Source organism: Notothenia rossii (genome assembly GCF_949606895.1).
Source record: "Notothenia rossii genome assembly, chromosome: 6".
NCBI classification, from domain to species: Eukaryota; Metazoa; Chordata; class Actinopteri; order Perciformes; family Nototheniidae; genus Notothenia; species Notothenia rossii.
This window is the reverse complement of record NC_136909.1, coordinates 80,144,136-80,216,224: the sequence shown is the minus strand read 5'-3', so window position 1 is coordinate 80,216,224 and position 72,089 is coordinate 80,144,136. Positions and strand designations below refer to the sequence as shown.

Below are 72,089 nucleotides of genomic sequence, written 5' to 3'. Positions count from 1 at the left end.
TGCTTACCTTCAGTAGTGTAAATACCTAATGATCTTGGGGCATCACGATTAGTTTAGAAGCAAATCATGGGTTAATATGAATTTTAAAGCAGTTGGAACTTAAAGGTAGGTAATCCACTTCAGAAACACTTTTTGTTATATTCCATGGACTGCTCTTAACATCCAGATAGCAATGAACATATTATGCTTTGACAATAAACACATACAAAAATGTCATCTGTGGAAGCCGTGGTGCTGTAAAAAGCACGACCAATCATTTTAGCCGGCCCGGCTAAAATAACTGGATGGCCTACCTGCCTGTCAGCCTTCCATGTGTGCACAAATTTATCTCGTGCCCTCATTGGTCATGTGCGCGTTCGTGTGTGTTGGAGGACAAAATGCTGCAGCTCGTGTACTAACCAGAGTTAGGAAAAAGGACCACATTACTCCTGTTCTGGCTGCCTTACACTGGCTCCCTATAGAACACAGGATAGAATTTAAAATTCTTCTTCTCGCCTACAAAGCCCTTAATGGGCAGGCGCCATCTTACCTTAAAGAACTCATTATACCCTATTGTCCTACTAGGCCATTGCGTTCCAAGAATGCAGGGTTGTTGGTTGTTCCTAGGGTCTCTAAAAGTACAATGGGAGCCAGAGCCTTTTCTTATCAAGCTCCACTTTTGTGGAATCAGCTTCCAGTTTGTGTTCGGACGGCAGACACCCTATCCGTTTTTAAGAGTGCGCTTAAGACCTTCCTTTTTGATAAAGCTTATAGTTAGGGCTGATTAGATTCAGCCCCTAGTTTTGCTGATATAGGCTTAGTTTGTCGGGGGACATCTTACTTCTTCCTTCTCTCTATCTATACCTGTGTACTCTCATGTTCCGATTAACCCAGCTTCCCCAAATTTCTTTCTTTTTGGTGTCTATATACGCCGGGATCCGGAGTCATGGATGATCCTGCGGTCCTGTGTCATGTATCGCGAGTCCTGGATCTTGAGTCGTGGCTGTGGTCCTGGATCATAAGTCCTGGATGGATATCCTCCTGGATTCATCTTCTTATTATACACACATGCATTTCCAAACATTTGGACTACCTATGTTGCAAATGTATTATCTTTTCAATTTATACACGGCATCTATTGCACGTCTGTCCGTCCTGGGAGAGGGATCCCTCCTCTGTTGCTCTCCCTGAGGTTTCTCCCATTTTTTTCCCTTTAAACTGTGGGGTTTTCTCTGGAAGTTTTTCCTTGTACGATGTGAGGGTCTAAGGACAGAGGGTGTCGTATTGTCATACTGATATTCTGTACAAACTGTGAAGTCAACTGAGACAAATGTAACATTTGTGATATTGGGCTATATAAATAAACATTGATTGATTGATTGATTGATTGAGGAGGGGCTCTGTAAGGAAGTCTGAAGGAAGAGGCAGAATTTTTTGGTTGTGTACTTTCAAATTCTAGCGTACTCGAGCTGGTTTCTCCATTCTTACCTACCCTACCTTTAAAGCCTCCAGCGCACTAGAAACACTAAAAATTGACATTTTAGTGTAAAGTAAAAGGCATCTCTAATGTCTGGGAGTCACACTTTTGAAATGAAAAACATTTTCATAATCAAATGTAGGCTACTAGATTATTGATTTTAATAATATCTCACTCGCAGGGAGAAGCCATGTTACAGAAAACTCTCACAAGTTCAATTTCATAATATTATATCTGCACTTCAAGTTGGATTTTAAACACAAGCGCATTACTGGTAATGAAATATTTTAGGATTTGTTCCTCTTATGAAATAAATGTCTTCCACCTCTGCAACTAACTAACTGAAAATGTAATATCAGGATCCATGTTTGTAGTCCTCGAGGTAACTATTTGGTTACATATGAAAACTTTTGGTAGAATTGTTTTTGGCCGTTGTATACTGTAGTGTCTCTACTTTAAAGAGTCCTCTCCTGCTTTTGTTCAGGTGTATATCAGTATGTAGTGTCTCTACTTTAAAGAGTCCTCTCCTGCTTTTGTTCAGGTGTATATCAGTATGTAGTGTCTCTACTTTAAAGAGTCCTCTACTGCTGATGTTCAGGTGTATGTCAGTATGTAGTGTCTCTACTTTAAAGAGTCCTCTCCTGCTGATGTTCAGGTGTATGTCAGTATGTAGTGTCTCTACTTTAAAGAGTCCTCTCCTGCTGATGTTCAGGTGTATATCAGTATGTAGTGTCTCTACTTTAAAGAGTCTTCTCCTGCTGATGTTCAGGTGTATATCAGTATGTAGTGTCTCTACTTTAAAGAGTCCTCTCCTGCTGATGTTCAGGTGTATATCAGTATGTAGTGTCTCTACTTTAAAGAGTCCTCTCCTGCTGATGTTCAGGTGTATATCAGTATTTAGTGTCTCTACTTTAAAGAGTCCTCTCCTGCTGATGTTCAGGTGTATATCAGTATTTAGTGTCTCTACTTTAAAGAGTCCTCTCCTGCTGATGTTCAGGTGGATATCAGTATGTAGTGTCTCTACTTTAAAGAGTCCTCTCCTGCTGATGTTCAGGTGTATATCAGTATGTAGTGTCTCTACTTTAAAGAGTCCTCTCCTGCTGATGTTTAGGTGTATATCAGTATGTAGTGTCTCTACTTTAAAGAGTCCTCTCCTGCTGATGTTCAGGTGTATATCAGTATGTAGTGTCTCTACTTTAAAGAGTCCTCTCCTGCTGATGTTCAGGTGTATATCAGTATGTAGTGTCTCTACTTTAAAGAGTCCTCTCCTGCTGATGTTCAGGTGTATATCAGTATGTAGTGTCTCTACTTTAAAGAGTCCTCTCCTGCTGATGTTCAGGTGTATACCAGTATGTAGTATTAGAGATGTCCCCCTAATATATCATATCTTTAATATTGCTTTTTAAAAATCTAATTGTTATCCACAATCACATCTTAAATGTACCCAATGATTAGGGTCATAATAACCGTGCATATAATCTGGTGTCAGTGTGCAGAGCCTCTGTGGTTGAAATGGGGACTCTGGTTCCGCTCCTGGATCTGATCCGGTCCCTCGACTCCAGCGCTCAGAGCCACTCCTGCGCCTGCGTCTGCCTCCTCGCCTCCTCAGGTGGGTGCAGAAGGATTTAAGGTCTTTAAATTGTTTAATAATAATTATTCTCTCGGTGTCTGGCTGTTACATATTTTTATATATTTTTGTTTTTGTATTCGGGATTGTGGGAAACGGTATTTCGATCTCTCTGTCTGTACACACAAACTGAAAGATTGACAATAAAGTTAACTTTGACTTTTGAAAGTTTAACATGTATTTTCGTGCAGAGTCGAACAGAGAGGCTCTCATGTTGGAGGGAGTGAAGCCTTTGCTGGCTTAAGGGAAATCCTACGACCCTCGAGAGCAGCAGGTGGTCTCCTTGGCTCTGCTGCACCTCACACACTCAGGTGGGGTCACTTCCTCTAAACACTCATATTTAACAAAAGCAGAGGCTGCTGCTGCTTGCACTGTTTGTGTTTTTGTATTTTATTATACATGTAGCATTGTTGGAGGAGCTCAGGTCAGAAGAATTTCATTGCCATTTCTCCACTGTAGCTTATGTTCATATGAAACTAAAACCTTTGAATCTTTGAAATCTTGAATCTTCATGTTTTTCTGGTGTTATGTTCCTCTCTCCAGATTGGTCCAGGAGGCTGCTGGGTGATTCGGGGGGTTTCCCGGTTCTGGTTCTGCTGCTGCAGGGCTCAGACTCAGAGGTCCAGTTCTACAGCTGCTCCGCCCTCTGCAACATCTCCTCTGCTCAGGAACTCCACCTGAAGCTGCATGGGGAGTCACTTCCTGTTGAAGTCCCTGCTGGCGCTCGTTTCCTCCTCCGTGCAAAAGGTAACGTTGAGTTTCTCCTTCCTCAAGATTCAAGGCTTTATTGTCATTTGTAAATAGCTACAGTGTAGATGTATCAATGAAAATCTGAGGTCACACGCTCTTCCAACAGTGCAACACAATAAAACAGATAAAATAGAATTTCATTTTTCATTTCTACACTGTAGCTTTGTACATATGATAATAAAACCTTTGAATCTGTTGAATCTATCTTATGTTTAAGCAATAGCTCACGACAGGCCGTGGTATATGCTCATTATATCACAGCTAAGGGGCGTGGTTCGGCCCGACCCGAAACTGCAGGCAGTTTGCTTTTCAGCCCAACTGTATACTGTTTTTCTCAGGCGCGGAGGGATACTGACTTGTTGTGAAACGTAACTGGTATACGCTCAGTATATCACGGCTAAGAACCAATCAGATTGCTTGATTTGACTCGTCCGTTTTATAAATATACAGTATATTATAAGCCTATATTCATGCTACTGCAGTATTTGTTTACCTTTTTTAAAGAACATTTTAATTTTGTATATTGCTTATAGTGATTGATATACTATTTTTCATTTTCATTTTCCTTGTTAACTCTTTTCCACTTTTAACTATTTGCATTTTAATGTTGAGCACACTGGTCCTGTAACAAAATAATTTCCCAATTTGGGATTTATAAAGTACCTACCTACCTATCTATCTATCTATCTATCTATCTATCTATCTATCTATCTATCTATCTATCTATCTATCTATCTATCTATCTATCTATCTATCTATCTACAGTATCTATCTATCTATCTATCTATCTATCTATCTATCTATCTATCTATCTATCTATCTATCTATCTATCTATCTATCTATCGACTGTAGAGGTGAGTTGAAAGTAAGTTCACAAAAATGTATGATTAAAAATTCAGTTTTTTTTTAACTCGATGCAGGCGTGCAGATGTCTACTCTCTCACAGAATGGTAAATATTCTCCCATTTTATTTTGCAGATGCTTTTACCCATTTAAATAACAATAAGTGCATATAACCATGAAGATGCAAACTCAAAAAGTGTCTATACTAGATGTGAGAAAATGTATTTTGAATACATTTTTACCATTGAAGATAGTACTTGTATATTTTTAACTAAAGTCATTTTTTGAATTTCCCATAATATTTGTATTTTTCGTGGACTGTGACATGTTGTGCGGAGTGTTTTTCGAGCAAGGCTAGTTTATTTATATAGCACCTTCCAACACAAGGCAATTCAAAGTGCTCTCCAAAAACATTAACGAGCTAATATAGAATAACACAGATATAAAATACATAAATAAAAGTTACAGTGCAGTGTAAGAGATGAATAGTTCAATTATAAGCAGCGGCAAAAAGAAAAGTCTTCAGGCTGGATTTAAAAGTAATCAGAGATGCAGCGGACCTGCAGGTTTCTGGGAGTTTATTCCAGATATTTGGAGCATAATAACTGAACTTCTCCATGTTTAGTTCTGACTCTGGGGACAGAATAGTGCACGTACTTTAACAACAAACTCCTCCTAGGGATTTTACGAAGTCTTTACGTTTAGTGTCAATCAGGATGAAGTCCAAGTTATGTAACGTGTATGGCATGTCCCCCAAAGAGTTTATGGAAATCAGAAATAGTCCTAATTGTCTATGATAAACTGTGTAGCCGTAATGTAGAAACTCACGAGATTTAATGTCCCCATTAAACCCACAATATGTAATCTCACAGCCGTTACGGCATACAATAATGTATTGTATTATAAACACTTTTTAATCTAGAGCCTTGGCTATAAATTATAATATCATATGTTCCAGTGTTCCCTAAGTGATATACTTAAGTATAAAATAAAAGTACTTAAGTATTTCCATTTTAGGCATCTTCATACTTTTCTAAATCACTTAATCTCACAGGAAAATATTTTACTTTTTACTCAGTTACATTTTCTGACAGCTTTAGTGACTTCTTTTTAGATATGCTGTACAATTTGTACCAACCCTAACCTTAACCCCTATCCATACCATAATTAGGTGATTTTAAATGGGAGTTTTGATTAACTTGTGTCCATAAATGAGTTGAGAAATGTTCCTACCATTTTTTTTGCAGGACTTTACCAAAGTTTTGCAGATAATAATTACTTTACATTTTTCTTAAGTGAGGTTTCAAATGTTTGTGTTGTTGAATTAAAATCACATCACATAAGGCATATATACATTTTCTGTTTTTATTTTAAAAGTGACACCATGTTTCAGTCAATACAATTACATTTTCCGCTTCACCTCAAAATATGGAGTATTAAAGTCCCAGAATATTTGACCAGCTTGTATGAACACAGTTAAAAAATATATACATACATACAGAATTGAATGTGTACAGTGAGACAAATATAAAAACACAATTTTATATTTCATACCATAGGTTGTTTTATTTATGAAAGTGTCGATTAAACATACAATGAATAAATAGAAGTACTTTAGTAACCAAAAGGTGATACAGTAAATAATGTATACTGTATGTTTACACAGTGAGGCACACACGTAAAAAGATAGATTTGAATTTGTATTTTATTTTTAAATCAAATCTTTCTAATCCTAATCCTAATTTTCATCCTTATTGTATAAGGAACATTTGTTGCGGGCGAACCTGAGCTCCAGGAGAAAACCCAAAAGTGGAGGGGGGGGGCGGCGTTCTGGATGATGGAGTTTGGGGTGGAGTGAGGGTACGGTGGCCCTGAAGTGCAACTCAAAACAACATTTCACAAAACACTACAGCATTTCACAAAACACTTCAACATTTCATAAAACACAACGACATTTAAAAAGACACTACAGCATTTTACAAAACACTTCAACATTTCACATTTTACGGAAAGGGTATTCCAGGGGGAACACTTCTTCTTTGTGATTGGACAGAGCCAGCCAGAGAAGCACTGCTGTGATTGGTTGTTTTAGCTGCCAGTCAAGAAATTACGCTTCGTGGTTGGTCAGCACCTGGCCGACAGCACCACGTATTTCCTGTTTGGTACTGTTCAGCTGTTTCTTCACACATTTTAAACTGAGTTGGAAAGAATGGAAGAAGAGATTTAAATCCTAAGGGAATATTTTAACGAAGGATAAATACGATGTTATCCTCGACATGCTGTCAACCTATCACAACATCAACATCAACATGTCCCTTTGAACCAGGGGCTCTCAGTCTGACAGCAGAGGACTCTCCTCCACCTTGTTGTAGAAACAACTCCTTATGTACGTTAGCATAGCTAGCTAACCAGATGCTAACAACCGGAGTGGCGCTCCGGCAGCTGTGACTACCCGATTTGCATCTCTGCCCAATTTGCATTGTGCAAGCGCGGGATGGTCCGCCATATTGGACAGCTACATACAGCAACCCAAATAGGACATTTGTTTCTCAAAGCAGAAAAAAAATTCGACAATATTAATCTGAACGAGAGAGATGAGTTATTGTTATTACAACGTGACTTCACTATTATTTAACAAGTCCTTTAATTGGGTCAAGTACATTCTCAGAATAAGTGATAAATAGATGTTACTTCTGTTAGACAGCTATCATACTGAATAAATATTTACTGTGAATTAGGGCTAGGTGCAATTAATCGTATTTTAATCTCGATTTTCACTTGCAACGATTATGAAAACAACGTATTCGATTATTTTGCTGCATTCCCTTTCGCAATCATGCTCTCAATTTGTCTTGCGATATACATCCTGCCCGCTCATGCGCTGCCCCCCCCCCCCCCCCCCCCCCCCTCCCTAAAAGCCCTATCGGCCAGGTTGTGTTGTGACTTGCAGTTGCAGTCTGTTTAATAAATCCATATAAACACGTTACAAGGGAAGCTTTAGTTGCCGTGTCTTTATTCCCCGGTCTCTAGCGTACAGTCAACGTTTACTAACTCGTCAAGCCGGACTGCGTGGAGCAGTATAATTAAACATTACAGGTTGTGAGTGACATTTATCATATTTATGTTTAGTAGGTTGTGGAGGTGCGCTACAAAATATTTGTTTATCTTCTTTATTGGTATTTATTATTTTGATATTATTTATTTAAATGTAGATATAAAAGTATCCTTTTATTTTTGTATTGGTTTTTCAGTTGAATTAAACTTAAAGTTCAGGGTATTCAACTGTTAAAAACATACTGTTTTCTGGCGTTTTGTGAAATGCTGTAGTGTTTTTTGAAATGTCATTGTGTTGTATGAAATGCTGTAGTGTTTTGTGAAATGTCATTGTGTTGTATGAAATGCTGTAGTGTTTTGTGAAATGTCATTGTGTTGTATGAAATGTTGAAGTGTTTTGTGAAATGCTGTAGTGTTTTGTGAAATGTTGTTTTGACTTGCACTTCAGGGCCACCCTATAAGGGGGAAGATACAACAATACATTATATTAATATAGCGCCTTTCTTGAACTCAAAGCCGCTTTGGAGGGTGGAGTGAAGTAAATGGAGGAGGGACTTAGTGTTGATGTTTTTTTGATTCCTTATAATATGGATTTCTGGAAAACCTGAGCTCCAGGAGAAAACCTTATCTGAGCAAAAACTGAAGGAGGGAGGGGGTGAGATAGAAGGAAGGAGGTGAGGGAAATGGAGGGAGGGAGGGAGTCACTGTCGTCCAGCTGGAGCTGAATCACCAGAAGCTTCCTCCATCTTCTCCATGTTCTCTGAGGAGGTGTTTCTCGCATCTTTGGCTTTCTTCCTCATCTCCTTCTCTTGCATCTTGCTTATCATTTTCTGCAAGGCAACGTCTCTATCCTCAGTCTCCCCCCTCCTGCGAGAGAAGAAACCTCTGCTCTTATTCTTCATGTAAAGACAGAGGTCTTCCAGAAGTTTATTTTCCTCCTCCATCTTTTTCTCAGTTGTTGCCCAGCTCAGTCTTCTCTGAGCCGTGTCGTCCCTCTGCTCCTCCACCTGTTTCAGTTGTGTCTCCGTCATGTGAAGCTTGGTCTCCATGCTCTGCTGTTTCTGGTCCAGGTCGTCCTTCTCCTGAGTTACCTCGTTTAATTTGGTCTCCACCAAATGAACCTTTGTCTCCCAGCTCTCTTGGTTCTGGGCCAGGTCTTTGGAGAACTTCTTTTTCTGCTCTTCAAAATCGTTCTCCAACTGCTTGACATCCGTCTCCTTGCGTTGGACAAACTGCTCCCAGTTCAGCTGTTTTTCAGCCAGGTCTTTGGAGAACTTCTTCTTCTGCTCTTCCAAATCGTTCTCCAACTGCTTGACATCCGTCTCCTTGCGTTGGACAAACTGCTCCCAGTTCAGCTGTTTTTCAGCCAGGTCTTTGGAGAACTTCTTCTTCTGCTCTTCCAAATCGTTCTCCAACTGCTTGACTAGCCTCTTCTTCAGTTTGAGATCCAACTCGATGCCTTGGTTCTTCTTGGCTGAGTCTTTTTTCTCATCCCTAACCATTTTTAACGATGCCTGTACCTCTTTCATTTCGCTCTGGTATTTCTTGACCAGGTCGTCCTTCTTCTGAGTTACCTCGTTTAACATGGCCTCCACCAAATTAACCCTGGACTCCCAGCTCTCCTGGTTCTGGGCCAGGTCTTTGGAGAACTTATTTTTCTGATTTTCCAAATCGTTTTCCAACTGCTTGATATCCGTCTCCTTGCGTTGGACAAACTGCTCCCAGTTCAGCTGTTTTTCAGCCAGGTCTTTGGAGAACTTCTCCTCCTGCTCTCTCATCTGTTCTTTCAGCTGTTTGACGTCCGTCTCACAGCTCAGGTTATTCTCGGCCAGGCGATCTTTCTCCTTTTCCACCTGCTTTAATTTAGCCTCCACCTGTTTGAACTCAGTCACCAAGTTCAGGGTTTCCTTGGTCATGTCGTTCTTTTCCTGAGTCACCTCATTTAGTGTTGTCTCCATCTGTTGCTTCTCAGTCTCCCAGGTGTGACTCTTATCGGCCAGGTCTTTGGAGAACATTTCCTCTTGCCTTTTCAACTGGTCCTCCATCTGTTGGAATTCTGTCTGCAAGGTCTTGTTTCTACTAGCCTGGTATTTTTTCTTCTTCTCCACCTCTTTCAATTTAATTTCCATCTTTTGCTTCTCACTCTCCCAGGTGAGAGTATTTTCGGGCAGGCTCTTGGTGAACTTTTCCTCGCATTGAAGGAGTTGTTCCTCTCTTCTCTGCAGCAGGTTCAAAGTCACCAGGTTGGCCTCATTGTGTTGGTCTGAGAGCTTCTGTTGCTGTGTCTCATAACATGCCACCGTGTCTTCTAGCTGCTTTTTGTGTTGAAGCTCTGCAGCTTCCATCTTCTCCTCCAGATCGCTGTTTCTACCCTCCAAGATTGTCACACACTCAAGGAGTTCTTCCCCTTTTCTTATCAGCTCCTTCATGGTCTCCCCTTTCCTCATCCTCAGTTTGATGATTTCAGGGTCACACTGCAGGGGAACATCATTGTTCTCACTGTCAGATGTCGCCTGGTCCTTCTCGTCTGAGACATTTCCTTTCTCTGCCTCATGCCTTGCCACAATTTGGTCCATCTGCCTCTTGTGTTGGCATTCTGCATCTTCAATATTCAAATGGAGACGGGAGATTTCTGCCTCATGCTCCATGATGGTGTCAACCAGCTTTTCGTTCTGTTTGTGGAGCCCTGAGTTCCTGTAGTTCAGGAGCTCCTCAAGACGTTTGATCTTGTCTTTTTGTTTGCGCATACTGTGGCAAAATCTCGTCCTCTCCTCCTGAAATGCCCCACGATACTCATCCAGGCCGTTTATCTGGCCATTTCTGCAGTGGATCTGCTTGTAAGCTCGATCTGCTTCTGCTCCATGGTCGAATGGCCTGGGGTTTCCCCTGTTGTTCTGGTGGCTTGTTCTATCCATGGCACCGTCTGTAGACTTGTGTTGTGCGTAGGTAGAATAATCTATTTCTCTTTGGAATAAGTGTTCTGTCTGAAAACTGTGAAGGTTGTGAAGGTCGTCTGAATGCGTCTCACAATTTACAGCTCTGGATTGAAAAGTGACAAGTGAACGCACATGAATGCCCCTTGCAATCTTCCTTCGGACTCCTGTGACATCATTATTATTATGACATCACAGATGTCTTTGATGTTCTATGACGGAACACAATGATCTCATCGCTTCAGTGTGTGAGGATGTCATAAGTGATGTCACTGAAATAGTTTGGTTTAGAATTCTGCTGTTGCCATGGAAACACAAACTCGCAATAATAATAACAAGTTTTAAAAAAAAAACATTTAATTTTTATGGCGCTTTTCCTAGTGCTGTTGCCATGGATACACAAACTCGCCATAAAACACGGTGTCAACGTAACTCAATGGTAAATGGTCGAAAAATCACCAAACTTCAGATGACCGTTAATGGTAGAGCCCTCAACTCGTCTCTGATAACGAGGTAGCCCTCAAGACTACTGAGCCTATTGTGAGTCTTCACCGCACGCCGTAGCCGTGATGTGGCGCCCATTTGGAGGCTCGCTTGATGGCTATGTAATGGAGCTGGACTGTGTGTTGTTGTGTGTAGATCTGATCCAGGTACAGCTGGTGGAGCTGGACTGTGTGTTGTTGTGTGTAGATCTGATCCAGGAGCAGCTGATGAAACTGGGCTGTGTGTTGTGTGTAGGCCTACAGTACATTATTTTCCTTTAGGTTGACAGATGTGTCGCATGCTTGAACATGTTTCTCATACCTTATAGCTAGTTGTTTTCTGCCTTAAAGGAAATGAGATGGACTCGATAACAGCGCAATGAGGAACAGTAGAGTATTCACTTTGGGGTCGATCTTGTTCTCTATTGTCCTCCTTCAACATGTTACCAGTAACCCCCCCCCCCACAGCCTTTCAATAACTTTTCCTTGCTGCCTCACACTGTATTTCTCACCCTCATGTCATTTTCTCTCTCTCACTTTCCCGTCCACTCTTATCTCTCCTCCCCCTTTCACAGAGAAGCCTGAGCTGTCAGGACATGCTGAGCAAAGTGTAATTCTCACACAGGCCCGTCCAAGGGTGTGGCTCTCTGGGTGTGTTTGCATGTCATAATTTACGACTCACATCTGTGGATCAACAATTTCCCTCCATTTGTGTGTGTGTGTCTTGTCTTGACAACCCTATGAGTCTGAGTATAAACAACGAGACAGGATCAGCATTCAGGTTGCAACTTGATTTCTGGCCAACCTTCCTCACATTGTTTTTAAGCAACTCAAAGGTGCATATATATTCCGATCAGATTTGAAACTAAGGTAATGGCTGCTACTAGTCTTAATTAGAGTGGTCTTTAAGAACACTGATAACCTGTATTGCCTACAGCAAATTTGAGACGGGATTGTGAAACATTTGACATATTTTACCTGATCTTTTCTCCTCCTCCTTTAAATGCCTTCTCTTCCTCCCTCTTAAACACTCGACATTTTCCCTGCAGTGTAAACACTTGTCTGAAAATGTATTCGTTTCAAAAGAAAAGTTTTTTATTGCATAAAAATACACAGACTACCAAAAAAGAAACAGTTCGTACTACAGCAGAGGAACAGCCAGGTGATTTTCTGAAGTTAATGAATGCTGAAGACAATCTTTATCGTACATTATATCCCCTATAGTGACTAATAATGTCTTGAAAAAAAGAGACACATGTCGTAAGTAAAAGCTTGTTTGTTTTTACCTTCTCCATGTGTAAACCTAGCACAGTTTGTACTGACTCTCAGTTAAAATGTCTACCAAATCAAAAGATAAAGCACTTTGTTATGCAGTTACATAAAAGTTGTTTTCATTCAACAGTTAAAACTCTTTACTGTGGTAAGAACAATAAAGCTTGGTCTTGTTTGTGCACGGATTTGGTCTTGGCATGAACAGAAATGTAACTGCTGACTGGGATGAAGCGCGAGTGAAACCGGACTGACTAGTTTTAGGGACATTCAGCAACACTGCAGTGAAGAAGCTAAGGCACATGTTAAACACACAGTATGTCAGGAGATTGTTGGTTCAGTGTCTCATCAAACCAGCCGATTGTTAGGAGAAGAATCATTTTTAAACCTTATGAAAACCTTTAGAAAAAACACGATTGGTTATCTTTCAGGGAAAGTCTTGTTTTTGAACTTTGAGGCAATGGGACATAAAAAAGCACTGGAAGTTTTTGAGTTTATATTGCTCCCTTTAAGCCAAATGTTGACACATGTTGTAAATGTGCATGGGAAATTAACTATCAAGATCAATCAAATTATACCTGAATAACATTTTAAAAATATATTAATTTGCTTTCCAGTGTAGAGTGACAGAACGAACGGCAGCCAATTCAATCAAACATCACACGCTGTGTCTCATCAAGTGTATTATTAGTGTTCAGAACACATACAAAGCCAACACAGCAAACCCCCACTCAAACCCTTTTGATAATAAGTAAGAATACAAAACTTTGAGGACAAATAGCAGACAAGAATTAGCAAAAGAAATCCAATAAAAAAAGGTGCAAAAACAAATGCTAAAACTACATTTCCATAGATTACATTCAGCTTCTTACTCCAAGCATTTGCATCCACCTTACACACAACCACATACAGAATAGAGATTAAAGAACTGAAAACTATAACATATTGGACAAAACCAAACCATTTTCCATCCTGTGCAAAATGTAGTCAGAATTTTTCTTCTAGCAAGGTTTTAGGAGTTCTACAATAAACCAGATTAAAGCTATTCTTTACATATAATGACATCCCTTAGGTTAAGTGCACTTGGGTGATCTTGCATTGAGAATTACTAGTAAAAAGTACAGATAAAATTAGGAATGTATCTCACATTAAAATGCAGAATGTTAAATGGTAAAAATATATTTTTATGATGCTGTCTTAATCTAATATAGAGGTCTGTACATTAAAAGGAGATGCAACATCCAATCAAAGTCCACTTCCTGGAAGAATGACCCATTGCCTCTGTTGTTCGAGGAGGGTTTTTCACGAACCAAATCTAACTGAACTGAGCCATCGTGGAGCTTTGGTGAAATGGTACAGGGTAAAAATGTTTCCCTAGCTCGGAGTGGAAATGTCTGTAATCGGGAGGGTGTGCAGGTTGAGTTTTTAAGCGGAGGTATAGAGGTATTTCACTTTCTTCAGGCCTGTGAGCTCGTCCTCGTAGCGCGGCAGGCAGCAGAAGAGGACGGCACATCCGATGCAGAGGATGGTGGCGCCCCAGCCGAATCCGTAGGCCCAGGTGTAGTAATAGTGACCCTCGAAGATCATCTCGTTGAATTTGCATGGGTAGACGATCAGAGCGATGACCTGGAGAATCACTGCAGGGAGAAAAAGAGAGAGGTGGATTTAAAAGAGGTCCTATTAGGCGCCTTCACACCAAGTACTTTTCCCACAAAGGTTCCTGAGAACTACGATTTAGTTGCGTTCACACCAGAAAAGTCCCAGGAACTATATTAGTTCTAGAGAACCTTTTGTACCTCCTTTTCAGTCCCTGCTAGAGAGCAGGGACTTTCGTGGGAGAAAAAGGTTCATTTGTCTGATTGGCTGGGCGGAATGCAAACCACGCCCTGTCAAACTCCCAAAAACGTTTGTGAAGTCGCCATTTTATTATCATTATTATCATTAGCATTAGCCCAGCGCAGAAACGCAGAGAGGCTAACTTATGACAACACAAAATAAAACATGGGAGCGGTGGAGCGGTGGAGATGAGGAGGTGTCGGCGTTCTGGCCGTTTACTCGGACTTAGGGACTGGCTTCAGTAGAAGCTGCTGGGAGTCCCAGCTGCTTCTACTGAAGCCAGTCCCTAAGTCCGGGGACTTCCGGCCGGGGATTTTGGGCGGTAGTATACGCCGTGAAGTTGTTTGCGGCCTGCCAGTAAACCCAAAGCAGAAGAAGAAGAAGTGATGTCAGCAGCTTCAGTTGCCTAATCCTCCCCCAGGAACAAATTTCCGGTGTGAACGCGATCTGTACTTAGTTCATGAGAACTAAAGAGTTCTCATGAACCTTTGTGGGAAAAGTAATTGGTGTGAACTCGCCTATTGTGCTTTTTGCAGTTTTCCCTTTGCCTGTAGTCTGTTATATAGGTTTTTGTGCATGTAAACGGTCTGTAAAGGCTAAAATCCCAAAGTTCAGGCCAGAGGGAGTTTCTCTCCCACCGAAAAAGGCTTTCAGATGAGTGTGTGAGAGTGACATCAACATATCACATTAGGTGAGTCAGAATTAGCAAACAGCGATCAGATCAGTCACTGCACTGCGACTGACTCTCATTATTTCCAAAGAGATATTCTCCAGAAAGGTGCGACACTGATTTGCCCTGTGATGCACTTTCGCTGACAGTAGCCCTAAAACAGCCCTGAAATAAATGCTGGGCAGGCAGTGAGTCAGGAGTGAAACCAAACACAAACTCTTCTATTAATCACAGACGATTCATGTAATCAGAAACCGGTTCAAGGGTAATTCATTCTGCAAGACTCTTACAGGTGCTGATTACATTTGTTTTTATTGAAAAGCTTTATTTGAAAAGTTGACAAATGTATGAGAGAGACCCCCAGACAACTTCAGATTGTATGTATGTTATCAGGGAACTGATAGGAATTAAAGGAACACTTTGTTTTTAGCCCATTTGCTACAAAAACTTGACATTACTGCTCACTATTTTCCAATGCATAACATAGAGGTTTAGACTAATAACGGTACTATCTAATGGACACTCAGTATAAAAGGCAGACACTTAAGGGGAAATAAAGGTTATAAATCGCTGTCTTTGTTGTGGCACTCTTTTGAAATAAAAGGATAGCATTGCACTTTCATCACATAAGCACACATTCATCAAAGTGAGTGTGAAATCATGATCCGGGGTAAGATGAAAGCCCCACAGAGGGATACTGTATTATCCAATTATTATTTTCTAATCTTTCTTTTCCTTTTTCTTCCAAGAGTCAGTTTGTGCCACCTGTTGGAACCAAGTGTCAAGTAGTTACAGCATTAGAAACTAATCCTAAGTACCTTTACCTCCCTCCCAGAGAAGCTGGGAATGAGACCTGCTGTTTCACCTGACAGTGAGAAGCTGTGAGTATCATTGTGTGTGTTTGTTTGTTTGGCTCTCTTCCATGTTGTCAGACTATCTGTGGGCTGAGTCAACAGAACAAACCAGCTGTTCGCATGGAGTCACCAAAACCTCACCCTTTCCTCCTCACTAAAAGACGCCAGATTATGTTTTCCGGGGTTTGGTACAATCAAAGTGTGTATTAAACGTTTAACTTTAAGTACGGAACGTTTTAGTAAAAAAAAGTCTTGTTAACTCATTCTTTAATCAGATATTCACCAATTAAAAACATAATAATGTTGATTTTACACCATGTAATGTAGGTGGACTTCCTAATGCTTGTGTTCAGACAACATGAGACATTTGTGAACGTCTGCCTGTTCTGTCCAATGAAAAAAGGCTTCTATATTCTTCAACTTAAGGTATACGGTATTAGTACCAGGTACCAGGATGTTGGTTGTGTATCTTACCAACAAGGATCAGCATTCCTCCGATGACTGGCAGGAGTGTGACGTTGAGCGTGCAGCACAGAGCCACGCAGGAGATGATGAAGGCGATGATGAGGATGAGGAGGCCGATGATCATCAGAGCAGCCACTGCCATGGCCCAGGCTGGATTATCAACAGAGACAAAGATAAAAGTTAGAGGCATGCTAGTAAACGGAAACCTGGAAAGTCAGTCTTTCAAATTGAAGATGAACACAGACGGACACACTTTTTTAGTTTTAGGTAATTGTCTGCAATAAAATGTTCTGAGTCTCCTTCAGAAATAATAATGTTAAACAATGAGCTTTACAGCATTTTAGAAGCCTTTACTGTTAATATTCTCCAGATATCAACATCTGGCCCCACTGTTTAAATAGTTATGTGTAATATGGATACAAATACAAAATGATTTCTCAGAAAGTATCTGAAATATCTAATATTTTAAATTTGAATAAATGTTGTTTCGGCCTCTCAGATACTGAGATTTTCTGTTTTATGATACTAATCTAAATATGTTTAGTCTATTAAATGTCCATCCCGGTTCCTCAAAGTGCGTATTTTTTTCTATCCGTTCAAAACCCAAACTATTCAACTAGAAAATAAAGAACAGAGATGATGCTGGGGATGCATTACTAAAATAAATGTTGGACTTTTGTGTTCGGTGGGTCTTCATGGTGTTCACACAGCTCTGATGGTTTCTCTCTCACCACTAACAGCGTGAACTCGTCATGAGGGCACATTCCACCGGGCTAGTGAGGTTCGAGCTGACATCAAGAGAGAGAAAGTGGGAGTCAAGCTTTCTGTTTGCGACACATACCGCCTCCGCACCCTTAGCAACACTTTCTCCTGCTTTGTCACTCTGTGAGGTCCGGCAGGCTTTTATAATTACGGGGAACTGATACAGTCTGAGAAAGGCCACTCCCATTAAGCGTGGTTGTAAATCTTTAGACTGAGTCAGTGAACTGCACTCTTTGTACAGTAAGAGACAAATTAAAGATGATGCCACTTTTCATGTTGCATGAGGGTTTTTAGGCCATTACATCATACAAACTGTCACCAATCAACACAAATGAAGATAATCTCAACATGTTTTTGTGCAACAGCCAAGCCCCGTGTGACTGTCGACATGCAGTTACACCACGGACACTGGATCAGCCAACACCCTGAATTATTCACAAAGCTAAGTGTTCAGGTGAAGTAATGTCCAACCTGCCTTATTAGTATTTCTCTCAATATGCACACACACACACACACACACACACACCAGACCAGTAGGACTGGTTCCATTTTCTCCCCAAAGAATAAACACTGTCATGATAAAACAAAGTTAATCTGGGATTCTGTGGACGAGAACAATCAGACCATGAGTAAACTAAAGCAAAGCCATGCAACAACACACACAATCTGTTTACAATTTAAAAAACTGCGACCTACAGTACGGTTTGTTTTAAGTATCCCTCTTCAAGATTACATTGAAACATGTGGATAGTATCAGCTACCCTACAAAACATGAATGCTATATAATAGTTCTAAAAAACTATATTGGAGAATGTGAAATAATACCTGACTGAAGATTAAGTGTGACTATTTCTGTTTAAAGCATAAAGTTGATGTTTGCGGAAAATGCTGCACCTCATAATCTTAGCATACCAGCATTCTGTGGTTTTGTGACGCTGTGTGATAATAAATCATCTGCGGTGTGGTGCATTCAAACATTTCTGGATTCTGTCAATCTTTACCATGGTTGGTGAATCAATGGTAAAGAATGTTTGGGCTTATTAATTAGAGGCTGTGTTTGAGCAACAGATGAACCCAGGGTTGATTCCCCGAGTTGTCTAAACAAAGACAGGAAGGAGAGCAACTTCCCTGCCTTTAGAAAATATAATGAAACAAAAAGCATATTATATCAGCATGGCGTTGTGTTTGGTCCTCTGCTCAGTGTTTGTTTCTGTTTTAAGCAGGGAATGTTCTGTATTTAATGTGAACATGTCACAATCACTTCTACTTAATTCCCCTCCAGCTGTTCAACATATTTTTTCCTCGTCTTAACAAAACCAAACAGATTAGGCTGCCCCCCTCCTACACAGGAACATGTTCTTAACTGCAGCTTTACCAAAAAGCCTCCAATGAAGTCACTCACACACACTCTCCATAGCTCATTACATAACGCCTCAGCCATGTCAGATTTGTTTTTCCTACAGCTGGGAAGCTTTTCTCTCTTTTGATGTTTACACTTTCAGCCCTGGTCTTACAGTCAAGAACAATGAACATCAAACCTTGTAAATAAGACTTTCACACAGGCAGCAGGGATCAAATTAACAACCTGGCTTTTACTTGAAAATATTTTAAATAGAGATCTTCCCAGCAGCTCTTGGTGCTTTGTTTCACATTCATACTATTGATACACCTTGGTTGGTCAAGAAATAGAAAACGGTGACTGGAAGTGGTAGAGGTGATAAAAAGTGAGTGACTACCCAATCATGTAGGAGCAGGCCATATGGATATAATCTCCTTTGGTACTCAGCAGCTGCTAGGGTCAGGTTTAATCACAATGTGATTGGCAACTATATTTATATTCCATAAATCTCTGAGTGTATTTTACAGAATAAAAAATATCCAACATTCTCTGGTTTCAGCGTTTCAAATGTGAAGATTTGCACTTTGGTTGTCATTCATAATAATGAACTGAATATCTTTGGGATTTAATCATGAATCACTTTTTTTAACAATTGATAGGTAAAATAACCCGAAAACAAATGGATAATGAAAATAATGGTTATCTGCATGTTTTGTAATTACCCATCTGGGTATAAATGTGTTGTTAGATATAGTCCATTTAAAGGAAATTCATATAAAAAGTTGTTAATGGATAAAATACTCAAACTACAATGTCTGTTTTTTGCTAAGCAGCCAATATAAATCAAGGGGCTTCATTTATTGCACACAAAAATGATATACAATTAATAAAATATTGCTTTAAAGCTGTCAAATTGATATTGTTGTCTAGGCCTTTCTGACAGCGGACCTCATTGTTATCATCTGTATTTTTCCTACTGTGCCAGGTCAAACGTTGGCCCTTCCACTGATTCCAATGAAACCTGTGATTGTCTACATTTCTTATTCTGATGGCGTGCCCAAACATGAAATAAATGTTTGGGCCTGTTGTTCATACAGAAGCTGCAGTTCCTTTGAATGCGAGATGCGATACAGGGAGCGGCCTAAACTACATGACAGGAAACAGTTTGTTCCAATGCCAGTATTCACTACGTCACACACATGTACTGTAAAAATAATTTGTATTCCTCAGTTTTCTGTTCACGAAGAAAGCCCCACAATAATTTAGACTTGAGCTGTGACCCAAGAATGAAAATGTATCCAACCAGAAGTTTTTAGGCAGCTGGGATCGTGTTTTGTTTTTGTTTCAGTCCTGCTGATATCCGGCAAAAACAGCAGGAGTAGACAGTTCAGACAAAGAACAAAACTTGGTCTAAAACTTTAAACGTGACCAGGAAATGTCTAGAATATACTTTTTACATTGGGTAAATTAAATAAAGGAAAGTTTTAGCCCCTTCAGTTTTACACTTGTTGTTTCAGAAATTCACCCATACCAAAAATGTCCCTCCATGAACCATTGTTAAAATATTAAACAAGATACAGCGACCAACAAAGGTCACAGAGGATTTTAGGTAAACAAAAACAATTACTTCTGTAATCTTCTTATAAATTATATAGATCGAGTGAACAATGGATCCGAGCTGTAATTAATGTTTTCTCTCACAGGTATTCCTCTTTTGAAGTTATAAAAATATCCTTGAGCTGAAGGACACAAGATTCAATTTCTTGTTATGTCCTATCGTGTAACGACAAAAGAAGCTAATTCTCACTTTTTGATCGACCAGATGTAACACATGAGAGTTGAACAAAGGCCTTGAGGATTTGACAGGTTAGCAGTCAAAACAATGCAGTTGTATCAAGGATTCATAAAAAGTGTCATTATTAAATGTGAGAAAAAGTCAGTATGTCTCAAATAAATGCTTTCACATTATCAGCCTGCGTCTAAAAGGAACATGTATATGTTTTACGGATCAGAATATGGAGTTGCATTCCATTAGCCCCGCTAGCTGACTCCCACAGAGTCTGATAAGAGCAACAATACAGTCTTTGTGGGAGTGTGCGGGTGTGGAATAACACAAATACAACCTGAGGAGCGGAGAGTGGGAGAACAAGAGAGTCTGCTCTGTTCACACTTCACAGTTATTGTTCAAAATAGTTTTAGAGTGTGTGTGCCTTTTGTCAGACTCTGCAGTGATAGGAAATCTCATTAACAGTTTTTCTATAAATAGCCATTTGTGATAACCGGTCTGACAGACAGACATCCTACAAACTGCTTATTATCAGCTTCTCAGGCGTGTAGGTCACAAAGTATTTCAAATGTTTTGTGAGTTAGTGGTTTTGGAACTTTTCCCCCAGCAAATGTAATATTAAGATTATTATCTGTGAGCAGTGTTATGTATAGATAACGTCTAAGGTTGTTTATTATTGTAGGTGGTATTAGCTGTAGTGATGATGGCACACATATCTTTATTTTCTTGCCTGTAGAAATAAAAGTTTTAATATAAGAAATAAAGAACACTTCCTATATATGAATTCATCTCTGCCTGGGAATGCCCTGCAAGTTTCATACGACTTAATCCAGTGTGTTATTGAATAATTTGATAGGCCACCGGCTCCAATGAAATCATTGTGTATTACAAAGATTAAAGAAGACATTTCCAGCCAGAGGTAGGTTCAAAAGAAGCCGCAGGTTATAGAGCTGCTATGATCATGTTACAATTGGTTCTTCGGGGTTGCATTTATGGGACTCATTTCATGTAAAGAACTTACAGACATGTTCAGACAGGTATCAAATACAAAAAAAGTGTAAAGAAAATCTTAGAAATGCAACAAGTTTCTGTTTGTTTGGTGTAATTACATTTTTCCACCTAGTGCTCTGAGGTAGTTCCTCTTTTAAAAGGTTAGTTTGGTTACTTTTGTTTACTTGTTGAAAATATTGATGTTAAAGTCATGTAAAGAACATTTAAACACTTATTTTTAAATTAACTACCATTCAAAGTTGACTTGAGAAGATTATATTGGGGCTTTTTGCTTTATAAAGCACCAGAATGAAACCTCCCTATTGTACTATTTACCCAGTCAGGTAATGAATATTTTAAAGCAAGTGAGACCAAAGTTCAGTCTGTCTTAGTGAGATTGTTGTAGGCCTCAGCCCTCCCCCCTCAGTTTTTGGTTGTAGTCAGAGGTCGAGTCCTTCAAGTTACAATACGTGAATGTTGAATTTGACACCACAGCGACAAAAACACAGAACCATATCACATTACTGGCTCTATTAACGCATTCAACCGCTTTATTTCTCAACCTCTGCTCGTCTTATGTTCAGCAGGAACTACGTTACGTTTTCATGTTGTGTAAACAGACACTTACGGAACTCCATGAGCGTCTTGCACTCCCAGGTGTCTTTCCTGCCTCGGCACTGCTCCCACATATTGGCGTAGTGGGTCTTGGCGTCTTCATCCTCGACCCATCCAGAGGTAGCGGCGATGGCGATAATGTCAAAAATAATGGCAAAGAGCAGCAGCAGGGGCACGATCCACCTGCATCGAGGGTAGGCAATCCCGCAGCGAAACATGACCGGCGATCAGTGTGTGAGGAGCGGCGTAGAGAAGGGAGATCTGTCGGGGAGTGCGGTACAGTCCGTGCGTTTTGGATATAAAGGGTCCTGTGCGTCCCGTGCGTAAATGAGACTCAGTAGGTGTGGTGGGGATACCAGATAAAAATGCCCCACCCGAGTGTGTCATGCAACCTGTTTTGGGCTTGGCTTGTCTGACTCTGAAAGCTGAAATTGGCCCATCCCCATTCACTGTGTCATATTTCACCCGAAAAAAAAGCCTGTTTGACCTGAATGCTGCTTCCCAATATTTATTTTATATTTAAAGTCTAAACTTGGTCAGGAGGATATGGATGATATAGTGAGTGGGCCGGGTGGGTAAAGGTTTAAAAGAAGACAAATAAAAAAGATGGTGAGATGATGCAGTACTTAAAGTAACTACAAGGTGGCAGCACAGCTCACTAACCAAGAATGAAACAACATAAATAATGAATTTCTCCAGTTATCAATAAAACAGACAATAATAAAATGAAATCAATATTTAAAATATGTGGATCCTGGCTTAAGCTTGCCTAAGTTAAATACTACATGGTTCTTAGATCTTTTGGAGTCTGTGTTGGAAGACATTTGAATAAATACTCATTGCATACTAATGTAGTTTTAGAAATAAATATACTAATGAAGCTCAGCGCAAGTTCAGGCAGGAAGACCTATCACTTCGTATTGCACGTCATGGCAATACTCACTCCCTTCACTAAATGATAGGGAGCGCCCCTCAAGCTAACCTATCACTTCCCTCCATTCACAAGCCTAATCATCGCACCTGTTAATCCCTCTATATATGCTCTCCCCTTTTCCATCAACTGTCTTCCAGGTGTCAACGCGCAACCCTCCTCCACCCCTTCGCCTCCTGCTTCCAACTCAGGGCCAAGCTCAACCTTCTCCCCTTCCAACCGGACCTAACCACTTATCACCACCACCAGTGTCTAGACCCGGGGAGGGGTTAATCGGAAACGGTTCTTCCCTTCCCGAATGACATCCTACCAAACCTGGGCCAACACCATTTCATTCACTTGTTATAAACTGTCATCATTATGTTTCATTTATATAATGTGACCCGATAATAAACATGTATTTCATACATCACGTCTCTCCTGATTGAACTTACATTTGTGTCTTGTAGGACACTTGGCGTAGGCTTAAAGATGTATTTTGGTTATTTATTTGTTGATGATACATAGATAGTGTTATGTTGCTTATTGGCACCTGGACCACTGCATTAAAGCTGTCTGTACATTGTGGCCCCGAATAAAAACACGTTTGGGCATGAACTAAACTTAACACGAACAAATTAGAGGGATGCAAATTTGCTTTAATTTTGCTGCTTCAACTATGTTCCCAGCGATCTGCAGACTTAGTGTACACCTCAAGTGTTATTTATGTGATGAATCTTTGTCTCAAATGTTATTAAACTCAGTAGGCCCTATTCTTTTTCGGTGTATTTATTAGCTTTTTTCTTCATGCATCGATTCATTTGCAAAAACGTGATGTTACTATTGTTTCTGGCTGTTCTTGTACTCTCTGCTATGACGCATGCAGGAAATCAACTGTATTTATCCATCTTACACAAGACATGACAATGTTTTCAGACAGAAACACAGAGGGTAACAAAATGGTTTTGAGAGTGAAAATGATGCATACCAAATGCTTTCCTTCTCACACCAAACCTCGTCCTACTTCAACACCTTTGGGCGTATATGGTGTGTGTGTGTACCCTCTACCACCATCATAACAAAAAACAGGGAAACAATATTTGCAGAATGGTAATCATCTGCAGAAAATATGTGGTACTTCATAACGGTGAATAACTATATCCCTGTTATGACAGCCCTGGGGATTTTTGCTGGGATAAAAGGTGATATTTTCTGAGTCACAGCCCATCTATACTTAAATAAAACTGATGCAATATCTCAAATAAAAAATGCAAAAGCCAAAAGAATCTGTCAGGAATCCCCAGTCAACAGCCGTCACCAGATGACAACTTCAATTTGTGTTAAAACTGATATCCACAGTAGGAAGGCAATACTGTGTCTGTAGATTTAACATTTGCTCTCCAATGCAAACTTGTTTTTATGGTGGATTTTATATAACATTGAGATTATAGTACTTTTTAAGGTGTCAGGTGAGGAGTGCAAACCTGCTTATACTCTTTATTTTTGGAAAAGATTAGATGAAAAGTATGTATTTGTGTTTTCATTTACGCATAACATTACATCACATTGCATTTAGTTTACTTACAATAAGTACATTCGACCGGGAAGATACAACCTTGAAGAAAACAGAATCATATAAGTACATCAGGTTTCATAGAGCCAAACATTTCAAGTGCTACTCAACTGGCTTTAGATAAGCCAGTCCTTAGTTAGTATATAAGTGCTTTGTTAGTAATTCTATCGCTTGAAGTGGAGTCGAAAGAGATGAGTTTTCAGTCTGCGCCGGAAGATGTGCAAGCTTTCTGCTGTCCTGATTTCAATGGGGAGCTCATTCCACCATTTTGGAGCCAGGATAGCAAACCCACGAGTTTTTGCTGATGGGAACTTGGGTCCCCCTCGCAGTGCGGGTGCAGCGAGCTGTTTGGCTGATGCAGAGCGGAGTGCATGTGCTGGGGTGTACGGTTTAACCATGTCCTGGATGTAGGAAGGGCCAGATCCATTCGCAGCATGGTACGCAAGTACCAGTGTCTTGAAGTGGATTCTGGCAGTTACCGGAAAGTAACAATACAGGTCGATTAAATAAATGCTACTGTAGTACAGGAAAGTCCACATAACACCTAATAGAAAGTATTGATCCCCATATCAAAAATACTGCTTATGTAAAAATCATTTTCCAAGGACATTTTTTAAATATTAAGAAAGAGAAATTACGACACAAACAGCCGTATGAATCATTTTAATTTGTTCTGTGTCAGGCCAAGATACAGATAGAAAGGATAGTATGACTGTAAAGATAACATTTGGATAGACCTGGATAATGGATGATATTTTGAAGGTAAATAAATACAACATATCAAATGAAAAAACAAATAATAGAAAAAGTTAAAAAGCATTTTCTGAGGTTGTATTTCTTCACATAAACCAGGGAGTTATAAAGCATCCTAAAAATGAATTGATTTAATTTTACTTGCCTCCATTTTCTATATTTTTCAAGGTATTCCAGTTTGAAACATGACACAGAGTTAAAACATCAGTCACATGTGGCAAACAGTAACAGTAAGGTTAGAATAACTTGCAATGCAAATCCAGCATCAGGACTAAAACCACCAGACTCAGGGACAGTTTCATCCCACAGGCCATAAGACTACTAAACACCTTAACTTTGAAACAACATCCATAACATTCATCTGGCTGCTACTTGGAAAATATTTATCTAATATATCATATTCCAATCACTTGTATAGACTCTTATTGCACTATTTCTTACTATTTTTCTTTTTGTATTTACTATTTACTTGCACTATATTTTTCTGTGTATCGGTTTTATTGTGTTGCACTGTTGGAGAAGCCTGTGACCTAAGATTTTCATCGTCATAACTACACTGTAGCTATGTACGTATGACCAATAAAAGCCTTGAACCTAAACTTGAATGACTTTAAGACCTGTGGGTAGCATTTCTCTCCTGTTTTTAAAGCGTAAATGAAATACATGTTCCCATTCAAATGTAAAAAATATCAGAATTCCTGGTCTTCCTTCTCCAATGTTGCTCGTATCTGACTGAAACTACCATAGGATGTTTAAACAATCAGTGTTAACTTCCTGTCTGGGTTAGGACAGAGGAATTTCTCTCCCTGGATCTCAGCTTCAGTCAGCACTTCACAGTCTGCATGCCAGCTTTATCTCTGTCATCCTGTTTGCCCTGTGCTCACTAAGACGCATTAGAAAGCTGCCAAGTACTTATCTAAACTGAAGCCTGAATTCAGTATCTGTTCCTGCATACTGTATGTGATGTGTTGGGACAGCATTTGTTCATTTTATTGTGCTGACAGACTTAGAAATGCCTTGAACATTATTCAAGAAGTATTCAGACTCTTTACTTAGATTAAAGAACTGATAATACACTGTGAAAATACTCGGCAAATGTTAGTGGTTATTGATTTTAAAAGACCATAAGAACATAAAAAACAGTACAAAATGATAAAAAAAATAGTATAGTATTGTAATTCATACATTATACAACTGCAGAATTAAGTGTGCTCATGAGTGTACAAACTGTTCCTAGCTCAAAAACAAATCCCAAGTAAAAACACATAATAGGATAATGTCATAAAGCTCTTGAGAACTGCGTATGTGGATTGTTGGACTTATTGGTTGTTTTGTAATATAAAAATAGTTGAAAAATGTTTCTTGCTGTTTTGTATATAAAGTATTCGATCATTATTTATCGTAATGTTTAGTTCAATTCAGGAGTTGTTTATGCTTTTGTTCTGAAAGGCAGCTTCAGGCACTGTGTGATTTGGGTATTGGAGATAAGTGGATATTTGGGTATTTTACCAGGAAAAACAGGACCTTGAACCTTTTTTTTTTTTTTTTCGATTGAGGAAATCTAAAAAAATTAACTGCATACCAAAACCCTACCTGGACGATGGACTCTATCCCGCATTCAATTCACTATCCGCTGCTTCAGTGGCAGTTTGATTCTTAGTTTTTTCAGTTAGTTTTTTCAGTTTGCAGTTTGTTTTGGTGCAAATTGTTCATACATGTGTTTCAAATTATGACAAAAAGAAAAGAAGAACATTTCCTTTTTTTCCCAGCTGCAATTGCAGTTTTTATCCATCCAATGTAACTGTAAAACTTTGGGTGTAAAATCTCTCCATTTCCCCCATTCCCCTGTGAGATGACTCGTCAAATCTGCGGGACGTCGCTGGGATTGTCCACTATTCTCCTGGAGTCCTGACATAAGACTACCAACCTGTACAAGTTCAGTATAACCACCAGGAAGTTCTTGATGGCGAAGAAGCCCAGCATCTGGTGGAAGACGTGGAAGTAGATCATGACAGTGAGCCTGACCACCAGGAAAGGCCCGTCTTGGATAAACAAAGCCTGCACGATGGTCCACAAGTCCGTGCTATGTTTGCTTAACATGGTCACTTCCTGAGACCCCTCCTCACAATCATTCCTTGGCTTTGTGTTCACCACTATGTTGACAAAAGAGACAAAAAACAGATGGTCAGAAAGGAAGGAACAGTAAAGGGTATCCAGTGTTTTTGGTAAAAATAAAAAGCCTTAACATGGACATAGGTTGAAATAAAGCTTATTATGAAATCTGTTTGCACTTATTTTCCTTATATGTGAGCATGCCTGTGCTTTCACTGTTATATACATTGTATCAAGGTGTCCTTGAGATTCCTGTGAATCCCACAATTTATGATAAAAGCTTTTGGTTTCAATATTAAGCCATGCAGATAGTTTGAATTGTTTGCTGCATCTTTGTGACATTCAGACCGTAAGCTACAGTAATAGTGAACTATAGTTAAATGTACTTTTTGGTGTCTGCATGGTCAATTATAATCTTTCAACCTAAGATTTTAGGCAAGCTTGGCTCAAAAGTCTATAAAGTGTTCAGCAAAAAAGACAAGACATGTCAAGCAGATGGAAATCATTTAATATAAATTGTTTCAGAAAAGCTACCTAAATAAACCTGACTTTGCTTTCGATTCCAAAATCTTAACCGATTACTCTGGTTTTGCAGCTGCGTCACATAGTTACTGCAATTGTTTTCAAAAAAGTATTGTCCGCATTGTTTGTGCAAAGCCCAGTAGTGTTTCTTTAAATGTGAAAAAAGTGTCCCTAACACTTACAAGTGTAGCCTAAGTTATTAAACATGAGAAAGTTTAACAAACGCAATACGCAGCAGAGAAGAGGCGGCTGCAGTGTCAGCGCAGAGCGGCGGCAGGAGGGCAGCGACCCGCAGATTTAACACTGACCTCAGCTCACACTCAGGAAACAGAGTGCGGAGTCGGTACAACAAATGTGTAACCCTATGCGATATGGTTAGAAGGAAGCAAAATGTGCCTCGGCATAGTATAAACACTACCAATGAATCAATGGTTAAATGCTCCAGCCAGAGAGTCGGAAACTCAAACACACCTACGTTGCAGGTGCATGGTGGATGATATTGCTAGCAGGCTAATGTGGTTCCTTAGGTGGCTTCTACGGTAACTGAGGAACTTTAGGGTGTAGAGCCGATGAACGGGAGTCAGAGGCGGTGTATTCAGAATGGACTCCCACACTTTATTATCCATGAATCAACAACAGGTTACAAGTACATGTGCTGCTGCTCTGCATGACAAGCTAGCATGAATGACGTCAAACCCCGGTACACTCACTAACGGGTCCGGGTTGCAACACAATAATCTCAATGTGAATCATGTATCATAACGTGTCACCACAAGGGTTTCATTCAGTTTGAGCTTGTTTAGGGGTGGACTAGTCAATCTGAACTTTCAGAAGTTTGGGAATAAACCGAGTTAATGGTTAAACCGAGTTAAACAGCGCAGAGAACGCCCCAGATGCCGTTCACCCTGGTGAGTGCAACAAACATAGAAATAGAAGGAGAGTAGAAGGGATATCTTACCGTTCACAGTGTGGTGATCAAAACAACGTTAGTTAAAAATAAAACTGTGCTCAGAACTGTATCTGCACATACAAACATTACAGTCAAGTTACATCACAGAAACATGGCCTCCACTCTGACCACCCTGCTGTTTTAAAAAAGAAAGAAAATGTGTGTTCTACTCTAAATCTACAACACTTACTGAACTCATTAAAACGTCAAGAACTACTCTGCATTGCAACATAAGGGTGTGTTTACACATTGTATAAACACGTTCTTTTGGCTTAAAAAGTGGTCTGGTCATAGATTGTTTCATCAGCTTTTTTTGTTTAATGGCTTGAGTTATTTTTTCTTTTTCTGGTTCATTCTAATGAAGGGGAAATGAGCGGTTTTAAACTATAGACCTATTTATAATTGATGATTGGTTGTACACCAAGGCAAATCATTGTTGGTTTGGCCATTAGGGTTCATGTAGCTGATTTTAATGCATACATTGACATTTAATGCAGTTTATTTTGGATCCTAATTATCGTAAAAATGTGTAGAATAAACCTGCATTCTTGGTTTGTTGCATTCTCCAACCCTTCTTGCCTGTGGGGAAAAGCTGTCTACGATTTGTCTTGTGTTTGGATATTCTTCTTTACGATAGACCACTAAGGCAAGATTGTGTAGGCCTCAACCTTTTCAACTTTCTCTGGGTTCATAGCATGCTCTCCACAGAGTTGTCTACAGTGTTAACAGTCTGGCTCTATCAAACTCCTGAACATATTGCACCTGTACGTCCACACTTGCTATGTTTACGTGGCATTCAAACAAAGTGGACACGACTGACTAACAAAAAGACACACCCACACGAGTGGACACAAAAACAAACTGAAGAAAAGGCAGCTTCATCTGTAAACACAACAGAGCTCGGAGCATTACATCTCTAAGTGCTCTGAATGCATTATAGGATAAGATATACCATAATCATCCCAGTAGGGAGATTCAGACGGTAAAGCTACAGATAAAAGTTTCACTGTTAAAAGTCTCGTCATCCATTTTTACATGATGGAATGTTGGGTTATGAATCATTTAGATAATAAAGGGGCCTTGTCTTTTCCGAGAACAGAGTTGTGCTGTTTCTAATCGCCTTACAATGTTCTCTTTTCTCAACACCATCCATTGTTCAGTCAAAATTTGTAGGCGGGTATTTTGTGTGCTTATTATAAAAGGTTGCAGAAGGACAGCTGCGAGTTGGGTTTTGCCTGATAACGTCTTTCTCTTATCAGCTGAGTTGAGCACTGGTGACCTTTAATCTATTAATATCATGAACGTACGGGACTGGATTTCATCCTGTAGTAGACTGTCAGCATTTATACAAAGTCCTCAAGTACATCCTTCCTGTTAGTAATTTATGTTAGTTGTGATTTGTTTTTAGAACAATGTGTCTGTAATAGGGACTTAACTGTGGCTTGGGAGATGAACACAGACTTACGGGTTAAAATTTGACAAAGCTAGGGATAGTGGCGTTTTCAGTCAGACTACTTTTTACTGTTTCTTACAGAGGGCCTGGAAGCTGCTGACTAAACACATTGTTGGATTGTGTCACACTATGACAAATACACAGCTGTATCTGCTTTATAATCACCAAAGTAATTCGTATAAGAAGCAAACACACACGTACCAGCCAGATGTAGCGGGAACTGCAACATGCTCCAAGTCCATACAGCTAAAATGATGTAGACCAGTTTAGGATGGGTCGCTCTGGAAAAGAAACAGAAAACATAGTCAAGGTCAGTCCTGTGAGTTCAAATAAATGTCAATAGGAAGATGCTAATTGCAGTTAATGCATTGATGTCCTGAGCTGGGCACACAAGGAAACTTCCCCTTCAAAGTATTTGAGTTCTACATCTTTGCATCTAGTGTTCATAAATAAGTGTTAAAGAGGCCCTATTATGCTTTTTAGGGATTTCCCTTTCCTGGAGTGTGTTTGAGCAATTGCTCTTTCATTGGATTTTAATATTATTAAATAATATAAAGTTAGTTTTATGGTCGGAAGATAAATGTATGATCATTTTAGAGTTGTAGTTTGTCAATTTTGTGGCAATTATGCATATACATTGTTGATGTAAAAAGTAGCTAGTATCTATGAGTGTTAAATACATTTAATGTAATGAAAAGAACAATATTCAAACAAAAATATAGATATACTACTCATCCTAAAGTACAGCAAAAACATTCGCCACTCACTTGACATCAGACAGTGTCTCACATGTGAATTCCAGGGTGTCTGCCGCAGTGCCAACGAAAATTAGGAGAAGCTGCGAAAGCTCGTCACGTGTGACTCCGCCTCCCAGTGGGAGGACCCACTTCCCCACGATGAGGAGGAGGAGCAGGATCTGATGAAGACCCAAGATCCAATCGTTGGAGCAGACAGTCGATAACATCCGGTTAAAGAACTGTAAAAGGAAAATAGATTGAGTTTTGTCAATAACTTACACTAACCCTCTTATACTACATTCATCCCCTAATGTGCAGTTAGCTCTCAGCCCGTGCAATGCTAACAGTTTCTGATATGATTGTAGCTATTTAGAGGTGATATCAATTAAAGTGGAAGTGGGAATAAACAATTTTCCTCCTCATCAAGATCTATTTCTTGTAGCCAAAACAAAAGAGACACATTATATTAAGATTGAAAAAAAGAAATCGTTAATACACAAATCAAACCAAATGATATAAACTGAGTTGGGGCCAAGACAAACAATGTGTTTGTTTCTCTCAATACTTTCTGGCATCTTTTAAAAAAAAGGCTCAATACTGCAAACAGCTTTGCACTGTAGTCAAACACGAGCAAACCGGAACTGTCTTCTATAGCTTTTGGACTACAGTATAGGTTAATGGCAGAGGAAAATAAACTGAACCAGTATTTGGTAACAACCGCTTGTTAGGATCATTGATTATTATTATTTTTAAATAGGATTTGAGTCCAAAAAGAACATTGTAGTGTATCACAAGAGTTATCTGCATGAAACTCCAGTTTGTTGCAGAACGTGGAATTTGTTTTTGTAACTGAAACACAATAACGAGCTGAGGCATGCAGACTAGGGCTGCACAATATATCGTGTTTTGACGATAATCGCGTTATGCGCATGCGCGATATTCACATCGCAGGACGTACAATTTGTTTTAGGACGTGCGATATTAAGTAGGCAAATTAACTCAAACACGTCATGTTACAATTATGTTGCTGCTTGCTACAAAAGGGAAACTCGCGCGGCTCTCATGTCAGGGGTACTTGAGTGAGTGACATGCAGGCTCTGCATGCACAGCAAACCACCAATCACAACCATTCTTGAACAGATCACAGCAGGATAACCGAGCTAGCTCAGCTTGTTGCTCTGATAACTTAAAATCCAGAAGTCCGGGACTAAAATCCTTCATCCGGTCACATATCGTTACAAAAATACCAATTGTATAGCATTAAAGTTAAAGAAAGGACGGTTTGCGGACCAAAAAACTGTCTTTTCTTCAATTCCTGTATATTTTCATATCGCAATATATATCGCAGGGGAAGAAAATATCGCAATGTCAGTTTTTTCCAATATCGTGCAGCCCTGATGCAGACCGTTTTTGGAGTTGTGCCCCAACATATATTAGCTTTCTGATCCCCTGAGCTTAAAGGGTGTGGTGGTTTTCTAGCTGGTGTTTATATTAAGCCATTTTAAAAAGGTTCCCTCTTACTTTATTGGCTACATGGGTTTGTCAGGCTCTTAGGTTTGTTACAATTGGCGAAAAGTGACAGCCCTCTCATTTGTATCTCTTCCTAAATTATGTTTTGTTTTTGCATTCTAAGGTTTGCTCTCAGTTCTGTCTCTTTTCACGGGGAGCTAAACACAAAGGAGGCACTCATTGACATTGGGTCAGTCACAGATACATTTGCGTACTTCTTCATTTTAAATTCTGCCGTTGATGCTGTTCATAATAATTGCCTTGTTGTCTGAGAACTGGCACAGTGAGTTCCTATAAGTTATTTGTTTGTATTTCTGGTTGTAATGGTGCGTTTCTCTGACCGGTGGAGTTCCTCAAGGACCAATAATTGGGCCTATTTTATTCTTATCCACATGCTACAGTATTGATACTTACAAATACCAATGCATACATAATTGCATTCCTTCACCCCTGTTTTTTCACTTCCTTTTTCACAGTTTTAGAACATTTTGAAGTTACATCCCCACAGATTCCCCTTCAATTCAAAGCAATGCTCCATCTAATTGCAAAAGGGATGCATCCTTAGTGTCTGATCTTAATGAGGATGCCTGCATTTATCATTATTAAGGAACTATAAATAACAAGGACTAGGATTACATTACATTGAATTTAGCTGAAGCTTTTATCCAAAGAGACTTACAATAAGTGCGTTCGACCAACAAGATACAAACTTGAAGAAAACAGAATCATATAAGTACATCAGGTTTCATAGAGCTAAAACATTTCAATCGCTACTCAACTGGCTTTAGATAAGCCAGTCCTTTGTTAGTATATAAGTGCTTTGTTAGTCATTCTATCGCTCGAAGTGGAGTCTAAAGAGATGAGTTTTCAGTCTGCGCCGGAAGATGTACAAGCTTTCTGCCGTCCTGATTTCAATGGAGAGCTCCTTCCACCATTTTGGAGCTAGGATAGCAAACCGGACTAGGACATCCCATATCTGATTAACCTAAAGCAAGTTGTATATTTCTTAGACATATGTTCTATAAAAAACAATCATCCCTGATCATGTTACAAGCACAGTTGACTGACTGTTTACTGTAAGTTGTGTGGACCTTGACTCAAAATGTCCACCAGAGATAACAACAAGGCCAGGGGGGTTTCTTCTTCTCGGCATCCGGGCCTGTATTTCTTGGAAGATCCTTTTTCCCCTTGATGTTCATGTTATTCTCATCTGCATTCGCTCCAAGTAGCTCTGAGTAACACTCCTCAGGGATCTGATATTCCCCAGAACTGGCTTCCAATCAGCTATAAGATCTACACATCCACTTCACTCAACCACAGTCTGTTTGACACTGAAGATCAACAGTATGGTGTTGCATAAATTAAAGAGAACTTAGCACTAAGAAAAACACATTAATGGCAGTGTTGTCAGTATGGTTTTTCTACAGCAAATTGTTTGATTTGCCTGCATGAGAGAAGCCGTTCATTAGTTTTACCACTTATCTTTCATTGTAAAAATCTTTCAAAAAAACACAGAAAAGTAGTAGTAGAAAACTGGATTTGATTGAATCATGTACCATCATTTTAATATCTGTGTGTTCAATATGAAGATCGCCAGCAAGCAGTTAGCTCGGCTTGGCATACAAACTGAAACTGGGGATAAACAGCAAACCTGGATCTATAGGAACATCTGCATCATATCAGCTCTTGGAAATAAAAACTGGAGTCTATTTTCCTGGAAATCTCAAAGAGAAATTCTAGAGAAATCTGCACTTTTATGTTCGGTTTCATTTTTAGGAGCTTGTGGTTAGTTGAATTTCCACAAATATGTTGCATCTGCAATATAAATGACATCCAAGCAAATCCTGGAACACTTTTTTTAATGCTTGTTCATTTCGGTTTTTGTCAGGCACATCAAAAATATGATTTAGAATAGGAGGCAAATAAAGAAGAAACACATCTTTTAGTCTATCATTCTTACCACCAGGGTGTCGGGGTTTGTTTCATTTCCCAAGGTCATGTTCGGGGTCAACAGCTTAAGCATATTCTCCCAGGAGTCAAGCTTTTTGCACTGAAAACCACGAGAAGAAGATTTTAACACACTTAAATTGTACTTTTCGATATAAACATAAAAGCTAAAACGCTAAAAAAGAATTCAATGGAGTCAATGCATAATTGAATGACTGCAGCAAGGTGTTCTAACAACCTAACCCTCCCACCCATCAACATTTGTGAATAGATAACATGTTTGGGAAGCTTGGGAACTGAGGTTTAAAACTCTGTCTTAGTATTTGCTTTTTGCTACCGGCTGGTCGCTGATATTTTCCGTCTTGTTATGGAGCTCCAGGATCCAAATGGTGGGAATGATGCTGATGAGAAACAGAAAGATAGGCGGAGAACACCTGCAACACATCCAGCAGAGCTTTAGCAACATAACATCAGAAAGTGGGCACATAGTGAAGAAAGATGTGATACTATAATTCCAAAAAGACAAAACTAAAAATTGTTAATAAATATAAGAATGATGTTGAGCTGAAATGATTAGTTGATTATATGAAAATAGGTCAATTCACAGATAATTAGGTTGCAGTTAAGCAGTGTTTCTCAAACTTTTTCAATACCAAGGACCAATACAAAAAACACTCAGGGACGCCCTAACGCGCCAAATATCCAAAAAGGCCTGCTTACCACTCCAACAGTTTATAACAAATGACAGGCTAATAATGACAGCTTAACCTTCTCTATATCGCCTCGTTCACACATTGAATCAACAATACAAATACAACTACAGATTATATAAGCATTTAGTTCAAATGCCATTTAAAATGCTCTCAGGGTTTACACCTCTTATGAAATGTAGACTACATTTATTACGGAGTTTATGTCCGAGCCAACAGACTCACAGATCGTTTTACTGAGAGAAATGCAAAACACACCGCATCATGTACTGTATTACGACACAAACCTCAAAATAAAATACAGGAAAGCTATGGTCGCATGCCCTATAGTTTAACTCAATGAGGTCCAAGCCATTTTTTCACATGTTAGGCTCGCGTGGGCTTTTTTTGTAAAAAAGCTATTAAAACATGAAGCTTGGTGACCGTCGGGCTGGCCTGCATGGTCTGCCTACAAAACAAAAATAAAAAAATGTTTTTGCAGCCCCAACAACAGCCTCTGATTCATCAACAGACTTCATGTAATGCTGCATTGGATGCATATATTATATATAATCTCTATCTAACTCCTAAAACATCTAAATCTACTTCCAGCATGGATAAATGTTCATAAAAGACATCCATTGTTTGTTTTATATGCTTCTTGAAATCTAAAATAAAAATCACAAGTTTTTTCTAGAACAGATTACAAATCGCCTGAAATGGTTCAAACAAGTGGCAACATGTGTGACGAAGGTGTTGCGCTGGGCTATATCATGCAATGAAGAGAAATCGAAAGTTAAACTCGCTCCATTGCGGAGATATTCCCACGAGAGTGCGGAAAACTTAAATAAATACATTTATTTCAAATGTGAAATTTTACCAATATACTCACGGACCACCAGTTGTCCGCAGACCACAAAAAACACAAGTTGATTGCGCTGAATTTCCATTATAAGGATCCTGAATATCAGTAAAGTGACTTGAAGCATGATTAAAGTGAATTAAAATGTCCCTTATTTATCCAGGGGGAACTTATGATTTATGATTACCCTCTTTAAGATTTATTTCCCACAAAAAAATGTCTTTCTGTTGTACTCTTAAAATGTCTAAGGGGAGGGAATTCTACGATATATAGATGTTGTTTTAATATTTGAGGATTATCAGGATAACGTTGTGATTCACAATTATTTAAACTTTTTAATATCTTCCCATGTCTGTGCCCAGCATTTAAAATATTATTATTTGTTGTTCTTGTTTGTCAAATTGTTTGAAGATGTCTTCATTGGCTCTTTCCATGATTCATCATTTTATTTTCTAATGTGCAGCTTGTTTGATAAAGACTGCAGTTGCAGCCCTACACCTGGGTACTTATCACGTCTAATTGAATCTGATCTAATTGAGTCTTTTGTGACTTAAACAGTTTGTCCAGTAGTTCGATTTTTCTTTAGAGTAGCTCAAGCTATTTTTATGTTAGCTAAGTCTTAATAAATAAACAGGACAACAAAACAAAATGCTTGACATCACTGAGCATAGAAAGGAAATTAATGGGTGGATGCTTAAATTCATAAATAAATACAGTGAAATACAGGCTATTGTTTACAGATTAGTTATGGTCCTTGAGTTCAGGGGTTACACCCTCACACTTCACACCCCATCCCCAAGCCCGCCTTAACCTGCCATCAGGCCCTGGGGCTGATAGTTTTTGTAGGCCCCCTGTTTAAACAACAAATCAAAGTCATTTATAGCCTCGGCAGGCTCTGTGATCGCACTTCTCCACTCTGCTCTACACGCGCCTGGTCCTCTCCTCCATATGAGTGACGTATCGGGCCTCCCTCATGTATTTGTCCGGTTGCCGTTGGCTCCCCTCCACGTAGCAAGTCCTCGTCGTCCTCTCCATCTCCTCCAACAGATAATGTCCCTCCTGTCTGTTTTTCCTCTCCCGCTACTCCATCGCTATCAGAACCAGACGGCCTACTTGTCTCCGAGGCCCCGCGGCCGGCACCGCTACCGCTCGGTACAGAACTCATCTGTCCTTCCTCCTCATCCTGGCCTACAGGTTTAAAATAACCTGTAAGCGTCGGCATTTTTTGTAATAGCTGCTTGTCTCGAAACTCCTTTTCCCTCAACAATTTCCTTTTCCGAGCGCCACTCAAACTTTTTCTTCACTCAATCACTCGCAATTTGAATAAGTCACATGTGAAACATATTCTCATTCTGACGTGTGGGTGTTTGTGTATATTTGCGTTTGTGTGTATTGTGTTTGTTTCCCGGGGAAAACCCTCACGAGAAACATCGGCTGTTGTTATGCCTGCTGTGACGTCAAGTTACTCCGTTCTCCGCTTGTAATTATGCCGTTACAAGCTTCAAAGTTGTATTTATCATCTGAATTTGCCGAAACAAGTTTAATATTCTGAAAGCCAAGACTTTGTTTTTTTTAAATCAGATGAAAACAAACTGTAACGGACCTTGCTGTGTTATCTATCATTACTCTACGTCTTACAATAATAATTTCAGTGGAGGGAGGGGGGCGGCGCTGTGGAACAGCAGAGTGGCGAGGGAGAGCTGTCGTCTTCCCTTTACAAGATTCAAAAATGTATTTATCGTGTGATTTTGGAAATGAAAGTTTCCTATTCTGAAAGCCAAGAATTTGTTTATTTAAAAAAAAAAAAAAACACCCGAAATAAAAAAAAAAGATTTTTTTTTAAAAAAAATTTATTTTTTAATTGGCTCATGATAGGCCCCCGATCTCCGTAGGCCCCTGGGCTTCAGCCCAGGTCAGCCCGTGCATTAAGGCGGCCCTGCCCATCCCCACTGCCCCAGGAGGGCTGCACAATAGCAGAGGACTGAGAGGATGGGACAGGCAGGATGCAGGGGTCTATTTGGGGCGGTGGGGGAAGGGTCAAACGGGATAAATGACAAAAGCTTAAATTATTCATATACAGCCCTAATGTAAATCTGCAAACAAGATTTCTGAGATTAGTTTTACACACAAATACATGCATTACATTAAATGAAACCCTAAAGCACAACATGCTGATTAACTAACACTTAAATCATGTACCACTTCTTACCATTTGTAATCACTTCCACTTTGTCTCTTCAGCGTTACTATCATTTCCACGACAAGCGGCAGAAAGAGGAAAGTTAGGAACCAGTACGTGTTGTCTTTCTTCTCCGATGTCACCCTCCACACGCCAATCAGAGACACCAGGACAAACAAGGCTCTGGTTATAATCGCACATATAGACTTGAAGAGTCCCATGACTGCAGGCTGCAGGTCGCAGAGAATGATGAAGTGAGTCTCTTGAGAGTCGGTTCAGCAGCAGTGAGGGTGATCATCAGATGTTGAGTTTAGTTCTTCTGAAAAGATTCCCCAAACTTTAAGCCACGCCTAGAATGACACGCGCATCCAGTTGTACCTGAGGGAGGGGGGCGGGGGGATCAGAGAGGAGAGAGGGGGAGGCGCTGAGTTTGGCTGGTAGCCAAGACAGATAGATAGACAGACAGACAGATAGATAGATAGATAGATAGATAGATAGATAGATAGATAGATAGATAGATAGATAGATAGATAGATAGATAGATAGATAGATAGATAGATAGATAGATAGATAGATAGATAGATAGATAGATAGATAGATAGATAGACAGATAGACAGACAGACAGACAGATAGATAGATAGATAGATAGATAGATAGATAGATAGGTAGGTAGGCTACTTTATTCATCCTAAATTGGGAAATGTTTTGCATTGCAGCAGCATAAAAAAACAAGGCAATGTACATAAGAGAAATTAAGACACAGTCCAAAATATTTCTGAAATACAAATAAAATAGCATTAAAAAATGTAGTTAAAAAAATATACATGTGGAAATACACATTTCGAGTAACAAATATAATGCAGGATATTATTGTGCAAGTAATTGATTATTCAATATTAAATTGAATATAAATGTAAAATGTACAGTGGGAGTTTAAGTCCAGTTATGAAGATAAGCTATGGAGCAGAGAGTTCTCTGTCAGCCAGAGGTGATTTGTTGTACAGAGTTATTGCAGTGGGCAGGAATGTTTTCCTGTATCGGTCCTTGTGACAGCGGAGCCGCAGCAGTCTGTTGGAGAAGGAGCTCCGTTGACTGTCCAGCTGCAGGTAGAGAGGGGGGGGGGTTATCGATGAAGGACAACAGCCTGTTCAGTGTCCTCCTCTCCACCACAGCTTCAAAGGGGTCCAGCTTGATGCCGATGACAGACCCAGCTCTCCTGATCAGTGTATTGATCCTGCTGGTGTCACCGGCTCTGATGCTGCCCACGGCCCACCCAGCAGACAGCAGCAGAAGAGTGCACTGGCCACAACAGACTGGTAGAAGATCTCCAGCATCTTGCTGCACACGTTGTAGGATCTCAGCTTCCTCAGAAAATAAAGTCTGCTCATCCCCTTATTGTACACAGCGTCAGTGTTGATCCTCCAGTTCAGTCCATTGTCTAAGTGCACTCCCAGGTATTTGTAATCCTCCACAACAGCCACATCCTCTCCCAGAATGCACAGGGGCTTTGGAGACGTCCTCTTCCTCCTGAAATTAATGAGCATCTCTCTGGTCTTGACCACATTCAGAAGCAGATGACTTCTTCCAGTCCACTCCACAAAATCACCCACCAGCGCTCTGTACAGATGGCATGACTCAGAGTTGAATTTAAAGTCAGTGGTGTATAAGGTGAACAGGAAAGGAGACAGCACAGTCCCCTGAGGGGCTCCTGTACTAAGTACCACCACATCAGACAGCACACTGCCCAGCCGGACGTACTGTGGTCTCTCAGTGAGGTAGTTGGTAATCCAGGAGATGGTGGACGCGTTTACCCTCATAGCCTGCAGCTTGTCACTCAGTAGCCGTGGCTGGATCGTGTTGAATGCACTTTGTACTGCACACTTTATTTATCCCAAGCTGGGAAATTGATTTTCACGGCAGCATTTTGACAGTCAATGTACAAGAATTACAACATTTCCTAAAAGTAGAATAAAATATAAAGAAGTATTACTAATTGAAAACATTATATACATATATTACAGATACATAACAGTATATTGTTTTTTTCAGATATCCTTTATTTGTTCCGCAACAGGGAAATGATTACAACAGCAGATAGTGCTGATAAAGTGAGGAAAACAATACAAAAAAAAGGCTAAGCATGCACACGTTGTTTATAACACAATACCTAAAAAACAAGAAGGCAGATATTTACACCATGGTAAAAAGAAATAGCATTATATTTGTTTCAAGAAAAGTGACCATATTGAATCATGAGCTAGCTCGTAGGCCAATTGTTAGTAAACTGAGAAAAAAAGATAAATACAAAATAAATGGGAAATTGCAGGAGGTTATTTTTGCACTTGCATGTATATTGCACAAAGTGTTATATTCCAGTCTGTGTTGGGGGGGATCTTGGAATGCTGCTGGAAGGAAGGACCTATTGCACCCCTCTTCCCTTTAAGTATATCCAGTTCTGCACAACCCTCCAAATATTTGAACATCTGTACACAATACCTCTCATCCACTTTCCACAACAATACTGTTATTTTATTTGAGTTTATTTTAATATTCTCAGTACTTGGCAATAGTGTACTGCACATAGTTTCTTTTTTGTTTGTCCAGATTACATGTAAATAATTGTTCTATATCTTAACGTATAATAATTTCAATTGTTTGTTGAATTTTGTGGTAGTTATCCTACTTTTTATCTTCTTTAACCCTCATGTTGTCTACGGGTCAAATCTGACCGATTTACGACTTTCATCCGTCATAACTTTTTTGTTATACATTCGATTGCATTAAGGCTTTATGATATCCTTCACAGTAGACATTTGAATATATAAAATTGCTGACCACCACTTTCATTGAATTTTGGATGATTTAGTCAACTTTGAAACACCCAAGGTGGACCCGGTCAAAAATGACCGCCATAAAGAAAAGGAATTAGTAACCATCCGGATCAGATAAAACACACACACACACACACACACACACACACACACACACACACACACACACACACACACACACACACACACACACACACACACACACACACACACACACACACACACACACACACACACACACACACACACACACACATATATGTGTTCCCCCCCTTATGTGCCCAATCCCCCCATGTGAATCACACCTGGCACACACACACAAACACACACACACACAGACAAATTTGACACATTTCCCGCTCTTATGTGTCCATCCCCCCACATGGATCACACCTGGCAAACGCAATACATGTTCAGTGTCTATTCTTTGTATTATTTACTGCAGTTTTTCATGTCTACCAGTAGTCTGATACAATATTTACAGTTTGAAAGGGTGTTAAATGACATTTGGTGATGATTAATGGTTAAATTAAATTAAGCAGTTAAAACAGGACCGGTCAAATTTGACCGCGAACACCAAAGTAAAGGGGGGGGGGGGGGGGGGGGGGGAACGAAGACAATAGGAGGGTTAACTATGAGAGGCCGTCTAGCTCACAACTCATACTTGGTCATACAAACAATATCAGAATCTCACACCAGACTCTTTCTTTCACACACAGTATCATACCGTCTTTAACGTACTGTCATTCCTTCCTTCATTTACTATCATACTAACATATATAAATAACTATTCTCTCTCACACACAAAAACAAAATCTCTTAAACGCACCATCATACTCTACACACCACTATCGTCTTTCACAAACAACTATAATCTAATAGAACATTATAATAGTGTATGTGAAAGAGGATAGTAGTATGTGTGTAATCGGTAAACAATGTATGTAAGACAGAATAATAGCCTTTGTAAGAGGGAATAGTATTTCATGTTAATAACAATAGTCATATATGTCAAAAAGAATAGCAGTGCATGAAAGGCAGAATAATAGCTTATATAAGAGGTAATAATAGTTCATGCGAATGACTAGGTGTATAAAACAGAATGATAGGGTGTGTGCATAAGAATAGTCATGTGTTTGAGAGAGTATGATTGAAAAGGAAGTGAGTTTGATTGAAAAGGAAGTTGGACTAAATTCTCCGTTCCAAATTGGCTCTACTTTTTTCGTTTGACGGACACCGCCCAAGAAAGGCAGTAGAATGCTACTAATTTTCCCTATGCAACCTGAAGAGTATAAGGGTCAAGTCCGTCAGAAAGCAATGACTGTAAGTGCGAGCCTTACACTTACACTGTAAGGATTAGTAACATGTATTGTGTTTATGTGATGACATTTAGAGATGTTTAAACTCAATGAGAAAATGCGTTAGCATTCGCGCTAGCGTTAGCATCCGCGCTAGCGCTAGCATGTTTTATTTAGATGCTTTTATTTTGAAGGCAAGTTTACGCTGTTGACAGGAAGTTGTTGTTGCTATTGAAACAACATGACTGCAAAAAGAAATATCTTCTACATATAAAGACGGAGAAAATAAAGAATAAAGTGAATGTTTAAATGTTGTGAAGAGGCACAAGGTTGGTATTTACTATAATATAAGATTGTAGGTTGTGTCCTAATTCATTTATAAGCTGTTTTGTAGCTTTGCTGTCTATTTACAGTTAACTTTGGGTAGTATGCTAAGTGATTCTAATACGGATTGGGCCTAAATGTATTTGTTAATTTTGTGTCTTTGTAGCTCTTACCTTGACTCTGGAGTTTCAATCAATTCTAAATCATCACTAAAGTCTACGACCATATTTCGGAGGGATATGCTACAGCTAGCATTAGCTATATTTACACTTAGCGTTCATATGTGTTAATCTGTGTATGTTACACTTGCATGTATGAGATCATTAAGTGCCTTGTATCTTCTTTTTTATAGTTTCACTCTGTTTGAATGTCAGTGGACTGCAAATAATTCAATAAAGGAGCATGGCTGCTCATTCCCTGGCTCTCAAAAGAGTTTGGCTGGCTGTTTAATCTATGTTCACACTGAGACAGTACAACACATAGATAGAACAGTACATCTATTGTGTAAGTACATACAAGCAGGTCACACAGTATGCTCACAAATACATTAACTCTGTTAAAAATCAGTTTATATTAAAAAGTACAAGCTGCATATGTGTTCTCAGCCTTGGAGAAACTTGACATGTTTTGGTATGTGTCTGAACCTCTCTTTAGTGGTTCATTAATAAAAACAGACATTTCAACGTGTGCCGACTTTGTTCATGTACTGTTGAGGCTAATTTCAGTAGTTGCGTGCATTTACAAAGTGTGAAGAGGAGGCAACTTTAGAATAGGGAACCTGTTCAGGTCAATTAGAGTCAAACTACTAGCTTATTGGTTATGAACAAGACTTCCTTTTAAAATAGAGAACATATTCTTCGATAGAAATACCTAATTTTGAGTTATTTAGACTTAATTAACACTTATAGTTTCATGTCTTATTACATAAGGATAGATCATATTTGTTAAATGTTATTGTGGGAGAATTACTATTCTTGTGGTAGTACTGCCTTATTAGGCCCATATTGAGCAGAGCATATTAAGACCAAAACTCATGTACAACAACTTCCTTACTTGCAACAAATAAGCACTAATTAGAGGGTTATTGAGGAACAACTCTCAACTAATGGCTTATTACTTGTAGAATATGGTCATGTAGAAAAAAGCATTAATAAGTGTTTTATAACGACTAATAAAGGGCCAATATACTGCTAATAAGCATGTTAATTAACAACCAGTTGATGGTGAATTTGTGTACCTTAATATAAAGTGTTAAAAAAAGTTCTTATTGCAGCTCAAATGTAGCTAGCAGTGCTCTGAGCAGCTTCAGGCTTTGTTTTCAAGGCTGTAGACCAGTCAAGGAATGAATATTTAAACTGGCTTCCTGTTGGATCAACCTGACTTCCTTTTAAAGTATAGTCTCTCACAACCAGTACAATGTCCTCTCACATAAACTCTCAAAAACACAAGCATTGTCTTTTACATACATTATCATTCTCTCTCTCTCACACACACACACACACACACACACACACACACACACACACACACACACACACACACACACACACACACACACACACACACACACACACACACACACACACACACACACACTATACCCTCCCACATACTACAATTCCTCTCTCACATAGGCTACACTATCATTCTCTCTCACACACAACGTTTTCTATGTTGCATACACTACTAGAGTATTATATTGTAGTATGATGTTGTCTGTAAGTGGGAAATAATAGTGTTTCTAAGAAAGTACAGTTTTGTATGTAAGTAAGTTTGATTTATGGCCCAGACAAAAGTGTGTGAAAGAGAGTATGATTGTGCGTGTAAAAGTGTTTAGCTATATGTATAAAAGTTTGTAAGACCAAGTATGAGTTGTGAACTAGACAGCCTGCACCATTACACCAGGGCAGATTCGTATGTGTAAACCTACTGCGCAATAAACCTGTTTCTGATTCTGATATTCTCAGTAGAAATATATTCAGAAGAATATCTACACACTATAAAATGTACAGAATAAATTAGAATTCTCTCTAATAATCTACTAAAGAGACCGAAACATATAAATATAGTCAGTGAATTCTCTGCCGACGCAGGGTGAGCTGTTGTTTAGTGTTATTGTCTGAGGCAGGATTGACTTCCAAAGCTAGCTGTTTTTCAGTGAGCTCATTCATAAATATTTAATGATTAATGGGTTTGATCTGGGGATCCTCAGAAACTCTGTGAACGAACAGGAGAGGGCAGCATCACATCATCAAAATGTTCATGCAACTACTTCCATTTGTACTTGACTTCAGTACTTCAGTAGTTGCACTTAGTTTCACTCCAGCAATGCATAAGGATAAAGATTTTATTTTCGAAGTATACATGAGAATATTTATTACTTAGCTTTTGATTGCCTGAAAATTGTGTATACGTTTTTTTTTCGTTTTTTTTTTATAAAGCCTACAGAGCATTGTACAACTTACTGTAACCAAATGGTCAAAAAAAAAAAGGACATTGAAGACATAGACATACAAAAACCTCAGACTATACAACATTTAAAACATTTCCAAAAATGGTTTCTTTAAACACATTTAGTCAGTGTTTCCAATGTTTTCATTAGGATGTATCCAACATAAAGCCACAATCATGTAGTCTAATCACATATTTAATTATCTCGCCATCCAGAAAATAACACCTCAGCCTGGCTAAAACACACGCGCACGCACGCACGCACGCACGCACGCACACACACACACACAAACTCTCTCTCTCTCTTGAGTCATTTGCCCTACTTGGCTGCATGCTGAGTAGATTTCTATTCAAATCAATCTAGCAAGGCAGTGCAGGAGGGAGGAAGCAGTAGAAAGGCCTGTGACCTTGGAAAGGAGATAGACTTTTCCTGCCTTTGTTGAAAGATGTCTATCATCATCTCGGTTTGCATCGCGTAAAATCACAATGAGAATGTCAGTGAAACAAGCAGGGGAGAGAGTGTAGCTGCAGAGGGAAAATAAGCAGTTCTGTTGCATCCTGAGTCAAAAAACATGGAGCGTGGAGTTTTTTTAGGAAACCACTAGTGTATTTGTGAAAACATGTCCCTGGTGTTTATGCTGTTTCCTGGCTTACGAAGCGTTTGAAGTCTCGAATAAACAAAAAAGTGTCTCTGTATCAAATATCAAACGCATTTTAATCGAGTGCTCCCATCCTGACAACAGCAACTTTCTCTGTCAGAAAGTGAGCGTCACTCAGTCATTAAAGGAAACAAACCAGCTTCTGTTGAGTGACACAGAAAGGCCATCCAGCGTCAGACCCCAGGCCGGGTGTTAGGAGAGAGTCTGTGTGAGGATGCTGTGCATGACTCTTGGCTGTGTGGAGATGGTAATGACAGCGATGGCCAAAGGGCTCTGGTTACTGATCAGAGAACAGTGATTCCCTCTATGCTGCTGCTTCAGTCGGCACCGCTACAAAGCTCATGTAAAGCTGCGCTGTTTGCTGTGTCAGCGCAAAAAAATTATCTTTGTAACGTAGAACAGAATAAGATAGACCACAGCGGAGCACTGAATCAAATGTGAGATCATTTTTTTTGAGATATTTGGCTGGTTGTAATCGCCTGAAAGAGAACTGAAAATCTAATTAAGGCACCCATGGAGGCAAACATTTAAAACCGATTCAGTGGAACTTATGTTTACACACAAATAAAAAACATGCAGCTCTAAATAAGGGATGCATGACCCCAGTTTCCTGCAGTTTTGGTTGATTTTGTTGGCATTCATACTGAACACCGTACTTTTGACTTTGAGACACAATCAATCCAAGGCATACAACTATTTTTCAGTCGACTGCACTTTAATCACAGCATATTTTCAGCTATTTTACCTCCATCAAAGTAGTGTCTGAGGGCCCTACTATGTTTGATGGTGTTTTCATATTCCTAAAGAGTGTTATATAGGTTTAATGGTCTGTAACGGTTAAAATCCCAACGTTTCTCTCCCAAACATCCCCCTCCCCCCCTGCTGAAACGCCTCCATTGGACTCCTTTGTTGACTTCTATAAAATAGAGACATCACTATGTAACACTCGCCCTTCTATTGGCTAGCGCTCCAACACATAGTACGTGATAGGCTAAGGGGCGGGACATCCCTAAGCTAACCAATCAGAGCAGACTGGGCTCTGGTTTCAGACAGAGGGTGAAAAGAGGCGCTGCAGTGCAGGCAGTATGAGAAAAATAAATACTTTTTTTAAAATTCAAACATGGAGACATGTCCCAGTAGAGGCACAACATACAAATATGAACCTGAAAATGTGCAGAATAGAGCCCCTTTAAGACACACTCAATCCATGTCATACAGTTATTTCTTCGTTTTGGTCCACTACACTTTATTCACAAAATGTTTTCCACTGGCTTGTCTTCATCAGAGTAGGTTCTGAGGTCATTGGGGTCGACATCAGATGAAAACAGCCTCAGGTAGTTTCCTGATTAAGGCAAGGTAGTAATAAATGATTGGTTAATAAAGTGTTGCGCAAAAGAGAAAAATTGTGCAACATGTTTGAATTTGTATGGCTTTCATTAACTGAGATTCTCTGGGGCATGTTTGTCTTTTGATCTATAATAAAAAAAACTAGCATCAATACTGAAGCATGCAGGGATTTGTGCAGCACTGCCCTATATGTGTGTTTGCATTATTTCCACAACTTCAAGGGTTTTTGGTACACAAAAGAATGTCCCTTTGCATCGTTGTCCTCTTATAGTGTGTTTACACATCTTTGCTCTCGTTTTTTAAAAGTCCCCTATGGCCTTCTGTTTCCTTTTCAATAATTAATGGATGTGTTGTTGAGTTGTCCTGCATCACAAATCTGCTAACCCTCAGAGATTTTATTTGTTTAGTTTTCAGCTGACAGTTTAAGTGTTGCATGCCGTAACAGCTGGGTTTTTTCACGCTGATAAGAGGGAAACTCTAGTACAAAACACTGAGGTTCAGAGCGAATGGTAATATAACAAGCACACTCGGGACCAGCAGAACATTAAAGGCAAACATTTTAGGATTGTATTCAAAATGAGAGCCTTCCCCTTACAGAAAAACTCTGTTACAATTAAACATCCTGCATTCAAAATCTCCCTCTAGTGCCAAGAGTAAACACACACATTATAGCCCACTTCAGAATAATGTTTACAATATTATTGTATTATAGTTATGGCTGCGTGTAAATCTCTTTAACGTTGCTAAAGGTGGAGCTCCTTTTTATTGCCTCATATGCTAGTGGGTGGACTATTATCTTTATAGTTTAAGATAATAAAGTCTTATCTTAAACTATAAAAGTACTTCACACTTTATGTCCTAATTATATGTCGTATTATTAACCTGAACTGCCATCTATGTAGTGAGTTAAAACCCACTGTAGGTCTCTCTGTAATGCAGTGGATTCAAATATAAAAATAGCAGAAACATTGAATTTAAATGCCACACTTGCATAGATGTACTTAATTTCTTTACTTCCTCTTCTATTTCTTATACTTCCTCCCCAGCCTTAGAAACTTTAACTTGGGTATTTCCCACCACTCCCAACTCTTGAACGTGCATTTTATTACACAGGAAACATCAGTGCAGTTTTTACCAGGAGCTTGTGACCAACGGTTACTCCTCTCTCAAGACTGGTTAATTAATAACTTGGCTATTGTGTTCACAGGAAATGACTCTCTGTAATCCTGTGTCATACAGCTGTCACCATGCCATTACTCTTGTTTCCCAACAGGTGGCACTCAACACCACAGCTTCCAGGTGGAGCAAATCAAAACAACTCTGAGTTTTATTAGCCAACCTGGGATTATTGCTAATGGGCAAAAGGCTCAGCAGCACACATTTAGAAAAGGAGTGGACAGAATGAAGAGGCGGTATTCAAATTAGCAGCCATTGCTTTTACATTATTACATTACATTGCATTTAGTTTACTTACAATAAGTGCATTCGACCAATAAGGTACAAACTTGAAGAAAACAGAATCATATAATTACATTAGGTTTCAAAGAGCCAAAAACATTTCAAGTGCTACTAAACTAGCTTTAAATAAGCCAGTCCTTTATTAGTATATAAGTGCTTTGTTAGTAATTGTATTGCTCAAAGTGTCGTTTCATGTTGTTTATGTCAATCTATTTTTAGAGAGGAAAATGGTTTCACACGGTTTGCACAGCTTAGTGGATATAACTCATATTTTCCAGAAGAGAGCTCCTTTTAAGGAAAAAGCCCACAGAATCCAGTACCTCCTTCTTTTGTCTATTCTTTTAATTTCATGGCAGCTGCGCCTGCCTTAAAACCATGTCAGTAACAACACGAGTGGATTGTTTCCCAAATATAAACTTTCTTTAAACAGCGCAGGTCACGGGTGAAGCAGGTGGCTAAATGGTCACACAGCTTTGGCCTTGATTCTCTTTCCTAGTTTCAAAAATACTGTTTCAACTCGGGGCCCTGCAGAGTCACACATGTCAGGCATTTGCATGGGAGAAATTGGACTTAAATGGGTAACACATGACTCATTCTGTTTCAGCCCCGACAGCTGCAACAGGCCAAGCCGTTATTGGACAAATATGATTCGCCTCAGAACAGAGCGAGTCTTCAAAGCTTTTCCGATGTGGAATCTTTGACGTAAGCCGAAAAATAAAGAGATATTGAAGGGGATTTAGTGTGAAACATATTGAGTTTCATTCAAACCATGTCATGAGTATTCATTTTCCTTTCAATCGCTGGATTTTTCTCTGACCTTAGCCTGACAACTGTTATGAATTCTGCATTAGCAATCAAAACAAAAGACTATTATGCAGCGGCGCGTAGGCCCCCGGTTGCTACTTGGCTCGTATTCTCCGTACAGTAAACAGCTCACAGATGTTTTACATTGATATTAAGAACCTTAATTTGTCCTGTGCAGAAAAAGGCCAAGCATAGCGTGGGGATTAAGTTCTCTGCCATGTATCACACACAGCACAGACAGCCATCTCATTTAGCCTGAGTGAAGTTTACAGTGAGTGGGTTTTGCATAGGTCATTAGTTGTCTCAAAATACCCCCCTGTCACCATAGCAACTTCAAGTGACTACTAAATTGCCTTATAAAATGAGATAAATTATTAATGCAGGGAGTTTTTCTTCTCCTCTTTAATGTGTGTGCTCAGGCTCTGCGCTCTGAACAAAATATTGTATTTCCTCTCCTGTGCCTGTAATGGAATAATTCAGCAGTTGTCATTCATATCTTTTAAAACGTATCTGCTGTCTGCATTCCTGAATGGGCTGATTTCTGTGTCCTGATTTCACAGATACATCACAGAGATTACACAGATTACAACAGCATTGCACACATGACGAAGAATACATTATGACAAATCTTGAAAAGTACCAGTGTAAAATGGCTGTAATTGCCTACACACACACACACACACACACACACACACACACACACACACACACACACACACTGTTATTTGACATATACATAATGCAGTGCTCTCAGCCCAGATGGGAGGGTGACACGCACCAGTGAGTAATCTGATCAGAGATGTCTGCTGACATTTATAGCCGTTTTATAACAATTCAGTGTTTGACAGAAAAGACAGTTGGTGATGCATTACACAGATGGTAAAAGCTGAGGTCACTGTCCTCGGTGGCTTTATAGTCAATGATAGTTTGACCACCGGGTACAATAATCTGACTGATGTTTGAAAAAGCACAGAGCAAACCGTGAATGCTGAGATCATGTTCTGTATTAATGTATTCCTCAGATGTAGAGGTGACACCGTGACCTCTTCGCCTCAGAAATACAGAATATATATATTTAAGATTCAGCGGTGTTCGCCTCTCTCTGCACTGAAAACATCCCTAACCCACAGGCGGTAACTCAATCTAACAAAATACCTTTTCAATCACTCTCATCTCATCTTTTATACCCATCAGACATTTACATAAATACATTATTCAATGTTCTAATCCCTTTTTCAGATGGGGAGATATAAAATGTGACTGCGTGTGTGTGTGTGTGTGTGTGTGTGTGTGTGTGTGTGTGTGTGTGTGTGTGTGTGTGTGTGTGTGTGTGTGTGTGTGTGTGTGTGTGTGTGTGTGTGTGTGTGTGTGTGTGTGTGTGTGTGTGTGTGTGTGTGTGTGTGTGTGTGTGTGTGTGTGTGTGTGTGTGCAGATGGCAGGGGAATGAAGCAGCCTATTTTGTTGGTGGTTTGCACATTTTTGATTCAGCTGAGCACCCTCCATCAATGAGGCAAATTTACATTTGCTGCGGCGGTAATAACTTAAAACCCATAGTGATGTTAACACTTGTATACACTCAAATTCACGTTGCCCTGCCACATGATTACATTTGCGCGGCGCTTAATAAAATGACTCACTTGACATTATCAAACAATTCAGCTGTAATAGATGCCCATGAATGTGAAATTGTGTTTTTGAAGGCAATTAGTTCATTGTCATGGCAGTCCTTCAGACTTTTCCTTATGAATTACTAAGCCTCACACGCATATAAATATTGGATATTACATATGATCAAAGTCCGCAGCGGTGAATGGATACAATAATTGGTTAGTTGGAAATGACGGACCTCTATGGCAAATATCATAATTGAATTGAGATGGATTACAGTATAAATTATACACCAAACATGATGAAGTATGGCTCATATAAACAAGCGGGATATCAGATAAAAACTAAAAAGAGGTACATTCTGCTGTGAAGAGTAATGATGCACACAGTTCACTGCATGCAGTCACTCTTTGATGTTCTGAAGGTATCGCTGCATCACAGATATTTATGAGCCGACTCAGTTAACATTCAGCCAACAGTGCACTGGCTGACACCTGCTAATACACACAGACATCATCTGAAATAGCCTCCAGGTTAACATATCAAACTGATTAAAAGAGGTACTCTCACTCAACTCATTGGGTTTCCTGAGCAGGTGTTGTCCACTGTAGGTTAACTTGCATGTGATTGAATGGAGAGAAATACAACACCGTGTTATAATGAGTTAAAGAGGCTAACATTAGCATGGCATCATCACTCACATCTCCTGTTACCTTTTTGCTAAAGTCACGTTGCAGACGGTGGCCATTGTCATGATTACAGCAGCACAAAGACTCAGGTGTAACGTTACTATCGAACTGTGGTCCTCAGGACAAATTGACTCCATGGATTTTTAATGTCTCGGGGCTTTCCATTGATGATAGATGGATATGCACTGGGTAATGTGATTGTGTATGTGGAATAGAAAAGGAGCCTCAGTGCGCTGGCCTAATTTCTTAGAAGCTTTCCTTGCTTTAGTCATCTGTGGATTTTAATAATGCCTGGCAGTACCATTACAAATGTGGTTCTTTATATCACATTGAGAGGAATTAATGAGTGAGAGAGATTTGTTTAGTACTTTTTAGTCGAGCATAAACCCTTATAATCCCACTGTAGAAACTGAAAATAATAACATACATTCATTTAAAACGGCTTAATTCAAACTGATTTGAATGGGCAGTAAAACAAGCCGGCATGAGCCAAACGTTCATATCGTAATTCATCAGTTAATATGGTTATGGAACTTATTAATAATATGGCGCCCATTTTCTAGCAGATTTGGGGCAAAATGATAATTTATTTAAAGTTGTGTTAGTGGTCACATGATCAATCCAAGGCCAAAACTCAGCTGGGTGCTGTTTCTGTGTCAAGAAATCAGTAGCTTATATATATGAAATAAGATAATCTACCAATTTAATTTAATTACGTTTCATTATAGACATTACTTTGTTTTTGTTTATTAATCTTTGATATATTTCATGTTTATGATAATTTGTGGGGGGTATTTCTCTTCTCCATAACAACATGTTACACTTAATAAATATATTTGATCATTATTTGATCAGGTGAGTTTTTTTGAGAGAAAAATGCAGATTATTAAAAATAGTTATTATTATAATTGTATACACTTTGATAGAGGCTAGGTAATTTCGGAGAAGCCAGCTCGAGTGAGCTAGAATTTGAAAATACACAACGGGAGAAAATATGCCACTTCCTTACAGAGCCCCTCCTCCAACACACACGAACGTGCACATGACCAATTAGGGCACGAGATAAGTTTGTGCACAGATGGAAGGCTGACAGGCAGGTAGGCCATCCAGTTATTTTTAGCCGGGCCGGCTCAGATGATTGGTCGTGCTTTTTACAGCGCCACGGCTTCCACAAAGCATAAGATATTCATTGCTATCGGGATGTTAAGAGCATTCCATGGAATATAACAAAAAGTGTATCTCGAGCCGGTTTCTCAAACTTACTTACCCCACCTTTAATTTTAAAAACTGATTAATGAAAATAATTCATTTGTACTTTTTTATGTTTTTTAATTTTGAGTCCCTGTTGACCATGAATGAATTAAAGTTATCTCTGCAGCTCTCTGTGGGTTGACCTGTTGCTCTGTGGTGGTCAAATAGTCATTATTACTGTTAAGCGGCAACTAACATTCATATTTATTATATGTCGACATATGGTTAGAATGATGTAGGAATATGCTATTTGAATGGCTTTTGTATTGCTCTGCTGTGGTTGAAACTGTTGCCCCAGCTCTGTGTTTTGAGTTTCCAAACTCATTTGTGGCTCCCTGCTGAGGCCGCCTCATTTAGTAGAATGTGGAACACCTGTGCTGAGAAAATGTTAGACTTTACCACTTATCCAGTGGAAACAAAGCAGCATGTTTCTGCCTGAAATAGTGTATCCAGTTTTTGTGGATATTTCCTATAATAAGGCCATTTAAGCGCCTTTCATTTGTTAACCAGGCTTCTTCGCTCACCACAACACATTAACAGCGGTAAGAAAAGTTTTATGTCTGAGCTTTGCAAACAAAACAAAGAATAGCCCTATAGTGAGTGATCTTATTTCACTCAGCCACTCAGCAAAACGCCCCAATAAACAAACCTGGGAGCAGTGATTGCTAACATGGAAAAAACTGCTAGAGAATGTAAACTGAGTCTAATTTGAAAAACCCCTGCGAGAGATTCACGACCCACAAACGAGGGCAACTTTCAGATTTACTTAACAGGATTTGAGTTGTTACCGGTGTGCCTTAAGTTAATGTTAAACTGTTCAACATGGCTTACAGTGTTTTCCTCAGGCTATTTATGTGTCTATAGATGACTATGGAAACATGTTTGAGAGCCTCATTCATGCCCATTCATTCGTTTCATGTTTCAAGTTCACTCACCCTCGAGGTTAAACCATGCAAATGTATCTTATTGATTTCCTTTGTTCAATCTTATCTAATCACCAAGACATGCTAAGATAAGGAGAAGCAGGTGAGACTTGTATACTATAAACATGTGTATTATGCAGCACCTTGCACCCACTCAGTTTTAATCACTTTTGTCCTATTTTTGTTATATTCAATGGCGATTAATCAACTTGAAGCTCCATTAATGCTAACTCACATCAATATCTGCATCAAAACGTTGCAGTCGCTGCTGGCTGTTGACGAGCAAACACTTGCAATTGCCAGATAAGAGCTCTAGTTGTGCCATTGATTAACCAGGGACTTCATTATAGTGGGTGCCATTAACAATGCAACCTCATTGATTCGGCCAATGAAATGGCTGGGAGAGAAATCAGGAAAGATAGCACTAAGAGCTGCAGTTTATATGAGATTCCCTGCAGAATCCCAGCACTGCTGCAACGGCATTTAAAACAATGAGCCTCTGTGTAATGCACCTTTTACTGCGAACTGATGCACTACTTAAAATATCAGAGTGTCACAGGACATTGTCTCAGCTATTTTAGTCTTAATACATTATGTTCTGCTGCTTCTTTCAATCGAGGGCAGGGTGGAGAAAAAAAAAATCTCTGCTGGTGCAATTTAGAGGACTACAATTATGATCTAGTTCCCAAACGTTCTGTAGAAGGACTTTAATAGAGTGAATATTGATGTTTTCCCTTAAAGCTGTTTTAAGATGACCCTGCTTGTCCTCCTGAGTCCTACATTTTATTGTATTTTATTGTTTTTATTGTCTTTTTGTTTTATTTTATTTCATTTTATATTCTATCTTCTCTTTTTATTACTTTATTGATATTTTATTTATCTTTAATGTTTTCATGTTTGTGAATCTGTCAAGCACACTGAGAAAAAGGTGTTTTGTGATAATTGGCTATATAAATCAACTTTGATTTTATTGTAGAAGTCACTATATATTTCTGAGCCTGGATACCACTACATCAGACATTTATAACAGCAGAAGGAAAACATGTCTGCTTGGTAGACAGGAAAACACTTTACTGGCTGGGAATCAATGCGCCTGTATGCTCTACACTTCATTTCAGGAATAAAAAAAACGCATTGCGTAATAGTGTACTTGAAATAGCTGGTGTCAGAAGAAGGCCTATGTCGCTGTTGCATGCTCTGGGATCTGAGTGCTGGATAAATGCAGGCCAAAGGCTGGAAGACAGTGAGGAAACAGCGCCGCGGTGTGGACAGAGAGGGTACTTTCCAACGCATTAATAATTCCAGACAGCAGATAAAATACAGCTGACACATTCAGACTGAAAGGACAATGAGTTCTCCACACATGTACATCTAAACCGTGAAGTTAGTTTAACTTGGTGCACACGTCATAGCTATAATTAATAATTCAATGTTTTATAATGGTGTCCGAATAGCTTTGAAATCCCACGATGTTTCTGGTAATAAATATTAATCAACATAATTATATTAAAGGCTTTGATCGTGCAAATGTGTTAACTCGTGTGTAATATATCCTGCTGTCTGCACAAGGTCACTTTAAGATGATTTATGTCTGCATAATGGACCGCCTCGTGAATTCTGTCTCGTGACGCCCCGCTTTCTAAGTCGGCCAATTTTGTCTTTTCATGTTCACCTAAAAAATATATATATAAAAAACATTATTTTTCGGCTTTAACGCAAACCTGCGCGTCTGAACCATAAAGCACAGCGAGTTCCGCTCAAAGCTAAGCCGGCACCTCACGGGTCCCACATTGCCTTTTGAGGAATCATTTGATAGCCCTATTAACTTTCATGTAACATTGTTTCTTGAAGGCATCCACAGCAAGCGCCTCAGTGTCATTACTGTGAGAAATGTGCTTTCATAGTGAACGTCTTTCACAGAAGTCCTGGAAGATACATGATCTTTAAAAAGCCCCAAAACACAAAATATTAACACAAATTTAGCTTTAAATAACAGATAATTGTCAATAAATGATATTTTATGTGTTAAAATACGATTACTATTAACTGACGATTAAGAAATTACATATTTGTATCATTATACGTTAATATTGTGTCGAAAAACATGCGTACGCTTAATAAAACTTCTCCAAAAATTACTAATAGAGATCAACTTCTCAAAAATAAATACGTATACTTACCCAATGGTTAACGCAGTGAATCTAACCCAAAACATATTTTTGTACACGTCTTTATCGACTAATAGACGATGTTTGAAACTCTACAGATATATGTTCCTTGCAGGACCTTCGACGATCCATTCAAGCCAGCAAGTTTGGAGAGCGTGTTGAGTTTAATCAATTCATAACGTCGAGATGGAGCCGAACTCACTGAAGGTAACGTTTGTTATCAACCTATTTATTTTATTTTCGCATTGCGCTTATCGCCACTGACTCTAAACTGTTCTCAGGTGCTTAATGCACAAAAGTTTGACACATTATATTTAGTATGACCACATATGTTGAACATCTAAAAATAGTTACATGTTGCTAATTGTGTGCTGATATCCTGTTGTGATATTTGCTAACCATGCATAATTCCGCAGGGATGTTTGTGATGTTTTTGTTCACTTAGCTTCGATTTGTTTACCAAATGAGTTGATAAGCCATGCATTAATTTCTCCATTTGTGTTTTTCCTCTACAGTGGGTGGGCTCGTCTTGCGGTTTACATGGACCATATATATTCTATAAAGCCTTTAAATTTCACCAGGACCGTAAACCGAGGATTCTGTCTCTCGGAGACTTTTTCTTCGTCAGATGTAAACCGGAGGATCCTATTTGCATAGCGGAGCTTCAGCTGCTCTGGGAAGAAAGAACAAGCAAGCAACTTTTATCAAGCTCCAAACTTTATTTTTTACCCGAGGATACTCCCCAGGGACGCACAGCCACCCATGGAGAGGTAGGAATATTAATCGCTTGATGAATAATTACGATATTGGCTGTTTCATGGTGTTTATTCTCGAGCATTTTTTTTATTAACCCACATCTTTACTGCATTAAGAGTTGGCAGTGAATGTTTAGTCTCCGGTGGCAGACATGCATTAACGCATTCATCAATACTGACATTGATGTGCCGTTAAATGATTGACCTACAGCGGTAAATGTTCCCTGGTTTTACTTGTTTGTCTATTGTGGTGTTAAATGCTGATTGTGCACTTGTCCAGCTGCGCTCAATAAGACTGCCGCTGCGCTCTATGGGGTTAATTGTGTTATAAAGGGGAAAATCCGCAAGAATCCTGCGCCTAAGCTCTATTATTTCATTTCTTGGTAAAGCGTGTCAAATACTGACATAGGGGCGGAAATTGTGAAACACTAATGAATGCATAGGGTCAACCTGGCTTAGATCTTTCGCTACGATAGTTATTAGATATTTGGTAATGCAGCCTGATGTTGAAAGAGGCAGATCGAGTCATAAAGCGTGGCACAGACACGTTTGAACTACTCTCCACGCTTTGCATAATTTTCCATATGGACATTTCCATCGCCCAACAATGTGATATTGTCAGCTCACATTTGAGGCAGCACTTAAAACGCCTCTGTGTTACATTACGCTGTTGTTGGCACAGGAAAGCAATAGTTATGATTGACTGTGGCCATATGTGGCGCTTGTGATCCGGTTACATCGCTGCACTGAATGGCATTACTCTGATATCGAGAGTTTTTCTCAGTAAAACGAACGCTGTGTTGTTGATCACTGATATTCCTCTCCTAGCGACAACAGCACTTTAATTACTCCTCTGTGCTTTTGATCACTTGCGGCTGGATGGAAATGATTCTCTGATGCTGTTATATTGTTTATAGGGAAGGACAAAGCCGTGTGTGTACTCGACTCTTCCGCTGATGGTTTACTTACATTCTTTCCTCTTGAGTAATAGAGTGGCTATCACATTTCCCTTTCATGAGAAAAGGTGGCTATTTATGGTCTGCCGCTTAGACAAGCTATCATCTTTGTAGCAGAATTATTCTATAAACTGGTATCATCTCCTGGAGCCCTCTCGCTTTAGCCTTTAACACGCTGCAATTATTTAGTAATTACTTTGAGTGCATGCATCGCCGATCTTGAGGCCACACTTGCGCAACGACATGTCAGCTCCGCCCCTTACCCAAATACTTATTTGCATTGCAAAGTGCTTACACTCCTGTCCTTTGGGTGTATCTGGAAAATATTATATTAATTACCTGAAGGGCTGCAATGCCAATGCAAATCTCAGAGAATCAAGGAAACAGGGAATCATTCAGGAGGGAAAGCATCTGCTGTAGTTTGTGTTTGTGATAACAGAGTACAAGCGGAATAAAAGCTATTTCCCTGAATGAATTATGCACCAACTTGCACCACAGCACACAATCCTGCAAACACCAGAGACAGATGCACTTGCTTTGAAGTTGCTGTGTGCTTATAGAATAAGTCAGACTTTGAAATAATATAATTTAAGGATGATGTGTTTAAGTGCAGTGCAGGTGTCTGCAGTCGACCTCAATTAAAGGGCTTGTCAAACCCTCTGCTCTCAGGGAATCAAACTACTTACTGTATATTACACAGTGGAAATTGCCCTGACAACTTCAAGTCAGTTTATGACCTTCACTGAGCCCATTCACGTTCTCGCTGACTTTGCCCCATAACACTAATCTGCCCTGTGTGAGTCAGCTAGGAGTGCTTACAGATGCAACCTTTAATCCAAAAAACAAACAGGAAGAGCAAGCCAGCCTCGCAAAGAGCCGTGTTATTAAAACTCATCGGCTGTTAAAATTCTGCACTGGAATGAAGCATGCACAAAATGATTATTTGTTTTTCAAACATCAACAGAGGGGTTCATTTTTTAGCGACACTGGGAAGTAGAGTTTATTATAAACCTCACATTAGTCATTTTTACTTTGGGACTCTGGAAGCAAGTGAAGGCAGATTAATGGCCCTGGAGTTACTTTGTGAATCTATAATTGACAGGCTGGAAATCAGGAGTTCAAATTTAGCTTAGTGACTCACAAAGATATGACCATGATAACATACAGCTTTCAGGAAGTGTGCTATTTTCACAAGGTTTGAGTGCTTACAGAGAGGTAAAAGCCCCAGCTTGGTGTCTTTCAGGCTTATGGCATTTATTCTTACATTCACTCTTGAATATTTTCACACAACATAAAGCAGAAGCGGTGTTCGACATTTGACATGTAAACAACCGCTGCTGTGTTTCTCCTTTTCTCTGTGAGATCACGCCTCATACGGTATTATCATAAGCCTGAAGCACAATATCCTCAACAACTTTTTTTTTCTCTCAAGACATCAGAACAGCCTTTTATTGAACTAGCTCACTGGAATTGGATTACTGATTCACTTGTGTTCTAAGCGCCGAGGTATGATGTAATCTGCTGGTTATTTCTCAGGTATTTGTTTGCTCTCAGCCTCCCCTGTGCTGTGTTGGCTGTGTTTTGCTGTGCAGTGACAAGAGGAACCAACCCATGACCTACGGTGCTTGTTTCTCTTCTATCACAGGGTTGGAGGTCAATTCCTTTTTAAACGCAGCCAGCTTTAAATCCAGTCAGCTTTGGCTGGAAATAGAAATAATGATTCATTGAATAAACCTAGCTCTCAGGGACTGTTTGCTAAATAGTTGATGAACAAATCTAGAGGAAAATGTATCAATCTATTTATTCTGGGTTAATAATTAAGTCCATATGTGGAGGAAGCTTTATTTTTCATTGCATCTCAGCCTGACAGGCAGTGTTTACCCCCACCAGTTGAGCCCTGCTTGCTCTTTAAACAGGCTTTGTGTCGAGTTGCTCACCCATTATGACAAACCCTCTATTGGGGCCTCTGGTCTATTTGTCTGCCTAAAAACTGCCACTGACTAAACAGTCGCATGTGCTTTAAAACTCATTGAATGACACATTATTTCATCTCGCTCCAAACTGCCGGTCTTTCCTGCTGGTACCGCTCGCCGCTTATACTTTCTGTTTCTGGACTCGTCATTTCAGGAGAGAGCTATTGAAGATAACAGCTCACCGCACACAACACCCACTTATTGTATACTCTGCTTCAGGCGGTTAATTGCTTATGCTTATCTTATACTATATATCCCACTTTAGTGCAACTACAGCAAGGCGCTCTTAATGGGAATTCACAACCGCGGAGAATATTTCTGGATCATGTTATATTAATGTGCTATTATCATCACCTCTGATTTCATCTGACCTCTCTTCTCCTCTATTCCGTCCCTCTAGCTGACAAGGCTTTGGCACACTGACACACACACACACACACACACACACACACACACACACACACACACACACACACACACACACACACACACACACACACACACACACACACACACACACACACACACACACACACACACACACACACACACACACACTGACAGGCTGGAGACTGCAGCAGTAGGCCAGTATTGATTGCTGTGGAAAACACTTTGGCATGCGTCCAGAGCCATTTCTTCAGTGCATGGCAGAAGTCCATGCATGTGTTTCAGTGCTTGGAAAGCCAGCTTGTAGGGAAATTAGATTGTATTCATTTGCTGCTTCTTTGATTTTTCCTAAGGGAAAAACCCTGAATGGGTAATTCAGGCATCTGGGATGCTAGTTGAGTTAAGTGTAAGTGGCTTATATGTGACCAGCTTTTTGATGGATAAGGTCGTTCTGCTGAATGACTCGAGTGTAAATGAGATATTAGGCTTTTTATTTTTTTACAGTGATCTTTTAAGAACATCCATACTGCTGCCTTGTCTTGGCCAGTCTATGCATTATGCCAAATATCCCCATCCACACAACAATGGCAGGAATTTAAAGGGGGGGGGGGGGGCTCTATGAGGGCGCATGTGCCTCCTCCTGCTGCAGAACAAGTCATTAACTCTGAACACTGCCCTCCAGTGAATTCCTCACCGTTGCAGAAATAGCATGTAAATTATTACCAGCTTTATAGGATAGTGTAATTTAAAACCTTTTAAAACTGAATACCCCAGACTTCAAAGGCAATATAATTTTTTTTTAAAAATCACGAACATTTCCCATTGGTTGTCATTCTTCACAGTCTTCTGATGCTTCTCAGCAACACTGTTTAGTGTCTTTGCAGCCTAAGTAATGATATGTTACAGCAGCGGTCCGTATGTCAACACACAAGAGAGTTTTGGTGCTCTTTAGCTGCAGTTTTTCCACTTTGTCATTGACTAACCACTTGAACAGGCAAACATTTGCCTTGATGCATGACTCCAGTGCCCCCAGCTACAGTGGATCGTTATTATAACCTTTGAGGAGAGTACAGCCACAGATGAGAAGCTCTTGCATAATACTCCAGCCAATATTTCTCATTCCTAGCTGTGGTTTCTTAGATGGAGCATACGGAATCATAATGCAACGTTGGCTTGTTTGTGCATTTGTTAAAATACCAAGCGGATGTGAGCAAGAGAGCTGACGCTGCTTTTTTGTGGTGTTCCCTTACATGATTGATGCCTCAACAGCCTTTTGAAAACTCCTGTTATCTTGCAATCTTTCTCTGTCATTATAACTGCGCAATAATTCTAAGTTGTATCACGACAGGCCATGTAAGAGCAATCTCTTAATGGAAGCGGTGAATTAAAGATGAGTCCAGCACCCCTGCAGATATTAGAGCAACTTTTATGCAAATGAACAAACTGCATAGATTAAGTGTGGGAACATTATGTACAATAACTCACACCTTTCTTTAAATGTTCTACCTTGAACTCTTTCCAGTCTTGAGGCAAAAACAGATTGTAATTCAATTGTCCCTGTCCTACTCCCCTGAGCTCTCGTTTAATTCCTAGATAAGTTTGTTTTGGGACACTGAAGCCAAGGTCAGTCATGGGGAGGGGAGATAGATAATGAACTCATATTGTGTTTCATTCCCTCGTTCTCTCTCCCTCCTTCTTTCTCCCTCTCTGTCTCCTCATTGTCCATGTCACCATGTCCATTACTCAATTACTAATCTCCTTTGGCCTTAGGAATTCCAGCGCTGACCTCTCTGAGGCAGCAGGCTGAAACCTTCCCAGCATGACAGGAGCACTATGTGTGTGTGTGTGTGTCAGTGTGTGTACTCACAGTATAGAAAGACACCCACCCACTACGAGCGTGCACCCCTTGACTCCCAAACTGAAAGTCCTGTCCGAGCGATGAGACGCTGCTCCGCAGAACGCTGACAGTCAGGAATGTCTCCCTCACTGTTTACAGGACAGCGGCGTGGATTTCTCTCAGGGAATTGTTCGGGGTGATGTGGAATATTTCAAGGTGCATTGTCTTTAATTGGATCACCAAATATAGAATTGGGAATGTCCCTTATGTGCTGTTTTTTGCCACCAGTGCACTGCTGCGTCCGTATAAATCGAATGATATGGATTTTAGCGGGTTTAATTTCAATGAGATCGCTGGAGTCATGGGTTGCTGAAACAGAGTTATCTACAGTTTCACAGCAGAACTCAGTTTTTTCCCCACTTTCAGTCCATTATGTGCAGTCATAGCAATAAATTCACTCGGTAATGTTTTTTTTTAGAGATATCCCACTGCTGCAGTAATAACATGAATTATTGATTGAGGAATGGAGACAGAAAGTAACATTCAGCGGTTAATGTGTCACCTTGCAATTTAACTCAATCATAAAACAAGCAGTTGGACAGGATTAGTGTTTATTGACGTACCCGAGATAAAATTCTAGTAACACATTAAGACATTGAGTGTAGGAATCAGAGTGCATAAATGCTCTTAATGCACGTGTGTCTGAAGTGTCAGTGAGAGGAAAGCAGGCTGTTTGGTATGTTGCTGATGTGGAGTGTCACCTCTTGGCTGGGGGCTTGCACTCCTCTGACCTATATTATCTACGCTTTGCTTAACTATCAGCTGCCTAACAGGAAATGACAGGACAGTGTGGATGGGCAGCGTTCACAGAAGAGCAGGTCTCCTTTTTGTTGAAAAGTAAAATACAAGTTAGTGAGTAGAAGACCCATGCAATGCTGCTGCTGGAATGATTAAACTGTGTTATGTCAAGGGCTTAAATGATGAGGTGATTCATTGATTTCACAGGAGATGACACCCAGCGATTTTAGTAATAGATGAATCATGTCATTTGTTAAGCTGAAATGTACAGCTACAACTATTAATCATTCCATTTTTTTTAATCATCAACAAACATGTCACTACTTAATTTCTCCCTCTTATCCTTACAATAATACAATTCAAGGTTTTAAGTCTTTATTCAAGACGTTTAAAATTATGTTTTTTTCCAACCAACAGTCCAAATATATACTCAAATATATTGGGTTTGATATTACATTGGACTCAGATAACTATAACATACTCACATAACCAGAGAACTATTGACACTTTTGATTATGTATAACATGATTTACATGTATATATCAAAAGTCTGAGATGTATTTCCTCCAATTGATACATTCATTTATACAATTCCCATTTAATTTGATTTTGAATTAAATAACTTTGAGTTTTGGACTGTTTGTTGTACAATAAAAAGCCATATAAAGTATTTCTGTTTGCATTGTTTTATGACTCGCTTTAGACTAATAGATGAATTGAATGAATACGATATTATAAAACCATATTTAGTTCCTAGTTGTTTCTTGTCTTTGTCTACTGGTTGTTTGAAATTCGTGTTTTGTTTGAAGATTGATGTCTTGTAGTTGCAAAACAGGCTGACGCAATTCTGTTTCTCAATAACTGCTTCTCAGAAACACCCTCAGAATTCTTCCGTATTTGCCTTAAAATGTCTCAATCATATATCATGACTAATACAAACTGCACACTTCCTGGCTCTACATGCTGCATCAATTGAAGTTGGCTTGTAAAGCAGAAAGAAGTAAAAGCTCATTTATGAAGCCTTGTTGGCCTGCGTTTATAGACTGATTATATGCTGGACTTTGTTGACAGCCGCTGAATTGCTCTCACCTGTTGTGTTTTGCTCTCCAGCCCAACAAGTCCCCAACAGGATGTGTTGACACTCTCATAAGGCAGCATGTCATGCAGCTGATTGATATGGAGGGAATGGCTGTGTTTTTATGCTTTGCTGTTGCTGTGTGTATTCTCTGGTGTGCTATTGAATTACTTGCTGTTTGCCTCAGCAGCAGAACATTCAATACTTTATTTTTGTTTCAACTGATGCATTTCATGGGTATCTTTTCTCTATGTGCTGTCAATAGATCGCATCAAAGTACAGTAGCTAATTCTGTAGAGATACAATGTGCTTTTTGGCTGCAGGCTGAGTGCTATTTACTGTTGCTCTATATTATACAAATGGCCCGCTTTTCTGAAGTCAAAAACAGCAGTCAGTTTTTCACTGCACGGAAAGCCGGTTACAACCACCCGCCACCACTTGACAGCTGAAGACAGCTCATTATAAGAAGACCGAAAACCCATGTTTGATGTTTCTACTTAGTGAGGGAGGCACAGCTATATCAAGCTATCCCTTGCAGGCTTTTCCTTTATAAGGAAATGCTTTCTCCAACTGGTTGGGATTTGATGTGCCTCTAGTTGCAGATGTTATGAGAACTGAATATGGGTAATTGTATAGACAGAGCACTCAGAAAGAATCTGAACCGCTGAAAAGTCACATGTTTGTTTTTAGAGTATGTCGACAAAAAATAACACGAACACCTTGAAATAATCCATTAAAACACGGTAAATTCAGCTTAAAATGCCAAAACAACCACGAAACTTGACATTTTAAGCTTGACACGGGAAGGATTTATTTATTCAATCATATACATGTAGCTTTTATTGTGATGCCCTCTCTACATTCACACATACTGTGCGTAAATATGTCAATACAGCAAATTAAAGTTAATTTATTGACGGTATATGTTCAGGCTCGTTGAAGGGGAATGCATACTGTCAAACAAATGCCTGTTAAATTGGAGGTAAGCATGGTAAACATCAGAGACATGTCCGTGTTTGTGCCTGTACACATCTGTGCTCCAGATTTCTCTGTTTCTTTAATAGCCATCTTCCAGCATGCTACTCCACTCTGTCTGTAACAAGCACTTCAGCCATTAGCCCTTCAAATGGAAACACATTTAAGCATCTCCGCTTCTTTGCGTCACTATTGGACTTCGAGTATGAGAGTTATTAAAATCAACCTTTAGAAAAAAAGGTTGAAGCACATACTTAGAGCTAATCTTATTAAGAGAGCCAACTGAACAGAATAAAGCATCAAACCCACCGCCGTTATATTCAGCTTACCTCCGTGTCAGACATCACTGCTGAATATATATTTTTAGTTTCCTGAGTGTCACATTAGTTTTATTGTGTGTCACAGAGACCACTGGCTCACAGCTTTCCCCTGTTCAATCATTGCACTCTGCCTGTAACAAATTACATGTCCTCTACTCCTCCACACTTTGAAGGTGTAATCACAGCCGTCGAGTGTGACTTGTGATTTAAAAGCATAAAAATATCAACGTTCACGGTGAATATCGGGAGCCTGACTTCCTAAATGCTAATCAAAAAGTCTAAAAACATCTCCGACGTCCCCATTGACTTTGATTTAACTGCTGGAATAAATTCAATTCAGCAATCATCCATATTCATGCTGCCGTAATTTAGTTTACATTAATGTGTGTCCACAGCCGTAATGCTCCTTGACGCACATACCAATTTGGTTGATAAATAAGGACGTCCTGTTGTTCGTACTGGATTCTAATTCTGATTATAATCTTTACCTTTATTTAAATCCCATTTTTGTTTACTTTGTTTATGTTCATTTAATTCTGCCAGATATTACCTGCCAGAGGTTGAAGGTAACTAAGAACATTGAGTCAAGTACATTTAAAGTACTTGAATATTTTCATTACTTCTATTCCACTGCATATCAGAGGGAAATCATATTTTTCTACTCCACTACAATATTGGCACTTACAGTAGTTTGGTGATTAAGGCTTTACATTATTTAAAACGTATGATATGTGACATGATGCAGTACTATACTATTAATCTACTATTAGATTGAGTATGATATGCAGTAAAGTGACAGGTTCTGCATGTGCCAAAAGATGATGCATAAAAAGTACTTTCACTTTTCATATTTTATGCATATTTTGTGAGTACTTTTTAGTCTTTGGTATTTCTGCTTCTACTTAAAGGGGACCTATCATTCAAAAACGCACTTTTTGATGTCTTTTATACATAAACATGTGTCCCCGGTGTGTCAGGGAACTCACGCAGCGTCAGAAAATAAAACCCTCTCTCTTCTCCTCCGTACCCAAATCTCTAAAAACGGGGCTACAACGGAGCTGATCCAGATTTGCGTCCGATATGACGTAATATCTGAAAAGTGGAGCCACGGCCCTATCAGAAACGTTGCCATCAGAAACAATGCCCGACTGTTTTGGACGTAACATGGTCGGTGTTTACATTAGCATGGCTAACACTCAGAGCTAACCTGTACTGGAGAGCATGTGTGTGAAGAAGCAGGAAATAAAAAGGAACTCACCTTGTGGTATAACCGGCAAGAGAGAAAGCGTTTGAGCTCCATACTGTTTCAGAGATAATCCTTGATAATCCATGATATGGTGTTTCATCACGGCAGTATTTAGTTTAGACAGTAGCTGCCGAGTCCCGCATGAGCTCAGACCCCTCCTTTTTTATTTTTTATCAATTTTTATAACTTTTTAAGCTTTATACCCCAAATCAGCCCTTTTGAAACGGGAAGTGAAATAGAGGGATACGAGGCATGGCTAGAATGGGTGATCTTTTTGGTGTTTTGAGCAAAACACGTCATAGACATGTTTTTTATATATTTGTATATATCTGAGACCTATGCTATTGCCTAAAAATAGCATGATAGGAGACCTTTAAGTTAAGGTTTTTTGCACATTTTTTCCACCGCTGTCGCACACTGCGTGGGGAAACGCACATAAAACAAATCCGAGTTTCATACTTCAAACGAGAGCTATAATTGTAAACAACACTACTCATTAAGAACCACCTAAACTAGTGTTTATTCAATTAAAAGCTCTAAAATTAAGTTACTTGGTATATTTTAAAACAGCACACATCATGCAAGTCGGAAAGAAATGCCTAGAAGTATCTGAAAGTTGTTTAAATGAGAGAAAAAGTTCAAATGATTTGAGATTAAAATGTATATTTGAAAAACAAAGCGTCAGGAATAATGTAGAAACTAACTATATTTCTGGTAAATGGCTGAATTTCAAAAAATCTTAAAGGTGAATTTACAGATATATTGTACAAATGTATGATTAGAATCTCATGTTGGCATAACTAAAGTAGAGATACTGTAGCAATTTACAAATTCTTTACATAGGGAATAGATTTGAAACGGCTCATTAAAACATGTGTCTGTTCCTCAAAACTGTTTCAGAGTCATGAAATTGTGGGAAAAGTAAGAGCTGCATGACTTTGACACAGCTGCTTTTTGTGTGACTTCCGTTATTTGCTTCTGATTGTAATTGTGATTCCGCCCGCTTCCTTTCAGCACGAGGTAATTGCGGTGTCTGAGAAGGTGATTGTGCGTCTGGAGGACTTGGTGAAGTGGACGGTACCAGACTTCTCGGGATGGACCCACTGTCTGAAGGCCGAGCCTCTCAAAGCCTCCGTGCTCCGGGAGCTGGGGACCAACGGGAGGCGAGAGGCCCTCCATCGGTACCGCGAGAGCACACTGACCAGCGGACTCAACTTCAAGGATGTCCAACGGGAGAGAGCACAGCTAGGTGAGAAACCTCTATTTATTTCACTCTTTCTTTAAAGGTCTCCTATCATACTGTTTTTCATCAATATATTATAGGTCTCAGATATATACAAACATGTCTCTGAAGTGTTTGGCTCCAAATACCAAACAGATCATTGCAGGGGTGAGAGAGTTACCTTGGTTGGTGATTGGCTAATGGTTACAGGGCGCCGTAAGGGGGTGAAAAGTTAGGACCATTCTAAGGGCCCGTGACTGACAGGGGCCCAAACAATTTTAGAACATTAAGAAAAACATTTGTAAGTAACCAATGTGATATCTTTTCATGGGGCCCAAAATCCCTGGCGGCGCCCCTTAAACAAACCAAAAAATCGTTATGACATCATAAAGTGGCCAAAATCTGATCAGCTCATTTTCAGACAGGTTTTTATATAAATGGATCAGGACAGAAAGAGAGAATATCTTTTTTCCTGAAACTTTCAGAATCTCTTTAAACAGAGGGGACACATGGTTATGTACAAAATACAGGAAAATGTGGATTTTGCACAATAGGTGACCTTTAAGTTGTCTTTAAATAATTTCATTGGAAAAGGTTACTGCAGTGTTGACATTTCCTCTACTCTGCTGTTTGTGTTTGTGTCCTGTCTCCGCCATAAATCAGCTTATGTTTATTGTCCCTTGGTTGATTTAACAAGTGTTGTCTTCACTAGAGTAATTCATCAGTGTGTAGTTGGAAATCCTCCCGATATAATGAGCTGAGAATCACACTATTATACGCAGCATAGAGGTAATGGCAGCGTGTTTTGCAAACGCATTACCAACCCACAGTTTAACAGCTCTCTTTTTCTCCGGGTGCAACAACAACAAAGACAGCAAAAAAAAATCACATAATTCAGCTGGTACTGTCTCTAAATAATTGAGCCACATCAAACGGGCACCTCTGACACCGGCTTATCCATCAGATCAGATCATAATTGGCTGTGTATCTCAGGAGCTTTGAGGATCATTGCTGTTTGTGTTTAAATGGCTGTCTGGCATATTCATCATGTACACGGTGCCATTAGGAGTCAGAGACTGTTTGATTCTTACGCTGGGTCTCACGGCAGCATTACCTATGAATCAGGCCCAACATAAAGCTGGATGTCTCGGTGGATGAGTCATCGGATTCAAATAGGAAACTCTGGCATTTGACTCTAATAATCAGAAAGAACATAATGTTCCCTTTGAAGCCGTTTCCCTGTTATTTGCCTCTCACACACATGGCTGTGATGTCATGTCTAATGCTGATTATAATTGGATAATATAGCTTAGCAAACATGCTAAAAATACCATCATGTCTTGTCAGGTTGTAAGAATTCATCCTGGTGAGCCAGAAATGTAGCTTTATAATCCCCTATTAATGTATTTATAATAATCATTGAATGCTTGAAGCCTTTTGTGGAAGTGAAACTGCTTTAGCCGTAACAAAATGATCCTTTTTTCTCAGAAGAAAATTGTGATTTATTGAAGAGTCTTGTGCAGTTTTTCTGCTCGGGGTCTTCCAGGAAGAGAGGCTCTTGTGTCTGTGCGATGCTGTAACGCCCTTGATTACTCGATATTGCTCGAATCTCATACGCAAAAAGGACAAGGGGATCAATAATGGATGCTTTGTTGTTATTCCAGTAATCAATACAGTTTGATTTTGCTTGTGTGTGTGGGGGTGATTGCTTGCTTTCATAAATAAAAGTGTCAGCCTGCTTCTTAAATGATATTATGTTCCATATCATGGATTTCTATAAATGTGCTGCATCGTCAACATTTTATAGATTTATCTGTTGTCTGTGTAATAACCTAACGATGACGCTATTGTTAGTGTGTGTGTGTGTGTGTGTGTGTGTGTGTGTGTGTGTGTGTGTGTGTGTGTGTGTGTGTGTGTGTGTGTGTGTGTGTGTGTGTGTGTGTGTGTGTGTGTGTGTGTGTGTGTGTGTGTGTGTGTGTGTGTGTGTGTGTGTGTGTGTGTGTGTGTGTGTGTGTGTGTGTGTGTGTGTGTGTGTGTGTGTGTGTGTGTGTGTGTGTGTGTGTGTGTGTGTGTGTGTGTGTGTGTGTGTGTCTAGCTAATGAGAAGCACTGCCGTTAATGACTCCATCAGGCTGTTTCTAAATGCACTTGTCACTCCGATGGGACACTCAGCCAGAGAATCTGCCCACTCAGCAGAACGAGCTCAGACTCTGGCAGGGCACCAGAGACACACACACACACACACACACACACACACACACACACACACACACACACACACACACACACACACACACACACACACACACACACACACACACACACACACACACACACACACACACACACACACACAAACACGCACATGCACATGCAGACACACACACACGCACACACTCGCACATGCTACACCCAGACAATCAGTGGGGTGCTTTCACTTATGCATTTGTTTGTTTGTTCACGTCTTTGGCGTGTGGCCTTTGTTGATAGTCCAACAATATGAGCGGAACAGAGACTTGGAAAGGAGTGAGAGAGATCACTTATTCATCAAGGCAAATGCACGTTACCCTGAGCAAGGGTTTGCATAGAAATATGAAATATGCCACTGCAATGCTGCGTACTACCAGAATGAAATATTCATGCCACAGCTGCAGCAGATCAGATATAAAAGCACCCTAAAGCCTAGCTGAATGACTAATTCTGTGTAATATTGGCTCATTGACAACATTACTTTTTTATGATGCAGCTATATATGCTCCACTTTTTTGGAGGGGATTTTTATTCATAAATAGAATAAAGTAGCTGCTCGTTGTTTTACTTGAATGAGGTATTACTGATTGTTATTCTCTGGCTGATCTGCGCCTATGTCAGAGGAATTGTTCCCCATAACAGGATACTGCAGCGATACCACAAGCTGCACAGAAAAACCATTGTGAGCTAAAGAGCAATAAAGTGTGCCATTGTTATTGTGGGAAACAGCTCTTTTTTTTCTTCCAAGAGCGTATCCTAACTTTTCCTGGCACGCTGCCAATGTGAATTAAGTGCACTGTTATGTATTTGTGTCTCACAGGCAACATATGAAAAATACTACCAGACAAGTGGGTCTGAAATGGCAGAATGATAATTATATTGTTTTTGATCTTTTATGTATGGTCTAATAAGTGAACAAAGCTCTGTACTGTCCTCATAGATGCAGAAAGAGTGAAACCAAAGATGCCCGCACAAAGTGAAGTAATTAATTAGAGAAACAAGTGACCTTTGCTGCTGTCCTGCAGCTTCGACAGCTGTGGCTCTAAAACCTGTGAGGCAGAGAGATGATTGCTATCATAATTCAAATTCCAGCTCACGCCAGACTTTGAAATGCAGTGTTTTGTGAGACGGCCTCGTGAATGAAGCAATGTTCCCTTTTAAAACTGATTTTCTTTTTAAAGAAACAAAGAATCAATCTGTCCTCTAGAAGAAAGACCACTTTCATGTCTGTGCTGCAAGCATGATGCTGCTAGTTAGCTTAGCTTAGTTTAGAGTCCGGAAGCAAGCTATCTGGGCTTTGTACTACTATCAAATTAAAAGCTCACAAATTAACATGTTATATCCTGTTTGTTTAATCCCTGCAAAAATGTGGTGGATTATTTCCTGGCTGAGCTGAGTCACTTCTCCCTCTTGTTATCACTGTGCTGCTGCCACGGAGCGACGCTAGCTGTCTGTTTACAGTCTTCATCCTTTAAAATATGGAATTTCTCCTTTTTTAAGAATAGTTTTTTCAAGGAACCACAGTAGCTTAGAATAAAATATAAGTCACTCTTCTTGTGACCTGCTCTTTTAATCGCACACTGAAGCTTCCTACGTGCAGTATTTCAGGCCCAGAGGACTCTAATAACATATTTCTACGAGTGCATGAGAGTGGTGTATTGTATTTTGCAGTCATTACATAATCCTTAATGTGATTCACTTAATCAGGTAATGCAAACTGTCCGCTCAGTTTATCTTGGGTTTGAGTGAGCTTCTTTTTACTGTTCAATCCACCAGGGATGGCTTGCCAGGGAAGTTTACATTCTGCCCCTCAATCTCTCCCCAGAGAACTGGCCTGATTCTTTTTTTTTTCTTTTCACTGCTACCCGATGAAATTGGTTTCTAGTCGTATACTACGAGGAGGGGCGTTGTAGAGCTGTATCTGCTGATACACTTTGTTGGCTTTTACGTCGGGAGAAACCGTAGAAGGAAAATTATAAAAAATAAAAAGATTGCTCTTGCTAAAAAAACAGCTCTTGTCTTTCTTCAACTCAAGCCTTCACAGTGAGCAGATTTGTGAGGATGTCGAGGACTATACAAGGTCGAAGCTTGTGACTCCTGCATTCAAGACACATAGATGGTGTTCCTGACTCCTGCCCTCACCTGTACTATCATCAGTGGCCTCTTCCTCCCTCAGCGCTGCGAGGATCACTGCGGTCTGAGAAAACATCCCTACAAAAAATATATATATCTGTACACAGTGCGCTAGAAAAGCAGCCAGACCTCCACTTGACTTTTAACATGATATTTTCACAGCAGCACCTTTTGAAAATATTTCTCTAAATTCACCAAACAAATGTATTAATTGAATCACAAATTTAAGTCAAGGGCGCAATATTTATAAGATATTGGAAGCAATGTGAGCTAGACATATTCAGTTAGTGATGGTAATGAAGGTCAGTTTTTATTTTTATTATGGAGGGAAAGGCATCTCTTTGCCGAATGAAAAGCTGCAAATGGTTTGCTTTTAATTGCATTTCCATTTAATATATCCATCAAATGCACTTGCTTTGAAAGG

General features: G+C 39.5%; 3 protein-coding genes and 1 long non-coding RNA gene across 4 annotated transcripts in view; 2 read left to right on the top strand and 2 right to left on the bottom strand.

Annotated features, from left to right (window-relative positions):
• Positions 1-12,219: 12,219 nt before the first annotated feature.
• Positions 12,220-22,151, bottom strand: perp (p53 apoptosis effector related to pmp22). The gene is made up of 3 exons (XM_079686125.1): positions 21,746-22,151; positions 16,250-16,390; positions 12,220-14,052 (listed from the first exon to the last, which is right to left on the bottom strand). Exons 1-3 carry the CDS (start codon positions 21,948-21,950, stop codon positions 13,841-13,843), a joined length of 558 nt encoding a protein of 185 aa, XP_079542251.1. The 5' UTR covers positions 21,951-22,151; the 3' UTR covers positions 12,220-13,840.
• On the top strand, positions 14,059-17,514 carry LOC307042303. The gene is made up of 3 exons (XR_013809067.1): positions 14,059-15,802; positions 16,202-16,419; positions 16,981-17,514. It is a non-coding gene; the product is annotated as an uncharacterized lncRNA (long non-coding RNA).
• A 2,711-nt stretch (positions 22,152-24,862) lies between the features above and the next one.
• Positions 24,863-38,258, bottom strand: LOC307043505 (transmembrane protein 26-like). Its single transcript, XM_079688000.1, has 6 exons — positions 37,958-38,258; positions 34,535-34,631; positions 34,211-34,300; positions 30,772-30,980; positions 30,206-30,285; positions 24,863-27,121 (listed from the first exon to the last, which is right to left on the bottom strand). The coding sequence occupies exons 1-6, from the start codon at positions 38,146-38,148 to the stop codon at positions 26,829-26,831; spliced, it is 960 nt and encodes a 319-aa protein (XP_079544126.1). The 5' UTR covers positions 38,149-38,258; the 3' UTR covers positions 24,863-26,828.
• A 14,813-nt stretch (positions 38,259-53,071) lies between these two features.
• Positions 53,072-72,089, top strand: part of arid5b (AT-rich interaction domain 5B) — a 79,421-nt gene continuing 60,403 nt past the window's right edge. The window contains 4 exon segments of the mRNA XM_079690385.1: positions 53,072-53,190; positions 55,838-55,946; positions 56,255-56,509; positions 67,076-67,310. Of these exon segments, the coding sequence (XP_079546511.1) occupies positions 55,926-55,946; positions 56,255-56,509; positions 67,076-67,310 (511 nt within the window). The 5' untranslated portion in view covers positions 53,072-53,190; positions 55,838-55,925.

What these genes read in the sequence shown, in the direction of transcription:
- perp (XM_079686125.1), bottom strand. Translation starts at nt 21,950, where the DNA reads ATGTTTCGCTGCGGGATTGCCTACCCTCGATGCAGGTGGATCGTGCCC. An exon ending in CAAGACGCTCATGGAGTTCC is followed by an intron (nt 16,391 to 21,745) that starts GTAAGTGTCTGT and finishes TTGATAATCCAG; the next exon opens with CCTGGGCCATGGCAGTGGCT. An exon ending in AGGAATGCTGATCCTTGTTG is followed by an intron (nt 14,053 to 16,249) that starts GTAAGATACACA and finishes TTCTCCCTGCAG; the next exon opens with TGATTCTCCAGGTCATCGCT.
- LOC307043505 (XM_079688000.1), bottom strand. Translation starts at nt 38,148, where the DNA reads ATGGGACTCTTCAAGTCTATATGTGCGATTATAACCAGAGCCTTGTTT. An exon ending in AAAATATCAGCGACCAGCCG is followed by an intron (nt 34,301 to 34,534) that starts GTAGCAAAAAGC and finishes CGTGGTTTTCAG; the next exon opens with TGCAAAAAGCTTGACTCCTG. An exon ending in CAAACCCCGACACCCTGGTG is followed by an intron (nt 30,981 to 34,210) that starts GTAAGAATGATA and finishes TTCCTTTTACAG; the next exon opens with TTCTTTAACCGGATGTTATC.